The 72,089-nt window shown below is 46.2% G+C and overlaps 1 protein-coding gene across 1 annotated transcript; it reads left to right on the top strand.

The window, feature by feature from the left end:
- Positions 1-14,312: 14,312 nt before the first annotated feature.
- Positions 14,313-51,527, top strand: LOC140721342 (NACHT, LRR and PYD domains-containing protein 3-like). Its single transcript, XM_073036183.1, has 10 exons — positions 14,313-14,444; positions 21,375-21,543; positions 25,747-25,839; positions 26,726-26,892; positions 27,789-27,960; positions 28,057-28,122; positions 35,540-37,277; positions 38,356-38,442; positions 50,510-50,677; positions 50,842-51,527. Exons 3-10 carry the CDS (start codon positions 25,779-25,781, stop codon positions 50,918-50,920), a joined length of 2,538 nt encoding a protein of 845 aa, XP_072892284.1. The 5' UTR covers positions 14,313-14,444; positions 21,375-21,543; positions 25,747-25,778; the 3' UTR covers positions 50,921-51,527.
- Positions 51,528-72,089: the final 20,562 nt, after the last annotated feature.

Genomic DNA, 72,089 nt, shown 5'->3' with positions numbered 1-72,089 from the left:
GGAACCGAATGACCCTCTGCCGGGGCCAGTGCTCAGGCTGGTTCCCCGGTCTGTATAGAGGATGCGGATACACTGCAGCCTGACCCCATCAGCTAAACCGAGCACATTTGATCACAATCTTCCTGCTGTGTGGAATCTTGCCCAGCACAGCTGGCTGCCATGTTTCCTGCAGTGTAACAGGAACGAAATGTAAAATTATAAAGTAGAAAATGCTGGGAGCTCAGTACATCAGACTACATCTCTGAAAGGAGAAATGGTGGAAGACCCAGTTCCAGAAGTGAGACTGTCCGAGATGCTGCCGATCTGCTGAGCGTCTCCAGTATTTTCTGCACTTCACTTTAAATGTCCTGCAACTGTAGTATTTCTCCCTCTTCATTTTAATGCACGGATAGTAAACTGATTGCCACCCTAGACTGTAAATACCATCCCACCCCAAACAATTTGTTAGTTCTGAGTTCATTCTGACCCTGGTGTAACACATCCCATACAGTCAATTCTCACAGCATCCTTTCCTCCCACTATCACTCTGTTACATTTGCTCCCGAGGCCACTGTCTCTACGCTGAGAGGAGGTGACCACAGAGCGATAAAAACTGCAACACTTGCTGCAGCTCTGACGGGCCGTTACCCTGGAAACAGAGGAAGTGGCTCACTGAAAATAACCGATAAAGGAAATAACAAACTCAACATCAGATGCAATGAGTTCAATTATGATAAAGTTTAACACTGCAGCCATTTTGTAACTATGAAACTAAAACTGAAATGGTATATCTAGCAAGCGAGAAACAAATTCGGGAAAAGATGCAAAACAAAACTTCACAATGAAGACCAAGTTTCAAAGAGAGATTGCTGAAATATTTCATTGCTGCAATGGGAACAGTCTGGGCAAAGGTTGAACAAGATGGTTGATATATATCATTGAGGTGGTGGGATACAGACTGGACAGAGGTTGAACAAGATGGTTGATATATATCATTGAGGTGGTGAGATACAGACTGGGCAGAGGTTGAACAAGATGGTTGATATATATCATTGAGGTGGTGGGACAGAGGCTGGACAGAGGTTGAACAAGATGGGCAGGGGATGAGCAAATGGAGCCAGATGGGAGACTGGGATGAAGGGCGATCTCTGATGATCCTCCCGCAATACACAGACCCTGAAATAATAGTACGCACTAGTAGATAACAGATTCCAATATAACAAAACCAGAGCAAACAATAAGAACTTTGGTATGTGTCCTTTTCTACTCTACACACTTTATCAATGCACCGCAGAAAGTATCCCATCCCGATACTTCACATCTTCATCGGGTTACTGCTCTTCCTTTACCTGAATGAAATAGCGGAGAACAGTGGATACAGCTGAGTACATCATAGAAACCAACCTCCCCTCCATGGACTTTGTCTACACTTCCCACTGTCTCAGCAAAGCAGCCAACATCATGAAAGATCCTCAGAACTGTTTCACTTCTAATACTCTCATCGGGCCGACGATAAAATAAAACAGAAACACACCACCAGGCTCAAGGACGGCGTCCATTCTGCTGTTAGAAGCGAAGAGCGTGATGAGTGGACTCCTGACCTCACAGTCTAAATCGATGTGACCTGCACTGCACTTTCTCTGTAACTAGAATGATTTATTACACCTGGCACCAGCCAGCCTTCTCCTTCCCACCCTTCACCCACCTTCTTGATAGGGCCCCTGCCCCTCCTTCTTCAGTCCTGACAAAGAGTTTCGGCCCGAATCTTTGACTGTTCACGTCCACGGATGCTGCCCGACTTGCTGAGTCCTCCAGTGTGTTGTACGTGTTGCCTTGACCCCAGCATCTGCAGAGTATTTTGTGTTTATGATGGCGGCTCCTCTCCTATCTCAGCCACATGTTTCTCCTCGATTCATTCGTTCTGCTGATCTCTGTTTCCCTCCAGGAAACAGGCTGGTAAATCTCTAAAATAAATACTCTCTAACCTCTTTGTTAATCCTCTATAGAAATAAATTCCATCTTCTGCTGCCCCGTGTTGCCCAAACCACTCATGTTCCCCCCCCTGTTTCTATTTGCAACTTCCCACCTCCCCCATCACCTGGATCCACCTCCCACTCCCTAGTTCTTGCCCCATCCCGAACCCTCACTTGTTTTCTCTGACTTTTTCCTGTCTGCTCCCAGTCCAGAGGAAGGGTCTCGGCCCGAAATGTTGACGGTCCATTTCCCTCCACAGATGCTGCCCGACCCACTGAGTTCCTCCGGCAGTTTGTTCTTTGGTCTGTATAACCCGTGTTAGTAAGAGGAGCGGGATTTTACACCATATTCTAGGTACAATCGCAACAAAGCTTAAATGTTCAACACTCCTTGGAGCTCTGGTGGTCTGTTACCCTGGTGATGTAGGAAGCAGAACTAACTGGAAAAGGAAATAAGGAACTCAACCTCACATGCTCTGTGTTTCATTATGACAAAGATGAATACAGAGCTCTCAGCCATTTTGTAATGGGGAAGCTAAAATACTAGTGGCTGTTTTAACCCTGTCACGAGGTGCATGTTGTAAATATATTGGTAGTTCCATCTCTACAGAACTTTCAGCAGAGCAGAAGCTGGTCCAAAATCAAACACGTTGTTGGATGTGGCCTATCTGTTCCAAATGTCAGCTGTGGGATATTTACAAAGGACATCACACAATGCATTCAAAGGCAACACGAGTGAATCTGCAGATGCTGGAAATAAATAAAAAAACACGAAATGCTGGCAGAACTCAGCAGGCCAGACAGCATCTATGGGAGGAGGTAATAACGACGTTTCGGGCCGAAACCCTTCATCAGGTGTGAAGTAACATGGGATGGTCGAGGGGGGATAAGAAGTCGGGGGAGGGATAAAGTAGAGAGCTGGGAAGTGATAGGCTGGAGGGAAATGGGATAGGGGAATGGTGGAGAATTATGGGAAATAAAAGTGAAAGAAAGGCAGGGCTGGGGGGAGAGATTATAGTGAGGGGGAAAGAGAGAGAAAGAGAACCAAAGAGAAACATCTCTCTGCCCCCAGCCTTACCTTTCTTTCTCTTTTATTTCCCATAATTATCCAGCTTCCCCCTATCCCATTTCCCTCCAATTCTTATTCCCCCTCGACCATCCCATGTTACTTCACTACTGATGAAGGGTTTCGGCCCGATACGTCTTTATTACCTCCTCGCATAGATGCTGTCTGGCCTGCTGAGTTCTTCCAGCATTTCGTGTTTTTTTTTTTAATTTCACGTTTTCATGTAGTGATAACCATGACATTTCCTTTTTTGTTTAATTAAGTGGTTAAAACTTTCGTCACAATCCTGTGTCTGCAAATATCTTCTAACTGCGATAAACCCCCGGCATTGATACAGGTGGACTTCAGATCCTGCTACTGGACAGAATGATGAAAGGGAAGTTCCTCAGATACAATTAAATGGATTGAGGTTGTGACCTCAGGTTCCAGATTCCCCTACTGTTGAAAACATCTTGTCCCAATCGACTCTATCCAGAACATACGAGTTCACGGAGGTTGCTGTTCCCAGAGTCACCATCCCTCCATGATAATAGGAGCAGAGACTTATCTAACTTCCGTTAATGCTCCTCCTCCCCTTCTTACCCCATCCCTGATATATAGATTTTCCCCCTCCCTTTTTTCTTTCTCTCTCTGCCCATACTCTGCCTGTTCCCCATCTCCTTCTGGTGCTCCCCCCCCCACTCCTTTCTTTCTCCCGAGGCCTCCCGTCCCATGATCCTTTCCCTTCTCCAACTCTGTATCCCTTTTGCCAATCACCTTTCTGGCTCTCAGTTTCACCCCACCCCTCCGGTCTTCTCCTATCATTTCGCATTTTCTCCTCCCCCCACTACTTTCAAATATCTTAGTATCTTTCCTTTCAGTTAGTCCTGACGAAGGGCTCGGCCCGAAACGTCGACAGCGCTTCTCCTTATAGATGCTGCCTGGCGGCCTGCTGTGTTCCACCAGCATTTTGTGTGTGTTGTTTGAATAACCAGCATCTGCAGATTTCCTCGTGTATTCCTCATACATAAAGCCTTTCATTCCAGAATCACTGTTGTGAACTTTGTAAACAACAACTGTAATGAACACATTCTCACGAATAGCAGATAATGTGGTAGGAGGATAAATTACTGAGAAAACCTGTTATTTCCTCCCCGCCCCGATAACAGTTACAAAATAACATCTGAAGATCAGCGTGCTCATCTACGCATGAGGCCGTAAGAGATGGGAGAGAACTTCAATGACATCTCTGTGCCTGTGTTTACTTGGGAGACAGATAGAGACTATAGAAATGACGAAAGCCAGTCAGGGCACGGATTGTGTACGGATTACACCACAGGAGTTTGCCGCCTTGAGGAAAATTAGGATGGATAAATCCCCAGGGACTGACAAGGTCTCCATCGGTCCCTGTGGCAGGCTGGTGCAGGAGGCCTGGCAGACACGGATGTTGCTGTCATTTAAGGAACTGAGTTACTGGGGCAGTTTGAACAGATTAGAAATTGATAACCTGAAGCACAGGAGAATCAGGAGAGATGCTCGCAGGGGTTCCGAATCATTTTCTGCTATGCTGAACGGTGGGGCCTGCGGACCCCAAGTTGGGAACCCCTCCTAGAGCATACAAAACATATAATGGTATAAATAGGGTGAATGTATGTAGGCTATTGCCCATCGGGATGCGTGAGGGCATGGATTTGGGCCGAAAATTTAAATATTTAAGGGGAATTTGAGGGGGAGCGTCACTGAGAGGCCGTGATCACGGAGCGATAAAGATCTGCAACAATCCTTGCAGCTCTGGTGGTTTGTTACCCTGGAAACGGAGGAAGTGGCTCACTAAGTTTAACCGAAAAGGGAAATAACAAACTCAGCATCAGATGCTGTGTGTTTCATCATGACAAAGATTAACACTGCAGCCATTTTGTAACGGTGAAACAAAAATTGTAATGGCTGCTTTTACCCTACAACGTGTTGTATTCAATTTAACCTCTGGTAGTTCTAGCTAATAATAATAATAATAATAATAATAATAATAATAATAATAATAATAATAATAATAATAATAATAATAATAATAATAATAACAACAACAACAACAACAACAATAATAATAATAATAATAATAATAATAATAATAATAATAATAACAACAACAACAACAACAACAACAACAACAACAACAACAACAATAATAATAATAATAATAATAATAATAATAATAATAATAATAATAATAATAATAATAATAATAATCCTGGAATGGGTGCAAGACAAATCTTCACAACTAAGACAATGTTTAGTAGCGAGATGGTTGACATATATCATTAAGTTGGTGGGATGGAAGCTGGACAGATGTTGAACAAGACGGGCAGGGAATAAGCAGATAAAACCAGGAGGGAGATGGAATCAAGGCAATGTCTGATGGTCCTCCAGCAATACACAGATACTGAAATAATAGTACACCCTGCTAGATAACAGATTCCAATATAACAAAACCAAAACAATCAATAAAAATTGTGGTATATGTCCTTTTCCACTCTACAAGCTTTATCAATGCTCCACAGAAAGTATCCCATCCCGATGCTTCACATCTACATACGGCTATTGCACTTCGTTTAAATGAATGAAACAACAGAGAACAGTGGGCACATCATAGAAGCCAAACTCCCCTCCATCGACTCGGTCTATATGTCCTGCTGCCTCAGTAAAGCAGCCAACATAATGGAAAATCCCCTTCACTTCTCAGTCCCCGATTGGGTTGAGAATAAAATAAAACAGAAACGTAACACCAGGCTCCAGGATAGTTTCCGTTCTGCCGTTATAAGCGAACTGAGTGCTCCCCAGTGTGATGAGATGGACTGTTGACCTCACAGTCTAACTAGATGTGACTTTGCACCATATATCTACCTGTACTGCACTTTCTCTGTGACCATAATGATTTGTTACACTCTGTTATTGTTTTACCATTTATCACCTCGCTGTACTATTGTAATGCTTGATCTATGCCGATCATGGCAAAGACAGGATTTTCACTGTACCTCGGTTCATGTAAAAAAAAACCCAGATTCCTCAGTTAACTCATTTAGATCTGTATCCCTTTTGCCTATCACCTTTCTGGCTCTCAGCTTCACCCCACCCCCTCCAGTCTTCTACTATCATTTCACTTTTCCTCTCCCCCTCCTACTTTCAAATCTCTTACTATCTTTCCTTTCAGTTAGTCCTGACGAAGGGTCTCGGCCCGAAACGCCGCCAGCTCTTCTCCCTATAGATGCTGCCTGGCCTGCTGTGTTCCACCAGACCCGAGCAACAGAGGCTGAGCGGCGGCTTATCTCTCAGGCGGTTCGGTGTGAAGGTCCCACAACTTGGACCAAACGCGGCAGGTTGTGTCCAGGAAACGGGACGCGGCCGCCCGTTCGGGGAAGTTAACGACACTCACTCAACAACATTTAAATGAGATTCCTCATTTTAATCCTGTGGGAATATTAGGCAGTCCAGGTTGCTCCTATGGAAATTCTGGAGGGAATGTACACATTTCCGAGAAACCCAGATAAATGAATAAGACTTAATTCTCGCATTAATAGGGCCAGATATCTGGAAACACTGTCAGCATTTCGGCAAGTCGTAGCAATGGAAATAAGATGGAAATAAACTTCCCAGTCCCCCGAGAGGACGTGAGACATCTGGATCTCACTGTCCTGTCTGAATGAGGAAAGATGAAATTACCCATACACGTGGAGGAGTCTCCCGAGGGTGCGATTACTCTGTTTAACCCTCTCTGTCTGGAAGAACACAAAAAGGCCGAACGGCCGCTTTCAGTGTGCTGTAAAACCATTATCGACCCCAGGCATCGATGCAGGTGAAGTTTGGATCCGATACCGGGCCGCGTGATGGAGGTGAAGTTCCCCAGGTACAACTGAACGGATGGATTTAGTCCGGGCATCAGCACCTCATCCCGCTCCTGTGACCCGAGCAACAGAGGCTGAGCGGCGGCTCATCTCTCGGGCGGTTCGGTGTGAACTGAACTCCGGCAGGTTGTGAACCGAACTCCGGCAGGTTGTGTCCAGGAAGCGGGACGCGGCCGCCCGTTCGGGGAAGTTAACGGCACTCACTCAACAACATCAGGTCTCCCCCCAAAAATTTTCGGTCCCGTTCCCTCTCTGGAGCGGCCTCAATACTCACCGATGAGAACTTGATCAATTTGCCCCGCAGACAGTGATCCGACCCCCGGCTTTACGCCGACGATCTGCTTCAACAGAGAACGGAAAGAAAACCATGGCCCATCCGGGGACTGTGAGAGCGGGGGCGGAGCCTCGAAAAGCCGCAGATGCTGCAGATCTGCGTTTGAAATGGGAAAGAGAAGTGGATCACGTGACGGGGAAGTTCTCCCATCTGAACCGGTGTCACACGCTGCCCGACCTACTTGCCGGATTTTACACATAATTTCATATTTACACCAGCTACGTTTATAGTTTTTCCCTCAGTGCCTTCGCCGTCCCCTCAGCTCCACCTTCAGGTTCTCAGAGTTACGGGTTCGATTCCCATCCCCGTCCGATGCACAATTCAGACACAAACCGGAATTGTGCTGTTTTCATTCAAATTAGCTCTATATTTACAAACACAAATTCCTATTAACATTCCTACAGGTCTTCACAAGACAGGAACACCGAAACATCACGTGAAAAACAGCAAGAAGTGGCCTTTCAGCCCCTCTAACCATCAAGAAGATGGCGGCTGCTCTCCGATCTCAGCCGCATCATCCTGCCTGATCACCATTTCCTCGATCCCTTCGGTTTCCACACATCTGCCGAACTCTGTTTTATGTGACGATGATCACTGATCTTCATCGTCCTCCAGGAATCAGTCTGGTGAATCTCTAAAATAAATACTCTCTAACTTGTTGGATAATCCTCCATGGAATTAAATACCATCTTCCGCAACGCCATCTTGCCCCGACTACTCTCATTCCACACCTGTCACTATTTCCACCTTCCCACCTCCCCCCTCACCTGGACCCACCTCTCACACCCCAGCTCTTGCCCCATCCCCACCCATCACCTCTTTTCTCTGACTATTTCCGTCAACTTTTCTGGCCCGGAACCTCCCTCCGGACTGAGAGTGGAGTCTCTCCACAGATGCTACCCAGGTGTTGCCCCACCTGGAAGGACTGTTTTGGCCTCTGAATGGAGGTGAGAGAGGAAGGGTACGAGTAGGTGTAGCACTTAGGCCTTATGCCGGGATACGTTTGTGGAGGAGGGTTAGTGAGGAGGTATGAATAAACAAGGGAATTGTGGAGGGAGTGATCCCTGTTGACCCCTGTTTGTGACATCCTAAACAGATTTGCATAAATGCAATCCCTACATTCGTTAGTTATCTCTTTATTGCAACATAAACATCATATATTCCATACAGTGGATGCTCAAGGCATCCGAGCACCCACACCGGCTCCTGAGGCCACTGAGGGGCAGTGACCAGAGAGCGATAAAAATGTTCAACACTCTGCAGCTCTGGTGGGCTGTTACCCTGGTGATGGAGGAAATGGCTGAGCAGGACTAACTGAAAATAGGAAATAAGGAACAACCTCACATACTTTGAGTTTCATTATGACAAAGATAAATGCTGAGCTCTCAGCCATTTTGTAAGGGGGAAGGTAAAATTCTAATGGCTGCTTTAACCCTGTCTCAAGGTGCCTCCAGTAAATCTGTTAGTAGTTTCATCTCTACAGAACTTCCAGCAGTGCCGAAGCTGTTCCAAAATCAAAACACGTTGTTGGATGCGGCCTGTCTTTTTCAACTGTCAACTATAGGATATTTACGAAGGATATCACACAAAACATTGTGGTGATAACCATGAAGTGTCCTTCTTTGTTCAATTAAGTGGTTAAAATTCCGTTATATTCTCGTGTCTGCAAATAACCTATAACTACGATCTTTTTTCTTTTTACAATATTTTTATTCAGAAGAAAAAAAAGATTTAGAGTGCAACACATAGATACATCTCAACATAAGTTGTGTACATTCATATATTGTAATAAAATTGATCAAAATGTTATAGCATAACACATAAAGGTATACAACTCTGTAATCAAAAATTTAAAGATAGGTCATACATCATAAAATATTTTTTTTATATATATATAAAATCAACCCAGGCATTGATGCAGGTGATAATCAGATCCTGCTACCGGACAGAAGAATGGAAGAGAAGGTCCACAGATATAAATAAATAGATTGATGTTGTGATCTCAGATCCTACACTCTCCTACTGCTGAAAACATCTTGTCCCTAACACTCTATCCAGTCCTCAGGATTTCATTGACATTTCTGTTTCCAAGTCACCATCTCTTCATTGAGCACAGGCCCAGAGACACCAAATGCCCCTTATAGTTAGAACTTCTCATTCCAGAATCATTCTTGTGAAATCTGTAAGCAATAACTGTAATGAGCACATTTCCACCAAGTTGGTGGCAGGATAATTTATAGAGAGAAATTGAGCTTTCCTTGTTGCCCTGTTAACGGTCACAAAATATCTCCCGATGTTCAGTGTACCTATCTATGCATGGAGCCGAAAGAGATGAGAGAGATTTTCAACAAATTCTATGTGCCTGTGTTTCCTTGGAAGACAGGAAGGGACTGTGGAAATGATGAAAGCCGGCTAGGTCATGGATTGTGCACGGATTACACAACAGGTACTTGCTGTCTTGGGGTGAATTAGGACGGATAAACCCCCGGAACAGGGTAGAGATTGCAGGAGCCCTGCCGGACACGGATGATGCTGGTATTTAAGGAGTAGAGTCACAGGGGTAGGTTGAACTGGTGAGAAGTTGATTCCCTGAAGCACAGGAGATTGAGGGTAGTGGCTAGCAGGGGTTCCCAAACTTTTTAATAACGTGGACCCCTACCAGACGGGCGTGATTGTGGACCCCAGGTTTGGAACCCCTGGTAGAGGTAAACTAAACTATGGTAGTAGAAATAGGGTGAATGCAGATATGTCGTGCATGTCGTGTATTTTCCCAAGGATTCAAAATTCAGGATTCTTTAATGTCATTCCAGTAAACTGTTGTAAAGGGGAACGAAATAATTGTTGCTGTGGATCTCATGCAGAAACAAAAATCACAAAGAGATAAATATAAGAATTATATAAAAACACATATCATGGCTTAAAACATTTGTGGTATATCCATAAAGTGACGTTAGGCAAAGCAGTGTCTGTACATATTGTTAGTGACAGGAAATGTTAAACTCGTGGTAATGGGGGTGTGGTGGGGTGAGTTTGTGGGTGAATGTGTACCAGGCCTTGAGCCCTTCTCTTTTGTATGTCATCTCATTGATATGTGATAGACTCAGCAATTGCTGTGACGCTGGCGAACTTGACAATGTGATTCCCCGGGTGTTTGGCCGTGCGGTCATGTGTGAACATAGTGTAGAGCAATCGGCTCAGCACACAGCCTGTGTTCAGGATGATTGGGAGTGAGGAGCGGTTGTACATCCTGACTTTCTGAAGCCGGTTAGTTCAGTAGTCCAACGCCCAGTTGCACAGGGGTGTATTTGGATGGTAGAGTTGGAGTTTGTTACAGAGCGGTTCTTTAAGTAAGAATATTGGTGAGTGAGCAGTGTGGCATTATTGGAGTTATTGATATGTGCCTTTACCAGCCGTTTCACGCTCCTTGTGATGATTGGCGGCAGTTCCTCCGGGCCGTAATCGTTTCATTCTGAAGGTGTAGAATTATTTGTTGCAGGGATGATGCTGACCGATGTGAAACCTTCATGAGTGAAGTGTTGACGATGGCCGTAAAGTCATCAGTGAGCTGGTGTGCACAATGCCGGAGCACTCGGCCTCGGATGTTTTCAGGCCCGTCAGCCTCTCAGGGGAGGGGTGTTGTTGCTTTTCTTCTGCTTATGCATGGGAGTGAGAGCCTGGGGGGTTTTGGGGTTCTAACATTTATCTGTCATTCATTCTTTGGGACACTCCTCTGTTTTCATGGATGTTTGCGAAGAAAAAAGTAAGTTCAGGATGTATATCTTATACATTTCCCTGACATTAAATGTACCTATTGAAATCCGTTCAAACGTAGGAAGGGGTAGCTTTCGTGGCTAGATTGTGTTGATGCCTTGAAGCATTGTTCAGAGCACGGGGGGTGGGGGGGCTTCATCACTGGTACAGTCAGAGCTATTTTTCCTGACGTAGTCTGCAAAGCCGTTGATGCCCAGTCAAATATACCAAGGATTGTCCCCCAGGGTTGGGGAGTTCAAAACCAAAAGGCACAGATGCAAAAGAGCGGAGAGATCAGAGACACCGGAGAGGTAATCCCAACACACAGAGCGAGTGAGTATCTGGAACGAGTTGTGTAGTGTTTGCATCGTTGGTTATCTACCTCGGGATCAGTATTCTCACCTGTCGTCTGTCTGTGAGCAGCTAGAAATTAAAGAAACATTCAAGTTGTTGGAAACCTGAAATCAGATTAGAAAATGTTTGAAGCCATTCCGACACAGGGATTTGGAGCTGAAGCATTAACTTTGCCCCTCTCCACAGATATTCTTTATCTCCAGAGTGTTCCTTGTATTTGCAGCGTTTTCGAACATTACGTTGAAATGATTTAAGGTTACTGGGAAATAGACGTGTAATCCATTCTATTACAGCAGAGAAACAGGCATTTCGGCCCATCTAGTCTGTGCCGTTCTCTGCCTTGACCCATCCACATGCACCCAGACCATAGCCCACAATACCTCCCTCATCCATACAAACTTCTCCTATACACTGCATTTGAAACCTGCATCCGCATTCGTGCCACCTTCCTAGTGAAATAGCTCCTACTCCGATCCTCTTAAATATATCACTTTTTGCCTTAAACCCATGAGCACACCCAACATGAGGGGCGAAATCCTACCTGCATTCACGCTATTTCTACCATCATAGTTTTGTTTAACTCTAGCAGGTGTTCCCAACCTGGGGTCCACAGACCCTCCCGTTAATGGTAGGGGTCCGCGGTATTAAAAAGTTTGGGAACCCCTGCTAGCATCTCCCCTCTTTCTCCTGTGCTTAAGGGAATCACTTTCTAACCTGTTCAACCTACCCCTGTGACTCTACTCCTTAAATGCCAGCATCATCCGTGTCCGGCAGGGCTTCTGCAGCCTCTACCCTATTCGTGGGGATTTATCCATCCTAATTCACCCCAAGACAGCAAGCACCTGTTGTGTAATCCGTGCACAATCCACGACTTGACTGGCCTTCGTTATTTCCACAGTTTTTTCCTGTCTCCCAACTAAACACAGGCACAGAGAATTCTTTGAAAATCTCTCTCATCTTTTTTCGGCTCCATGCATAGATAGGCACACTAAACATCGGGAGATATTTTGTGAGCGTTAACAGGGCAGTAAGGAAAGTATAGTTTCTTTCAATAAATTATCCTGCCACCAACCTGTCCATTATTCATGGAAATGTGCTCATTACAGTTGCTGTGTACAAATTTCACAAGAGTGATTCTGGAATGAAACATTTTATGTATGAGGGTTATTTGGTTTCTTTGGGCTGTTCTCAATGGAGGGGTGTTGACTCTGGGAACAGAAACCTCAATCACATCCTAAGGTCTGGATAGAGCGATACGGACAAGATGGTTTTCAACAGTAGGATAGTCTAGGATCTGAGATCACAACCTTAATCTATTCAGATTTTGTCCAGTAGCAGGATCTGAATATCACCTGTATCAATGCCGGGGGTTGATCATAGTTATAGGTTATTCGCAGACAGAAGAATATAATGGAATTTTAACCACTTAAATGAACCAAGAAGGACACTTACTGGTTCTCACCACAATGTATTGTATGATGTCCTTTGTAAATACCCTATTGAAGACATTTGGAACAGAAAGGCCGCATCCAACAATGTGTTTTGATTTTGGACCAGCTTCTGCACTGCTGGAAGTTCTGTAGAGATGAAACTACTAACAGATTTACAGGATGCAACTCGAGACAGCATTAAAACGGCCACTGGAATTTAAGCTTCCCCATTAAAAAATGGCTGAGAGCTCAGTATTCATATTTGTCATGATGAAACTCAAAGCATGTGAGGTTGAATTCCTTATTTCCTATTTTCAGTTAGTTCTGCTGAGCCACTTCCTCCATCACCAGGGTAACAGCCCAGCAGAGCTACAGAGTGTTGAACATTTTTATCGCTCTCTGGTCACTGCCCCTCAGTGGCCTCAGGAGCCGGTGTGGAGGCCCGGATGCCTTGAGCATTCACTGTATGGAATATATGATGTTTATGTTGCAATAGAGAGATAACTAATGAATGTAGGGATTGCATTTATGCAAATCTGTTTAGGATGTCACAAACAGGTGTCAACAGGGATCACTCCCTCCACAATCCCCTTGTTCATTCATCCCTCCTCACTAATCTTCCTCCAGACACTTATCCCTGCATACGGCCTAAGTGCTACACCTACCCGTACACCCCCTCCCTCACCTCCATTCAGACACAAACAGTCCTTCCAGGTGAGGCAACACTGCACCTGCGAATCGGCTGGGGTCATCCATTGTGTCCGGTGCTCCCGATGCGGCCTCCTTCACACTGGTGAGACCCGCCATAAATTGGAAGACCGTTTTGTCGAGCATCTCTGATTCATCTCCCACAAGGGAGACTTTGCAGTGGCCAAACATTTTAATTCTGATTCCCATTCCGACGTCTCGATCAATGGCCTCCTCTTGTGCCAAGATGAGACCGCCCTCAGGGTGGAGGAACAACACTTTATATTCCATCCGGGTACCCTCCAACCTGATTAAATGAATATTGAATTCTCCTTTCAGTAAACAAGTTCCGCCCCCCACCCACTTCTCTATTTCCCACTCTGAACTTTCATTTGTGCTCACCAGCCTATTACTTCCCCCCGGCTCCCCGCTTTCCCTTTCTCCTGTTAATAACACTCCGATTCTTTCATCTCCAGCCCTTGACCAGCCCGTGACTTGACCACCTATCACCTTCCTGCTCGCCTCTTTCCCCTCCCTTGTTCAGGTGGGAATTGTGTGTCGGACCGGGATGGGAATCGAACCCGTAACTCTGAGAACCGGGAGGTGGAGCGATGGCGACGGGGAAGATGCAGAGGGAAACATTAAAAATGTAGCTCATGTACATATGAAATAACGTGTAAAATGCAGCAGGTAGGAGGGGCGAGGAGCAGAGTCGCCGGTTCAGACGGGAGACCCTCCACCGTCACCAGAATCGGTGTCTCGCTCTCATTTCAAACGCAGATCTGCAGCATCTCAGGTTTTCGCTTCCGACGCCCCGCCCCCGCTCTCACAGTCTCCGGATAGGCGGGGTTTTCTTTCCGTTCTCTGTTGAAGCGGATGGTTGGCTGGGAGCGGGTGGACCGATCGCTGTCTGCGGGACAAATTGATCAAGTTCTCACCGGTCAGTATTGAGGCCAGTCACTAGGGTTGACCGCAACCGACAATTTCACATCGGTGAGTACTGAAGCCGATCTCGGGGGCGGGGTACCTCATGTTGGGCAGAGAGTCCCGTTAACTTCCTCGAACTGGCGGCCTCGTCCCGGATCCTGGAAACAACCTGTCGTGGTCGGTCCGGCTTATGGGACCTTCACACCGAACCGCCTGAGGTGAGCCGCCGCTCAGCCCCTGGTGTTCTGGTCCCAGGAGCGGGATGAGGTGGTGATGCCGAGACTTAACCCATCCATTAAGATGTACCTGGGGAACTTTACCTCCATCACCCGGCCCGATATCGAATCCAAACTTCATCCGGATCGATGCCTGGGGTCGATAATGGTATTACTTTTTTCCCAGCAGAATGGAAATGGGCGTTCGGCCCGTTGTGTCAATGCAGACAGCGAGGGTTAAACGGAGCAATGGCACCCTCGGGAGACTCCTCCACGAGTATGAGTAGCTCCATCTTTCCCCCGTTCAGACAGGACAGTGAGATTCAGATCGCTCACGTCCTCTCTTCCATTTCTGCGACTTGATGGCATGCAGCCAATGTTTCCCGATGCGTGGCCCAATTAATGGGCGAATTAAGGTTTTTTTCCATGTATCTGGGATTTTCGGAAATGTGTACACTCTTCCAGTATTTCCAAAGGAGCTGTTTAATATTTCCCCACGATTAAAATGGGGAATCTTTATTTTTTATATGTACTGATGTACAGTGAAATATTGTCTTTGGTGTCATCCACACAGATCAACACATTATAACAATACATTGAGGTGATATAAGGTAAAACAAAAACAGAATGTAACAATTCTCAATGTAACTCATTCTGGTTACAGAGAAACTGCAGTGCAGGTAGATATGTGATGCAAGGTCTTGTTAGACTGTTAGGCCAGGGGTCCATCTCATTACATTGGGGAGCATGCAGTTCGCTTCTTACTGCAGAATGGAAACTGTCCTTGAAACTGGTGGTATGTTTCCATTTTATTTTGTTTTCGACCTGAGAGAAGGGTGAGAAGTGAGATTGTCCAGGGTTGTGGGGATCTTTCATTATGTTGGCTGCTTTACTGAGTCAGTGGGAAGTGCAGACAGAATCCATGGAGGGGAGGTTGGTTTCTGCGATGTGCTCAGCTGTGTCCACAGTTCTCCGCTATTTCATTCAGTTACATGAAGAGCAGTAGCCGTATGAAGATGTGAAGTATCGGGATGGGATACTTTCTGCGGTGCATTGATAAAGTGTGTAGAGTAGAAAAGGGCATATACCAAAGTTCTTACGGTTTGTTTTCGCTTTGTTATATTGGAATCCGTTACCTGCTAGTGCGTACTATTATTTCAGAATCTGTGTAGCTGGAGGACCATCAGAGATCGCCCCTAATCAACCATCTTCTTCAACCTTAGCCCAGCCTGTATCCCACCACCTCAATGCTATACATCGACCATCTTGTTCAACCTCTGTCCAGTCTGTATCCCATTGGTGCAATGATATATTTCAGCAATCTCTCTTTCAAACTTTGTCTTCATTCTGAATTTTTGTTTTGCATTTTTTTCAGAGTGTTTTTTTTTATAGCTAGGACTACCAGACAGACAGACATACTTTATTGATCAATTGAATACAGCATGTAGCAGGGTAAAATCAGCCATTTCAATTTTTGGTTCACTGTTACAAACTGGCTGCAGTGTTAATCTTTGTCATAATGGAACTCATAGCATCTGATGTTGAGCTTGTTACTTCCTCCTTTGGTTACTTTTGGTGAGCCATTTCCTCTGTTTCCAGGGTAACGGCCCGTCAGAGCTGCAGCAAGTGTTGCAGTTTTTATCGCTCTGTGGTCACCGCCTCTCAGCGTAGAGACAGTGGCCTCGGGAGCAAATGTAACAGAATGATAGTGGGAGGAAAGGATGCTGTGAGCATTGACTGTATGGAATGTGTTACACCAGGGTCAGAATGAACTCAGAACTAACAGAGTGGTTGGGGTGGGGTGGCATTTATAGTTCAGGGTGGCAATCAGTTACTATCTGTGCACTAAAATAAAGAAGAAGTTCTACAGGTAGAAAATACCACAGTTGCAGGAAATTTAAAGTAAGGAGGTGAAAATACTGGAAACGCTCAGCAGATTGGCAGCATCTTGGACATTCTCAGTTCTGGAACTGGGTCTTCCACCATTTGTCCTTTCAGAGATGTAATCTGATGTATTGAGTTCCCATAATTTTCTACTTTATAATTTTACATTTTGTTCCTGTTACACTGCAGGAAACATGGCAGCCAGCTGTGCTGGGCAAGATCCCACACGGCAGGAAGATTGTGAACAAATGTGCTCAGTTTAGCTGGTGGGATCAGGCTGAAGTGTATCCGCATCCTCTATATAGACCGGGGAACCAGCCTGAGCACCGACCCCGGCAGAGGGTCATTAGGTTCCAATTCCACCTTAGTTTGTGAATCGGAAATGGCAGGAACACCACGGCAAATTGCCGGCACCAAAGCGTCTTTGTATGGGTGATGATATTGGGCTGGTGATTCTGAGGATATGGAACTGACAGTAGACGGGTCTCAGTCCAGTTTGGTAATTCGACAGCTGGGATCAGAATTTTCTCAGACTGCAGTGAATCTGAAATCTCAGGCGGTTGGGAGTATCCTGCTCTTTTGATATTACCATATATTTGGATTTTTTTTTTACCAAAATCTAATTTGGTTAGACCAAAATCTGCACTTGTTTGTACTACTTTGTCCAGGGGGATTTGTGGGTCTTCTGCAGCACATGCTATTAGGGTGGTATCTTATATTGTTGATGTAAACACCTCCAAAATTATTCCTATTCAGGTCTTTTGTTTGTCTGAGAATCATTTCACTATAGATATTAAATAATTTCAGTGAGGCAACGCATTTTGGTCTAACTGCTTATATTATCATCAATTTTTACCTCCACTATTCAATTCCAATATAAATTTTGAAGCGGTAATTGGTCCCTTCCGTCAATGTTTAATTCAGTAAGAATTTGAAATAATTTTTCATGTTGCACTTTGTCGAATGTTTTAGTGAAATCAATAAAATATAAAAAAGACATCATTCTGATTATTCAGTTGCCTTTTCTGAAAGTATTCGCAGGATGAAAATTGCGTTGCTAGATCCACTATCCTCCATAAACCCATATTGAACTTTAGAAGATTTAAACCTTAACTTGTTTTTAATTTGACTGATAACAATTCTCAACAAAAGCTTTATAATGTGACTCATCAGACTGATTGTTCTATAATTTTCGCAGTCAATAGTTCCAGGAATTTTAGGCAGAGTTATAAATACTGATTTCAAGAGATCGTCAGGCAATACACCAAACTCATAGATGCCATTAAACTCTTCAAAATAAATATCTATGCCCAGATCTTCTGGGGCTTGTATCATTTCCACTGAAATTCCATCAGATCCGGTGGCTTTACCTTGTTTCATAATTTTCATTGCTTTAGTTATTTCTTCTTTGGTAATAAGTGGGCCAGAATTAGGATGTTTAATACTTGGGGGTTCTCCTCTATTATCTCAAAATAGCTGCTCTACATACTGAATCCACCTCTCACATACTTTATCTGGATCTGTTTGGATGGATCCGTCTGCTGATCCTATGCATCCTGTAGACGAGGTTTTCTTAATGCCAGTAACTTTCTTAATTTTCTGGTGCATTTCTTAGCTGTTGTTAATACGTCATTCCACTTCATTGCATTTTTCATTCAGCCATTCTTCCTTTGCAATATTGCACAATGTTCTGGTCTGTGACATTGATTGTCTGTCTGTAAAGGCAGAGGAGAGCCTGGACATACTGAGAATGATATTGATTGTCTGTCCATAAAGTTACTTTAGGCACAGGAGTGTCTAGAACCTGAAATTTTAAACCAGTAGTGGGTGGGGTGTGGATGGTGGGTTAGTGAGTAGAGGTGTTGATCCCGCTTGCTGCTTGGGAAAAATAGCTGCTTTGAGCCTGATTGTCCCGGCGTGGATGTTACAGATGTTTAAGGTAGCACCAGAGTCGTAAAGAGAGTTTTGGGCATATTGACCTTTATAACGCAGGCTATTACGAAGAGGGGCTGGGATATTAATGCCAGAGTTCTAAAAGACACCGTGATTCCAGAATATGCAGAATTGTGTGCAGTTCCGGTCAGTTACTGGGAGGATAGATATCGCTAAGCGTGAAAGAGTGCCGGGAAAATTGCACGGACATTGCTGGTATTTCAGGAAATAATTAGAGTGATAGGTTGAACAGGTTAGAACCTGATTACCTGGAATACAGGGAAATGAGGGGGTATCCTAGCAGGATTCCAACTCTTTATGCCATTTGCCCGTGCAATTAAAGGAAGGTTCCATGGACACCAGGTTGGAAAACCCTGCTAGAGATGTAGAAATCTATGATAGTATAAATAGGGTGAATGCAGGTAGGCATTTTCCCCCTCAGGTTGGGTAAGGTCATGGACTTAGAGCAAAAAGTGACACATTTAAGGGGAATCTGAGGGGGAACTACTTCACTCAGTGGGTGGTGCGAATGTGGAACTAGCTCCCAGCAGAAGTGAGAGATGAAGGTTTGATTGTGATGTTTGGGTAGGTACATGGATGAGGGAGGTATACAGGGCTGTGGTCTGGGTGCAGGGGGATGGGACCACACCGAACATGGCACGGACTGGCTGGGCTAACAGTCCTCTTTTTGTGCTTTAAAGGCTCTATGAATCTAAATTGAAACTTCTACACATAATCGACATTTGTTGCAGACGGGTCGTATCCAACAATGTGTTTTTATTTTAGACCAGCGTCTGCACTGCTGAGAGTGTAGTAGAGCAGGAACCACAATGAGATTTACTGAATGCAACTCGAAAGGGTAAATACAACCACTGGAATTTTAGTATCAACATTACAAAATGGCTGAATGGTCAGTTCATATTTGTCACAATGAAATCGAGAACGTGTCACACTGAGTTTGTTATTTCCCCGCTCGGTTATCTTTGCGAGGCACTTCCTCCGTCACCAAGGCAACAGCTCACCAGAGCTGCAGAGAGTGTTGAACACGTTTATCGCTCTCTGGTTGCTGACACTCAGCGGAGAGAGAGTGGCCTCAGATACGAGGATGCTTTGAGCATTTACTGTCCGGGATGGAATGAAGAAGATTGTAGGGATTGTATTTAGGCAACTTTGTTCTGGGTGTCAAACACCTTGCAGTTAGTCAATCGTTTCTTCATCAAAAGAAACAAAATAAAAGGTCTTGTACTGAGTTTCCAGTGCTATATTCCCAACTTTACATTTAGAACATATTGTTCCTGTTACACGACGGGGAAAGTGCCGGCTAATTGGCCTGGGCTACACCGCACTCAACAATAAAATAATGAACAATGTGTTCAATGTAACTGTGGAGGAAATTTGAAATGTATCAGCACCCTCTTTGCGACCGAATGCCCATGTTTCCCGTCGGATCCCTGTCCAGACCAAGGATCATCAGGCTCCAGTTGTGTCACGGGTTGGTGTGGGAGTGTAAGTTTTTGAACTGGGATTAGCTGAGACACTGCCTCATATTACCGGCATCAAAGAGCCCTGGGAGAGTTGGTGCTTGCGATGTAATCTAGGGATGTGGTCTCCAGGAATATGGAACTGTCACTGTCTGGGCTTCGGTCTATGTTGGTGCTTTTACAGATGCGGCTGGATGTTCCTCCTTCTGCAATGGAGCAGACGTCTCCGGTGGCTGGATATTGGTAGCGTGAATCTCTCATTGTGAGATGTGGGAACACCTAGTGTGAGATGTGGAAAAGATGTTCGGGATGTGACCCTCTGAGGTTGGATCTTGGGATACCACGCATGTTTTGACCCAGACAAAATGAATCAGGGGATCAAGTTGACCGGGTTTATGAGATGTTGAGCGAGTATTTCTGTTCTGTACTCAGATGTTTGATTCTATCGTTCCTTTGGAAGCAAAGCAGAGAATGAGTTCCCATTCCATCGCTCACAGGGAGAAGCTGTGAGAAAATACGCACCAGTAGACATAGACCGGGGTTTCAGAATTCAATTCACGTTTGGAAGTTCCCCCTCACTCTCACCTGTTTATTTGCCAGTGGGAGTCAAACAGAAACTCAAGATGCTGAAGATGGAACAGAACATGGAACAGTACATCACAGGAATAGGCCCTTCGGCCACAATGCTGTGCCAGACCAGCTGAAAAGTAAATCAACCCCCCCCCCCACAAAATCTAGGGTTGTTGGGGGGGGGGGTGAGGTTGGGGCGGGAGTGATTATTTACGCCAACAGAATAACAACAAGTCTGGATACATTGGAAATGAAGAGGGTGTCTGGATTTGACCGAGAGTCTGGGAACTAAGGTTGCTGCCTCAGAATAAAGAAGCTTTACTTTAAATCTGAGATGAAAGCAATTACTTCAGCCAAAGGTTGTTTGATCTGTGGAATTTGTTACCACAAAGGGCGGTGGAGGCGATCGTTGGGTATATTCATGTTCTGGATTGCTAAATAGGTTGAGAATTATAGCAGGAAGCAAGAAGACGGTGTTGGAAAAATAATCCTTCATGATTGATTATGGAGCAGACTAGAATGACCGAATCACCTAATTCTACTCTTACATATTATGACTTGTATCTTATACCATGACTGAACGATGACTTCCTTGTATCCCATCACAAACAATAGAAAATCTTCAGATGCTGGAAATCCAAGCAATACACACAAAATGGTGGACTAACCGAGCAGGCCGGGCAGTGTCAATGGAAGAGAGTAGCGTCGACATACAGATGCTGCCTGGCCTGATGAGTTCCTCCAGCATCTTGTGTCTGTTCTTTTGTATCCCATGTCAGGCTTTGTAAAGAGTGAGGGGAAGTTACAGATTTCTTCACTCTGATCAAGACATATGCGTTCCAGATTTAAATTTCAGATTAATGCTTTGTTCTCGTTTGTTTTAGTAACATACTTCATTATTTCTCTGGGTAAAGTTAGACCTGCGATGAGCGATTTATTGGAAGAAAAGCACACAACTGGAAGCAAACCACAACTGAAGACAAGGGAAAAGCAACAAGGAAACCAGCCCGAGGACTGAGAGAACCAATTCGAGAGAACCCTTCTGAATCGGAGTTTCCATTGATTCAGTCAGGAGAAAGTTTGGTGAGTCTCATTTACCCAAACACTGGTCCTTTAGACATTACATTTCTGTACCAAGGAAGATAGGAAATAGCTGGAGAGAGACTGAATAAACCTAGAAGTGCCAGTTATGCCAGTTGCAATCATTCCAGATCTGCCAATGTGCTGTCAGCATCAGTTCTGTGAAGCCACGCATCTTCCTCATATTGTTTGCTCATTTCAAACGTGTCACTCCTGATGTTTCCTTGCTTGTTGTGTTATGTCATAATAATCTCAAAACGCGTTGAGAATGTCCTCCCTTTATAAGACGCCGCATTTGTTTCCTGTTATAGTTATTGCAGAAATGTGGAATCACCATGAACTACAGCAACATGTCATTGACTCCTCTGTCTATTGCAAGCTGCAATGATATACTTGTCCTCGAGTATATTGCCGTGCAGGCCTCTGCTAAGAGCAAACCCTCTCGAAGCCAAATGTCCCGGCACCACATTTCATTCAGTCTAAACTAGCAGATGCCAACCAATAATTTACATTTACATACCCTGTCGTCATCAAGTACTTTTCTACTAACAAATTGTCAGAACCTATGAATCTATGATTAAGCGGAAATAGGTTTTGCAATGTTCCCATTTGACCCTGTACCATGGGTTATACCTGTACTTGAGGTGAACGAATGTCCTTGCAGCCAGGACTGCTGGAGCTGCAGGAATCGGTTTAAACTCAGTGATTTCGGCTGGAAAGCAGCGTGTTGGGTCACATGATGAAGCTGTTGATATTAAGATATATCCAATGTCCAGAGAGACTGGCTGTGGACTGGGCATCATGTAGTGAAAAGCAGCAAAAGCTTCCGCTCGCCTCCCCACTCCCCCTCCCACCCTCCTATTTTTTGCCAGTGTTAATTGCAGGAGTTAGGAACTCTTTCTACTCACTGAACACTGAAATTAAAGCCTGTGATACCATTCAAATCCCAGTTTCTTTATAAAGAATGGGGTTGAAGTGTTATCGAGATGAACATGGGGAATGTGTAACGAAAGTTTAAATCAGATCAGCCGAGTGGTCCACTTATGCATTTGTTGTGTTGACTAGAAAAGTTCTGACAGTTCAATTAGTGTAAGACAATATAATTTCTGCATATTAATTATATTGTGGAACTGAAAAGAAACACTACATTGATTAACAATATACATCGAGATTTGTGCGTTAATGTTGAACCCCAGCGGGTTGCGGATCGACCATGACTCATTCGCTCCCTGTTCTCTGTTCCTGGCTCTGCAGTATCCCTGTCTACCACGCGAACGAGCTAACCGCCCCGCCCACTGTGCCACGCGCGCCCTCTCGCGGAGCTTCGTCACGCTCGCGCTCCCGGGCTGGCGTTGAGACGATTTAAGCATTCTGCGCGTGCCCGGTATCTCTCTTAAAGTGACGTGAGATTTACTTGTCTCTCATTGGTGACAGCAACTGCCATTTTAGCATACCAACAAATCGGGATATGAGCTTTTTCATTAAGGAGTTCCCTCCGTAGACCCCGCCAGGTGTTTACCACCCTAACTCCTGGGAAAGATCCAAAAAGCTAATTTATTTAATGCCGCTCTTCCTCTCCAAGGAGTCTGTAAGGGCGATGGATTGAAGTTCACTCAAACTATTCTCATCAGGCACGGTCCCCAATCCAGACAGCATCCTTGTAAATGTCTTCTGCGCGCTCTCTATAGCATCCATTTCGTTTCCTGTAGTGAGTTGACCAGAACTGAACACTGTACTCCCAAGCGGGGTCTAATCAAGGTCTTGTATAGCTGTAACATTACCTCTCACTCTTGAACTCAATCCCATGACTGATGAATGCCAACACACCATATGCTTTCTTAACAATACTGTCAACTTGGGCAGCAGCTTTGAGTGTTCTATCGACACAGACCTCAAGATCTCACTGATCCTCCACATTGCCAAAAGTCCTACCATTAATATTATATTCTGTCTTCAAATTTGACCTACCGAAATTAACCATTTCATACCTGTCAGTATTGAAGTCTATCTGCCACTTCTCTGCCCAGTTCTGCATCCTATCTATGTTGCACTGTAACATCTGACAACCCTGCAGACGATCCACAACACTCTCAACATTTGTGTCATCAGCAAACCTACTAACCCATTCTTCAACTTCCTCATCCAGGTCATTTGTAAAAATCACAAAGAGAAGGGTTTCCAGAACAGATCCCAACAGAACACTATTAGTCACCATCATCCTTGCAGAATTTGAACCATATGCAACGGCACTTTGCCTTCTGTGGGCATGCCAGTTCTGGATCCACAAAGCAATGTCGCCTTGGATCCATACCTCCTTCTTTTCCGAATGAGCTTTCCATGGGGAGCCTTAGCTAACCTCTTCCTGAAATCCATATACAGTACTTCCACTGCTCTACCTTCATCAATGTGTTTTGTTACATCGTCAAAGAATTCAATCAGGTTCATAAGGCATGACCTGCCCTCAGCAAAGCCTTGCTGACAATCCCTAATCAGATTATGTCTCTCCAAATGCTCATAAACCCTGCCTCTCAGGATCTTTTCCAAAACTTGCCCACAACTGAAGTCAGACTCACTGGTCTATAATTTCCTGGGTTATCTCTACTCCCTTTCTTCAACAAGGGAACAATGTTTGCAATCTTCCAATCCTCTGGTACTTTTCCTGTCCCTATTGACGATGCAACGATCATCGCCAGAGGCTCAGCAATCTCCTCCCTCGCTTTCCAGAGTTGCCTGGGGTACATCTCATCCAGTTCGGCGACTTATCGAATTTTATGACTTTCAAAAGCTCCAGCAATTCTCTTTGTTGAAGTCTATGCACACAAGCGTCTCATTCCACTGTAAGTCATCTCCACAACTCCCAAGGTCCTTTTCACTTGTGAATAACGAAGCAAAGTATTCACTAAGTACATCAGAATATTTTAAATGATCGGCAGATTGAGAAACATCTGTTGAGAATATAGCGGTGAAGTCTAACAAACCAAGTTGCCGTTACTGGCGACCCCACAGATTTGTTATATTTGCATGGCGTCCCCTCAGCTCCAGTGATGATTGTTACAAATGACGGTGATATGTATTCAATCCTTTATTAGCAATCAGCAAACAATCTTGAAGCGATGAAACTGAAGTGTACCCAAGTGTAGGTTCAACGTGTAGGATAATAACAAAAGATATGACATCCCTCAGTCTCCAGATGTGAACCACATGGAATAAAGCACAAAAATGTAACTGATTCCCTTCACATTTACCACACCCCCAGTGATGCGACAAGTTACCATAAAAAGCATCATAAATACACAACGCAGAATACACTGCAGATAGAGAACAGTTACACGGCTCCTACACACAGGTTCATCTCCGATACAGGGTTTTCCTCCTGAAATATGAAAATACAGTCTGTCTTGTTGAATAATCCCAGCATTTTATATTATTTATGTCAAAGATTATTTTCCCAACTAGCTGTTTTGGATGTATGGCGGGTCTACATTGTGCTTAACAAGGTGCCATGTAACTATCTGATACTAACCAGGTGATATGGTCAAATAAATCTTGACCGATTTTCAGTGATAATAATGGTTTTAAAGTCCTGCCGGAGAAACTATCGTGGTTCAGTCAAGATGTCCTGATGCTGTGGTTGAGATTGCATTGTTCAGGATGTCAGAGTGTTTCAACATAGACTCAAACCATATATTACCATTGGTGTCAAAGCCAGGCGATGTTAAACTGAAAGGAGACGGTGAAAATCAAGTGTGACTGAGAAATTCATAGACTTCAGTGATGATAGGGATAGATGTAAAATTGGACAGCAGAAATGTTTTAACCCACACTGCTGTAACACTTGTCCATTACTCACCACAGCGCCACCTGGAGGAACAATGCCGTGGGCGCTGTTTGCTCAACCTGGCTTGCCATTTCATTGACACGTCACTCCCGATCCAAAACGCAAGATTGGTTCCTAAAAGGGAATTGCCAGCAATATAGCGAGTAGATATCGCGGGGAATCCCTGCACAGTATACAATCCATGGAGAGAGCGGAAATGGACATTGTGTGACTGTGGGTGGATGGGCACAGGTAGACCAGGCCATGTCAAGTCTTCAGTGGACAGGTCGAAGATGTTTGGAAGTGTTTGCCTCATTTTAAAACAAAACTGTGTTCTCCTCTAAACCCCAATTATTGTTTGATCCTCTTGTTATTTTTTTTTGTGACAGAGCAGCAAACACTGATCACACCTGTCCTCAAAATGGATCAAATTGCGAGCAGTGAAGGAGAGCCAGTGACGTCAACATCGGGAAAGGACACGGGTATGTTGGGCAGTTATTTTAATTTTTAAATACTTTGCGGATTCTCCGTCTGTGTTTAATTCAATATCGACAATTCACAAAACATTTGTGAAAACCGAGCAGACAGATGAGAGAGAGAGAGTTAACATCTCTGGGGGAAACACAGTCACACGTGGAAGGAGTACATTTACCGTCTGCTCCTGCTCCTCTAACAGATTGTGATGCACATTTAAATAACGAGTTACTCCAGAAGACAAGACATTCTGCTGATGCTAAACGTTTTGGCCAATAAAAAGACACACAAGATATTGGCAGAACTCAGCAGGTCAGGCAGCATCCATGGAGAGGAATAAATATTCGACGTTTTGCGTCAGGATCACAAGGAATAGAAAGTAATGTGGCAATATTTAGGATTTCTTTCCCCTCATTTCCAGTCCGATAAAGGGCCTTGGCCCGAAAATTTAATTGTTTATTCTCCTCCATAGATGCTGCCTGACAAGCTGAGTACCTCCAGGATTTTGTGAAAAAATTTCAGAGATTTGCTGAGGAAGGGGTTGACCAGGCAGGCAGACAGTAACCCAGAGGAAAGCGGTGGTGATGGACAGTACTTGGAGACTGATTGTGATGGGTTACTATATTCTCAGCAATAAACAGAGTCCTTTCCAAACAGAGAGGTGTATCCCCGGGGACAAGAAAGAGCAGCCTTCGACAGATTGAACTATACCCTCTCCTACATGCCCTGCGCCCCCCACCCTCCGGCCCAAGCTCATTCCTCACTACACCCCTCCCCGTCCCGATATATATATATATTCCGGACTGTGTTTGGTGATTTTGGGGTTCCAGAGAGAAAGTTACTGCCCAGTATAGGTACGGTAATTTCTTTAATGCTCCTCATTGTCTTTCACAGGTCCGAGCTCAGCGATCACCGAGCTCCTGGCGAGCTGCAATGATTCCCAGCTGCTGCGGTTAACGGACTTCTACCGGGACAGGCTGGAGCAGGCGATGGAAGGAGGGGTGCACGGAGTGAGCCTGGCGTTAACGGCCGAGAATCAGTTCAGCGGAGAGGAACATCGGGTGAGTGGGAGGGAGAATGGGTTTGAATTTTCACACATCACAGGACTGATGGGTGTCGGAACTCTCACTCATCAGGTATTAATTTAGATAAAAGAACAACTGGGAAATAAATACTGTACATACAATCACAAACATGTGACTCTGAAGCAGTGATAGAAAGGGGTGAAAAGACCCCGCGGACTGGTGGGTGGCTGCTCAATGTTCAGAGTGAGTTGAGCAGGTAACAGTTGTGTGGGCTCACAGTATTAAATGGAAATATGTCAGGAGGTTTCGGTTTGGGAAGACCGTGCAGCGTGACGGCAGGATGTCAGTGAGAACGGGGACATCATCAGTGGGTGCCACAGGAGCTCGAGTGTGTTCTGTTCTGGGTGGAGATAATTCTGTTACAGTCCCTAACGGCAAGCGGTGTAGATCGGGGAATACTGCCATGTTGCAGTGTGAATAAACCTCCACTGGAAAAGGCAAAGGAAAGGTATCACATATCCTCCAGTAATCCGCTGTCATGTTGGACACTGGCGTCGTCATCTTTTCTGCAACTTCTCTGTGACCGCTCACTTCGTCATAAAAAAAACTCCTGTTTTATTTCTTCATCTGTGATCGTTATTTTCTGATTTCTGTTTTACACTGTCAAAACCGGTGAGGAATTATTTACGGATTTGGAGCCACGTCAATGAAGCGGTCACAGACCAGCCAGGATCTCATTGACTGGTGGACCAGGTTCACGGTGAATGTCCCTCCGTGTGCTCTGCACTCAGAATGTACAGTCCATGTCCAGACAGGATCAGCACCCGTCCGGGTGACTGCTCAGTGTGATCCCGTTACAGAGCACATCATTTACTTCTCATTCTCTGTGTGAATCTGTCAGTCCCCAATATGTTCACTGTTACTCTTCACAGATAATCTCTGATCTCGCTAATAAGGGAGAGAGGGCGGACAGTTCTAAACTCCTCCTGAGCCTAGTGATGGAGAAAGGCTCCCGCGCCCGGAGGGTGATGTGGGAAACCTTCGTGAAAATGCGGAATGATGCTCCAATGTTGGACAAAATACTGAAGGAAATGCAGATATATGGTGAGATAATATCAGCGATTAATTCAAATTTTGATTGAATAAAGTACACTTTAAAATTTTACACATCATTCCCTCAATCTGTTTAAATTCAAACAGGTTGTGATCCCTCCCATCCATCAAATCCCGCTCAAGGTTTACTGAAGGTTCTCAGTGAGCTGAAAGGTAAGTGAACATGCATTGAACATTGAAGATTAAAACACTGGAATAGGCCATTAGGCAAATAATATTGTGTCGAAACAGCTGAGAAGTAAATCAGACATACCCAAACTCTAATCTCTCCTTCCTGCACAATGTCCATATGCCTCCATCCTCCTTACATCTATGTGCCTATCCAAATGTCTCTTAAAATGCTTTTAATAGTTTGACTCTACCACCTTACCGGGCAGTGCGTTCCAGGCAACCACGACTCTCTGATTAAAAATCCTACCCCTCACATTCCCCTTCCTTCTACACTCACTCTCTTTTTCAATGTATTCCCCCTGGTACTAGATATTTCAACTGTGGGAAACCGATTGTCTCTGTCCACTCTATCTATGCCTCTCATAATCTTGTAAACCTGTGTCAGAGCTCCCCTCGGCCTCCGATGATCTGGAGAAAACAATCAAAATATTTCCAGCCTCTCATGACAGCACATGCCCTCTGAACCAGGCAGCATCCTGGTAAACCCCTTCTGCTCCCTCTCTAAAGCCTCATCATCCCTCCGGTAGTGGGGCGATCGGAACGGTACGCAATGGCCCAGATGAGGCTGAAACAGAGTTCATCAAGTTGAAACTTGACCTCTGTTTCCACCAACGGTTGTAATTTGCGTCTGGCGGTTCAGCTGTTGAGCCACAAGGATCTGACCAGGTAAATTCTGGCACTGTGACAGAGAACACAGTGAGACGCAGGGAAACATTTTGTTAGAGAGAGAGTTTTCACAGGGCATTTTGAGGAAAGAGGCAGAGAGCTGGCGAGTTTGAGGAAAGTGGTCACACCACTCTGGGGCCTGCAACTACAGATCCCACCGGAGTCTGAGTGGAGAAGGGGGCGATCTGGAGAATGAAAAAAAGGCTTATATTTCTTCACACCAAAAAGTCAAAACCTTCTCTTGCCAGCCACTGCCCCCTCCTGAACAGCCTCATCCTTAGCCATTTTCTAAACTCCCTCAGTTCCTGCAGATTATTTTTTCATAGAGTTGGGCGTCCACTGAAGTTCCAGTCACAGAATAGTAATAATAGCATCACTTTAATTAGAGAAGCAGGTAACATCCCAACTGGTCTGTTCAACCACAGAGCAGCAGATGAACCCCGCTGTGTTCACATCTGCACTCCCTAGTGCAAACACTGCTACAGCGTTAGAGAGGGTGAGACTGGGGGACATATTCCTCAGCTCAGTCCACAGAAGCTGAAATTCCTGTCTGCCAGTGCTGTGTGATAGACACTGTGGAAGGGTGAGAGATGGGAATTAGGACAGGGAAACCGAGGGTTGTGGGATCGCGGCAAGCAAAGTGCAAAGGACTGAAAATATCTATAAATAATATTGCAATTAGTTAAACTGTGACCGTCTGGATGGGAAGGTCACTACATCCATAAGCCCATCATGTCCGTGAAAATGGAGCCCAGGGCAGTGCATGGGCTCAGAGATTATAAGACCTCAACATCGCAGACTGAGTTGGATCACTCAACTGCACATTTAACAGAGGAGAGAGCGTAGGAAAGGCAAATATCAGAACATTATTAATCTTACAGTAGCCCATGATTTATCTGATTATTCAAAGCTCTTAAAAGAAATATAAGAAATCTCGGTCAGAACCCTGGTTCAGTCTCCCTCATTTACAAGAACAAATGCCAAAGACGATAATTTAAATATGGGAGCAGAAATATACGAATCAGGAAGTTTACAAACTACTCACATCTCTGTCACCTCTGTTAATGCTGTTCCAGTCCACATCCGGTCCATGAAATCCCTCAGTTTCCCTGCACCAAGGGATTGGTAAATTGCTACAAGCTTGTTCGTCACTATTACTCTTGTTGTTTGCCGAGGGAACAGACACGACAGTGAAATTCCCACATCCATTTATGAATATGAAACAGATGCACTCCCTGATAATTGAAGAGCATCATTTCCACCACGGTCACATTCTCTAAAGTAAATATGTCGATGATCAAACTTTACTTACACTCCCTATCACAGCTGAATACATTGAATGGAGACACCACATGTCCTGACATTCTGAGACCCCATACACCACTGACCGATTCCTGACATGCTGTGAGACCCCACACGTCCCTGGCAGGGTCCTGACACACTGTGAGACCCAAATACCTCTGCCTGGGTCCTGACACACTGTGAGACCCCACACACCCCTGACAGGGTCCTGACACACTGTGAGACCCCACAAACCCCTGACAGGGTCCTGACACACTTTGAGACCCCACACACCCCTGACAGGGACCTGAAACTCTGAGAGACCCCACACACCCCTGACAGGGTGCTGACACACTGTGACATCCCACACACCCCTGACAGGGTCCTGACACACTGTGAGACCCCACACACCCCTGGCAGAGTCCTGACACACTGTAAGACCCCACACACCCCTGACAGGGTCCTGACACACTGTGAGACCCCACACATCCTTGGCAGGTTCCTGACACACTGTGAGACCCCACACACCCCTGACAGGGTCCTGACACATTGTGAGACCCCACACATCCCAGACAGGGTCCTGACACACTGTGAGACCCCACACATCCCTGGCAGGGTCCTGACACACTGTGAGACCCCACACACCCCAGACAGGGTCCTGACACACTGTGAGACCCCACACATCCCTGGCAGGGTCCTGACACACTATGAGACCCCACACACTCCTGACAGGGTCCTGACACACTGTGACATCCCACACACCCCTGACAGGGTCCTGACACACTGTGAGACCCCACACACCCCTGACAGGGTCCTGACACACTGTGAGACCCCACACATCCCTGGCAGGGTCCGGACACACTGTGAGACCCCACACACCCCTGACAGGGTCCTGACACACTGTGAGACCCCACACACCCCTGACAGGGTCCTGACACACTGTGAGACCCCACACACGCCTGACAGGGTCCTGACACACTGTGAGACCCCACACACCCCTGACAGGGACCTGAAACTCTGTGAGAACACACACTTCCCTAACAGGGTCCAGACACACTGTGAGATCAGGGAGATTAATGTAAATGACCCCTCAGGAGGCAGCAGGGGTCTACATAAAAGAAGAGGAAACGCAATATAATGTAGCAAAAGTGAATGGAAATTTCATTGATTTCGGATGAAAGGCAGCAAAGAAGAGATGAAGGCAAAACAATTGAAATTATAGGCTAACACACAGAAAATGATAGAGAAACTCAGCAGACCAGGCAGCGTTTGTGGAGAAAGTTCAGTCAACTTTTCGGGCCGAGAAAATTTGGTGTGACTGGGGAAAACATGCTGAGGGGTGGGTTTGAAAGGTGGAGGGCGGTCTGGGAGGGTAGAGAGATACGCCAGACGATAGGTGGGACTTGGAGGGGGAGTGATGAGCAAAGAGCTAGGAAGTTGGTTAGTGAAAGAGACGGAAGGCCATGGAAGAAAGGAAAGAAAGGGATGGAGCAAGCACCAGACAGAGGCATAGATGAGCTCGGTATGACCTATTGTATTTCGTTGAGACCGACGTAGATTGGGAGTCCGTTTCGCCGAGCATCTACACTATGTCCGCCAGAACAAGTGGGATCTCCCAATGGCCACCCGTTTTATTTACACTTCCCATTCTCATTCCGATATGTCAGCCTCCTCCAATGCCGGGATAAGTCCACACTCAGGTTGGAGGAGGAACAACTTATGCTCCGTTTGAGTAGCCTCCAATTCCTGGCATGAATATCGATTTCTCAAACTTCCAGTAAAGCTTCCTCTCCCCCTTCACCGTTCCCCATGCCCTCGTACTTCTCACATGTTATCTCCTTGCCTGTCCATCGCCTCCCTCTGGTGCAACCCCCACCCCACTTTTTTCTTTCTCCGTGGCCTTCTGTCTCTATCAAGAATCAACTTTCTAGATCTTTGCTTCATCCCTTCCTCTCCAAGTTTCACCTATCGCCTGGCATTTCTCTCTGCCCACCCTCCCCCACCCCCCGCCACCTTTCAAATCTACTCAGATTTTTGTCTCTGGTCCTGCCGAAGCATCTCGGCCCGAAACGTCAACTGGGGCAGCATAGATAAATAAATAATAAGCTGCTTCAGCAACTGTCAAAGCAGAATAGGCTTGCTAAGCCTTCCCCTTAATTACACTTTGTAAGAGAATTTTCTTTCTGCTTTTCTGCCTCTCCAGCCTGAAACTGCCTCTGCCTTTCCGGAGCCTCCATCTTTAAGTTTTCTAACTTGTACTGGAGCTCAAGCTCACTAGGTTTACTTTCAGGAAACACCTCCAACTCCTCCACTTTAAACACACCCTTAGATACATAATGTTCAGCCATTATCCTCTGCATCTGTGCCCTCCTCATTGTCAATTTCACCTTAGCAAGTATTAACGTTTTAGCAATACTCAACAACTCAATCCTTCTGGAGTACTTTAATGCCTGAAAGGTTCACACTTCCAGATATCTATCAACATCCATTGCTGCTCGTTTTCCACACACAAATAAATCAAAAGGGATTTCCCCAATGAAATCGATAATAAATCAATCCTTAAATTTGTTCATATCCCAGACGCAGGCCCCATTTTGTTACAAACCATAATGCTTCAGAAACGAACCAGCAGCAACAGACTACGCCCAGTGGCCACACATTTTAATTCCACATCCCATTCCCATTCTGATATGTCTATCCATGGCCTCCTCTACTGACAAAATTAATCCAAACTCAGGTTGGAGGAACAACACCTTATATACCGGCTGGGTAGCCTCCAACCTGATGGGATGAAAATTGACTTATCTAACTTCTGTTAATGCCCCCTTCCCCTTCTTACCCCATCACTGACATATTTAATTGGTTGCCTGTTTTCCATGGTGCTCTCCCCCACCTTTCTTTCTCCCGAGGCCTCCTGTCCGATGATCCTTTCCCATCTCCAGCTCTGTATCACTTTCGCCAATCACCTTTCCAGCTCTTAGCTTCATCCCACCCCATCCAGTCTTCTCCTATCATTTTGCATTTCACCCTTCCCCCCACTACTTTCAAATCTCTTAGTATCTTTCCTTTCAGTTAGTCCTGACGAAGGGTCTCAGCCTGAAACGTCGACAGTTCTTCTCCTTATAGATGCTGCCTGGCCTGCTGAGTTCCTCCAGCATTTTGCGTGTGTTGCTTGGATTTCCAGCATCTGCAGATTTTCTCTTGTTTGTGGAATTATAGGTCAGTTAGCCTAAGCTAAGTGATTGGGAAACTGTTGAGTCTATAAATTATTTTAAATTACAATGATTGCACATTGCACATTCAGATGGAGACGTAACATAAAGATTTTTACTCCTCATGTATGTGAAGGATGTAAGAAATAAAGTCAATTCAATTATTAGTGTTTAGGTTTCGAGATTCGGAGACTAAGATAAAATAAGTCAAAGTCCGTATAGGTTATATGAAGGGAAATCTTCCTTAACAAATTTGCTAGAATTCGTTGAGTAAATACCAAGCAGGGTGGATTTTCAGAAGGTGTTTGATATGTTGCCACACATGAGGCCGCTTAACAAGATACAATCCGATGGCGTTACTGGAGAGCTACTGGCACGGATAGAGGAATGGCCTGAGGGTAGGAGGCAGGGAGTGGGAATAAAATGGGCCTTTTCTGTTTCTGCTGATGATTAGTGATTTTCCTAGGTTAGTATCGGGACCGCTACTTTTCACATTGTTTGTCAATGATTTTGATAATGGAATTGATGGCTCTGTGGCAAAGTTTGCAGATGATACTAAGATAGGTGAAGGGGTAGCTGAGGAAGCAATGGAATTGCAGCAAGACTTAGACAAATTAGAAGAATTGACAAAACGTGGCAGATGGAATACAGTATTGGGAAATGTATGGTAATGTATTTTGGTAAAAGGAACAATAGTGCAGATTGTTAGCTAAATGGGGAGAACATTTAAACATCACAGTTTAATGTGGAATCATGCTGGCACCAACGTCGTGGGCCGAAGGGCCTATTCTTGTGCTGTTCTATGTTCTATCCAGATCCTGTGACAACTGAAATCCTGAACTACCTGCTACCAAAATTCCTCGGTCTCTGCTCTCTTCTTCACCACCCGACAAGAAATCAGCACGGTTTTCAAACTTGTGTTTAAAGTCATAGACCAGTAGCATCTCCCATTTCCACAGATATTGTCTGACCTGTACTCACATCCACACTCCCGTCCGTCAACAGCGGAGCTGCAGAGGGCAGGCCAACATGCTGCATAACTGTGGTGGACTGGAAGGCTCTACAACGGGTAGTCAAAACTGTCCGACGCATCACCGGCATCCCCAGCCTACCATCCATCAGGAACGTATATACAGGAAGGCTCCGGAAAAAGGCCAGGAGCTTCAAAAAGGATCCCACCTATCCTGCCTATGGGCTGTTTGCCCCTCTCCCATGAGGGAGGAAGGGTCCCACCTATCCTGCCTATGGGCTGTTTGACCCTCTACCATGAGGGAGGAAGCTACGTAGCATCCACAGCAGGACCACCAGACTCAAAATCAGTTACTTTTCTCAAGCAGTAAGACTGATCAACACCTCCAATGACTAAGCCACCCCTCCACAACTAACAACCCCCACCCCACCACCAGCACGGTTTGACAATTTTCTATCAGAACCACCTGAGGTCGGAGTGACTCCTGTATCGTATGTATTTATATTTATTGTGTTTTCCATTGTGTTCTTTATCTGAGTTTCTGTGCTGCATCAGATCCGGAATAACAATTATTTCCTTCTCCTTTACACTTGTGTATCTTCAGTCTGTTCAGAATTTACAATACATACCCTTACAGAGACACGAGACTGCAGATCTGCCGTCTCAAACCATTTTCCGGAGGAACTCAGTGAGTTGAGCAGCATCTGTGATGATGGACGGGGGAATTGTCTGTGTTTTGTGTCAAAATGCTGACTGTCTCAACCTCCTGAACAGTTTTATTGACATTTTCTCCCCCAATCACCCACCCACAGTGCACGTGCCAGTGAACAAATATACTTTGCAATTTGAATTAATGATGGTGGGAGGGGGAACTGTGATTCCCAGACCACTTCCTCTGAGAGGATGCCCACTAACCTTTTCTACATCTCCATACACCACATCAACATCGCGCTTTCAAAGTTCTTCCACAGGAACAATGATAGCCGTGGCAGTAGTGGGTGTTTGTCCAGTACGAGACAATCGGGGATCAGTAAACTACCAGGGAAATACTCACCTTTACAGCACAGTTAATGTGGAAAAGTGATGATCTGGTGTTTATCTAGACCAGGCCTCTCTGTCCAGTCAGGGGTCTGTTAATGAAATTTACTGTACGAGCATCCATTGATGAATCCAGTTAATGCAATAGCTTTGAGCTAACGCTTGTGTGTTTAAATACTGAGTACTGAGTTGAGGCATCTAACAGCTTGTCCACTGTCTGTTCCCATGGAAGATGTTCAACAGAAACACAAGGAGACTCTGCGGGCACAAACTGAAACACTGAGAGTGAACACCATCCTGATGAGGGAGAAGGTGAAGGTTTTCCAGCTGGTTGATCGATACGCTGAGCTCACGGTCATTTCTTCTGTTCGAGATCGGAGACTGGTGGAACATGAGCTGCGGGCAAGAGGCAGAGACCATGAGGAGTGGAGAGAAAAATATCTCCGTGGACACCTGGAAAAACTCCGGACGGATCAGTTGTTCCAGGGCAGCTTTTCCCGAAGTAAATCCAAATCAGGGAGTTCAGCGGCAGTGGCCGGAGACCCAGGGATCGGGAAAACAACAATGGTTCAAAAGATTGTTTATGACTGGGCCACGGGGAAAATATATCAACAGTTCCAGTTTGTCTTCAGTTTCAAATTCCGGGATTTAATCTCCATTAACAATAGAATAAACCTGAGGGATCTGATTCTTGATCAGTATCCTTACTTTGGGAATTTCCTGAGAGAGGTCTGGAAGAACCCAGAGGGCTTGCTGTTTATATTCGATGGTTTGGATGAATTCAAACACAGAATCGATTTTGCTGACAGTCGGAGAGATACAGAACCCAAGCACCAGTGTCCAGATCCCGAGTGGTGGTGTGAAGTGTCTGACATTGTGTACAGTTTAATCCAGGGCAAGCTGCTCCCAGGGTGTTCAGTGCTGGTGACCACCCGCCCCACTGCGTTACATTTATTGGAGAAGGCAGAGATCAGGGTCTGGGCTGAAATCATGGGATTTGTTGGTGAGAAACGGAAGGAATATTTCATCAGGCATTTTGAAAATCAAATGGTGGCAGCAGCTGTTTTCAAACACGTGAAGGAGAATGAGATCCTGTACACCATGAGCTACAACCCCTCCTACTGCTGGATCCTCGCTCTGGCACTGGGTCCCTTCTTCACACAAAGAGTCAGAGACCCACAGCGAGTTCCCAAGACCATCACCCAACTGTACTCCTACTATATTTACAACATCCTGAAAAATCACGGCCGTGAGATTGAGAACCCCCGTGATGTGTTACTCAGGGTTGGTCAGATGGCCTTCAGAGGAGTGGCCGAGAGGAGAATTGTGTTTACAGGTGGAGATTTGATCAAGTACAATCTGCAGCCTTCCCAGTTCCTGTCCGGGTTCCTGATGGAGCTTTTGGAGAGAGACGATTCTGCCCAGAGCGTGGTGTACACATTCCCACACCTCACCATCCAAGAGTTTGTAGCTGCAGTCGCACAATTCCTGATCCCAGATTGCAGAGATATTATGAAACTCCTCACTGAAACCCACTGCGTGAAGGATGGGCAATTTGAAGTATTTCTCCGTTTTGTTGCTGGTCTCTCCTCCCCAATGACAGCTCGGTGCCTGGAGGAGTTTCTGGGTGCATTTCCTCATCAGACAACCTGCCGGGTGATTGACTGGGTGAAGGAGGAGTTTAAACGCCAGAGTGGAAACACAGAGAGTGAAGCTGGTAAAAGGAGCCTCCTGAACACATTGCACTATCTGTTTGAGTCTCAGAATCGTGTACTGGCTCAGGACGCACTTGGATCTGTGGAAACACTTTCATTCAGTGGAATGACACTGACCCCGATTGACTGCGCAGTCCTGTCTCATGTCATCGGACTCTGTGATACAATAAAACACCTCGACCTGGAGAGCTGCCACATTCAGTGTGAAGGAATCCAGCGGCTGGGACCCGGGCTGCACAAGTGCCAGGTGTTGAGGTAACTTGATTTATCTCTTACTCTGAACTGTGAATCTGTTCCATTGTGTTGGTTCAATGTAAAGGGAATTGGGTAAAACTGTAGCAAATCAGATTGTGATGAATTGTGACAAATAACCAGGAGATCAGTCAGTAATTCCCCAAGGATGGGAGGGTTCTGTGGTTCCTTGTGAAGGGATGTTGGAGACTTCATCAGATCAGTGGACAACGGCCATTAGTTTAATGGTAGTAATTCACAGGAATGGCCGTGTATCTCGCTGCCTGTGACACGTCCGTTGACAATGTTCCTTCTCACTGTTACTGACACCTAGACCGACACTGACTGCAGCAGTGGGTCAGAGATTCACACCCCCTTCCCGGTGAGGGACAAGAGACCGTCAGCAGACTGTCCCAGTGAGAAGTAAAGAAATACCATTGTCAGATTGTCCTCCCCTGCCCTTCCCCGTGTGTGACTATAACCATCAGTCCACCTGTGTGACTGTGCTCACTACCAGATACCCAGACCCCATGGGTGCAACTCCTCTCCCAACTGTGGGCCTCAGTTCAGACCACACCTCCCGTACGATCCATTTCTGGATGATCTCATCTGATTGGATTATCTTTTCCCATCCGTATACTGCTGTGGGACTTTTCTCCCCTCTCTCGCCCGCTCTTGCCCCTTCACACCCTCTCATCCCCATCCCCCTTCCTCCTGCAGATTCTGTCTCCCTATCCCTTTTCCTCAGGTGGGGACTCTTCCACCGTCTCCCATCGACATTTCCCCATTCAGAAATCTTCCTCACTGTGGGACTTTCTCCCATCCTTCATCCCTGCCCCTCCCAACCCTCTCACGTCAGGAACACTTTCCTAACCATCGGGGAATGAGACCGAATATGTGGAATTTACAGGGTCACACCGACAGACTAAATTACTGACATTCGGCCAATACCCTGGAGCAGGGCAGTGAGGGACATTGACAGTGATGGGAACTCCAATCAGTGATTTACTGAAGGGTTTAATGTTTCCTGAAATATCCCAGTGAGAGAAATTCCCTCAGACCCATGGTTTCAATCACTGTTCATCAACTTGTTTGTGTTTAGCCTTGGGCAGAATGAACTGGGAGATTCAGGAGTGAAACTGGTGTCTGCGGCTCTGAGGAACCTGGAGTGTAAAATACAGAAACTGTGGTAAGTACCAGACTGTGGGAGATTGCGTTTACAGTCACTGGGTGTCTGACACTGAACATTAATGTGATCAGTAGAAGCATAGAAACATAGAAAACATACAGCAGAATACAGGAAACACAAAGTATACTGCAGATGCTATGGTCAAATCAACACGTACAAACAAGCTGAATGAACTCAGCAGGTCGGGCAGAATCCGTTGAAACGAGCAGTCAACGTTTCGGGCCGAGACCCTTCGTCAGGACTGAAGAAGGAGGGGGCAGGGGCCCCATAAACAATGTGGGAGGAGGGCGGAAAACCAATCAGAGGAAAGATCAAGGGGTCGGGGAGGGGAAGCAGGGAGGGGATAGACAGGAGAGGTGAAGAAGGAATATAAGGGGAAAGCACTGTGGGTGGGTAGAAGAAGGCAGAATCATGAGAGGTGATAGGAGGCTAGAAGAGGAGGCAGAGTGAAAGTGGGATGCGGGAAGGGAAAGGGAGGGAATTACCAGAAATTGGAGAATTCGATGTGCATACCAAGGGGCTGGAGACTACCCAGACGGTATATGAGATATTGCTCCTCATCATGCCAGTAGAGGAGGCCATGTATGGACATAACCGAATGGGAATGTGAAGCAGAGTTGAAGTGGGTGGCAACCGGGAGATCCTGTCTGTTGTGGCGGACGGTGCGGAGGTGCTTGACGAAGCGGTCCCCCAATCTGCGTGGGGTCTCGCCGATGTAGAGGAGGCCGCACCGGGAGCACCGGATGCAATAGATAACCCCAACAGACTCAGAAGTGAAGTGTTGCCTCACCTGGGAGGACTGTTTGGGGACCTGAATGGTGGTAAGAGTGGAGGTGTAGGGGCAGGTGTATAACTTACACTTGCAGGGATAAGTACCAGGTGGGAGATCTGTGGGGAGGGACATGTGGACCAGGCAGTCCTGGAGGGAATGATCCCTGCGAAAAGCAGAGAGGGGTAGAGAGGGAAAGATGTCCTTAGTGATCGGGTCCTGTTGAAGGTTCGGAGGATAATATGCTGGAATCGGAAGTTGGTGAGGTGGTAGGTGAGGACAAGGGGAACATGGTCGCTGTTGTGGTGACCGGAGGATGGGATAAGGGCCGAAGTGTGGGAAATGGAGGAGATGCGGGTGAGGGCATCATTGATGACGGCAGAAGGGAAACCACGATCCTTAAAGAAAGAGGACATTTGGGATGTCCTGGAACAGAAAGCCTCATCCTGGGAACAGATGCGGCGGAGACTGATGAAATGGGATTAGCATTTTTACATTTGGCAGAGTGGAGAGAGGTATAATCAAGGTAGTTATGGGAGTCAGTGGGTTTATAAAAAATGTCAGTGGACAGTCTATCTTCAGATATGGAGAATACAGGAATATAATATGATATGATATAATATAATATGGAGAATACAGCACAATACAGGCCCTTCAGCCCACAAAGCTGTGCCGAACATGTCCCTACCTTAGAACTACCTAGGCTTTACCCATAGCCCTCTATTTTTCTGAGCTCTAAGTAGCCATCCAGGAGTCTCTTAAAGACCCTATGGATTCCAACTCCACCACTGCTGCCGGCAGCCGATTCCATGCACTCAATACTCACTGCGTAAAAACTCTTACCCCTGAAATCTCCTCTGTACCTACTTCCAAGCACCTTAAAAATATGTCCTCTCGTGCTAGCCACTTCAACACTGCGGAAAAGCCTCTGACTAACCACATGATCAATGTCTTTCATTATCTTGTACACCTCTATCAGGTCACTTTTCATCCTCCGTCACTCCAAGGAGAAAAGGCGGAGCTCACTTAACCTATTGTTACGTATTCAGGCAACAATAAATATAGATCAGTTAGGCAAGGGTTTTCATAACAAATAACACTTTTATTAAACACTGAAAACAAACCCCCTCAAAAGTAAACAAACTCAAACGTGACCGGAAAACAGCTGCTGTGCGACAGCTTAAACAGTTCTTAAAACGATGTTGAAAAAAACAGTTCTTTAAAGCGGTATGCCGAAAGTTCAAAAGCTCACAGTCCATTTAAAAGGAGAGACTTTTTAAAAGCGATTTAAATTCTCTTCCACGTCGTTGTCCTTCGATTCCCCCCGGCGTCGAACTTTCCCACGTCGAATTTTTATGAAACGTAATGGTTTAATGGCACTAACCTCTTCTTCCACACTCTGTCCTCAATCTCCCGCTATTCCCAGTGGAGATTAACACGAGAACAGTCAACGAAATCCTTCCGAATGAGCATCAAATAAGGTCGAACTTTTCCACCGTCGAAAATCGATTCGCCTCGACTTTTATTTTCCAAACTTTTATCTTCACTCTCCATCAGCAAAGAAACTGTTGGCGATGACCTTTTAAACTTTAGGCATTATATAAAACTTCATTTTTAACTAAACTGCGTCATCACGTTAAATCACGCAGTGACATGAAGTCATCTTGGCAAATCTAGCCACGAACTGCCCCACCTGACAGGGTGGGTCTTCCTTTTATAACCTGTAAAAAAAAACCTGTCACATGACCTCTACTGGCGGGAAAATGACGTCACTCCACCATCACAAGACCATTACCTCAAGTCCAGTATAACTTCAACCCCAGTCACGTGACAAGGGTACCACTGTCATGTGTCACGGGTACGTAACACCTCCCTCCAAAAAAAAACATTTTTGGTCTGACAAGAACAAAAATTTTTAACAATTACTCACAAGAAAAAACAAATGTATAAATTATAACATACACAATATACAATACCATCATATAACATCTTACAACATACAATACAGTAGGAGTGTTACAATTTAAAAAAAACACTCCATAAAAAAAATTACATTGTACATTCAACATCGAGATAGACAATCAGCAACCACATTATCTTTACCTTTAATATGAGTTATCACAATATTGTACTCTTGTAACATCAAACTCCAATTTAATAATCTTCTGTTTTTTTGTTTTTCATCTTACTCAAAAAAACTAACGGATTATGATCAGTGTAAACAATAAGTGGTTTTTGAGTTGCACCAACATATACCTCCAAATATTCCAAAGCTAAAACAAGAGATAACAATTATTTCTCTATTGTTGAATAGTTTCTTTGATGCTTATTAAATTTCTTTGAAAAGTAAGCTACTGGATGATCAACCTCATCATCCTCATTCCTTTGCATCAATACTGCTCCCGCAGCTTCATCACTAACATCTACAGCTAATGAAAAAGGTTTTCCAAAGTCAGGTGCCTTAAGCACAGGTTGTTGACATATCATTGTTTTCAATTTTTCAAATGCTTCCTGACAAGGCACTGTCCACACAAACTTCACATTCTTCTGCAGAAGGTTAGTTAATGGAAGGGCAACATTAGCAAAATTCTTAGAAAATTTTCGATAATATCCTACCATTCCCAAAAATCTTCTGAGAGTGTTTTTCCCCGTCGGAGTGGGAATCTCTAAAATTGCCTGAACTTTTGCCTGAACAGGAGCTACCTTACCTTGACCTACAACATAACCAAGGTAAGTCACAGTGGCATGTCCAAATTCACTCTTGGCTAAATTAATAGTCAAGTTAGCTTTTGAAAGCTTTTCAAACAATTTCTCCACCGCAATAATGTGTGCTTCCCAAGTATCATTTCCTGTCACTAAATCATCAATATAAGCATCAGTATCTTTCAATCCCTGAATCACAGAGTTAATCATCCTCTGGAAAGTACCTGGGGCATTCTTCATCCCAAATGGAAGAACATTATACTCATATAACCCAGATGGAGTTACAAATGCAGAAATCTCTCTACCTCTGTCCGTTAATGGAACACACCAATACCCTTTCAATAAATCAATCTTTGTAAGGAACTTTGCTTTTCCAACCTTATCTACACAATCATCTACTCTAGGAATTGGATATGCATCTGTTTTCGTTACAGCATTCACCTTCCTATAGTCCGTACAAAACCTAATACTACCATCAGGTTTTGGCACCATAACACATGGCGAACTCCAATTCGAGTTAGAATGTCTAATAATATCATTCTCTAACATGTATTCAATTTCTTTCTCAGCAAGTTCACATTTTTCCATGTTCATCCTATATGGATGTTGTTTAATAGGTTTGGCATCTCCAACATCTACATCATGTGAAGCTATAGTAGTCCTTCTCGGAACATCTGGAAACAAATCCTTATACTTAAAAATCAATTCCTTCATCTGTTGTTTCTGCTCTAACTGTAAATGTGCTAATTTCTCATCCATATTTTACAGAATGGTCGAATTAGGTAACCTAATAGAAACAATGTTAGATTTAGAATGAAAGTCAGATGAATCATCTATCATGTTCCCAGTTAAATCAAACTCATTCTCACTAACCACAACAGTCACAGTATCAGATTGTTTCTCAAAATATGGTTTAATCATATTTATGTGGCAAAGTTGTGTTGACCTTTTACGATCTGGAGTTTTTATTACATAATCCACATCATTGATTCTAGACACAATTTCATAAGGACCATGAAATCTAGCTTGTAAAGGATTTGTCTGCACTGGGAAAAGAACCAACACCTTATCTCCAGGCTTAAACATCCTCATCCTAGCTTCCTTATCATACCAAGTTTTCATTTTCTCCTGAGCCAACTTTAAATTTTCCTTGGCTAAACTACAAGCTTTATGTAACCTGTCTTTAAATTTCAAAACATAGTCCAACAAATTAGTATGCACTTCCTTACTAATCCACTGTTCCTTAAATAAAGCTAAAGGTCCCCTAACTCTATGCCCAAACACAAGTTCAAATGGACTAAAACCCAAAGATACCTGTACCGATTCCCTTACTGCAAATAAAAGTAAGTTTTTCTCTCATCCCAGTCACTTTCATTTTCCACACAATATGTCCTAATCATATTCTTGAGAGTAGAATGAAACCTCTCCAAGGCACCTTGCGAATCTGGATGGTATGCAGACGAAGTAATTTGCTTAGCTCCCAATTTATAAACTATCTGTTGAAACAATCCAGACATAAAATTACTGCCTTGATCAGTTTGTATTTCCTTAGGCAATCCAAAATAAGTAAAGAATTTTATAAGAGCCTTCGTCACAGTTTTAGCTTTTATATTCCTAAGTGGTACTGCCTCTGGAAACCTAGACGAAGTACACATGATAGTCAACAAATACTGATAACCAGTTTTTGTCTTTGGTAATGGACCAACACAATCTACAATAACTTTAGAAAACGGTTCACCAAATGCTGGAATAGGTTGTAATGGAGCTACTGGTGTAACCTGATTTGGTTTACCCACAATTTGACAAGTATGGCACGTCTTACAAAACATCGCCACATCTCTTCTTAGACCAGGCCAGTAAAAATATTTTAAAATCTTGTCCACAGTTTTCCTTACCCCTTGATGTCCACCTAAAGGCACACTATGAGCTAAAGTCAAAATCTCATTCCGATAAACTTTAGGAACAACCACCTGGTAAACAACATTCCATTCCTCACTTGCAGGAATTGTAGGCGACCTCCACTTCCTCATCAACACTCCTTTTTCCAAGTAATATCCTACTGACACCTTCTCAATTTCACTACCTGGTAAAGCTTGTTCCCTTAATTTTATAATCTCAGGATCTCTATTCTGCTCTGCTATCATCTCCTTCCGAGACAGAGATAAATCTTCATAGTCAGAATTACTCCCAGAATCTTGTTCAAGCAACGAAGGTAAGAAAGTCTCTGACACATCCTCAAAACTCAAATCCTGAGTTGAACAGTCATGAGTAACAACCTCATTCTGCACATCAATTTTTTTAGCCATAGCTCTAGTCACAACACAAGAAGAATCTGTGTTAGAATTCACCTCTGGTTCCTCTGACTCCATTGTCAAATGCACTTCAGGAAAAACTTGTCTACCTGCCAAGTCATTACCTAACAATAAAGAAATACCCTTCACAGGTAAGCTATGCTGTAATCCTACTTTAACAAATCCTGTAACTAACCCTGACTTTAAATTTACTTCATGTAAATGTACAGGCATAAAATCACTTCCAACACCTCTTATGTGATTTACCTCACCAGTTTCACTCTCTTCATTAAACTTCAACACACTATCTAACATCAGTGATTGAGAAGCTCCAGTATCCCTAAGAATTTTTATTGGCACCAGAGTAGATCCTTCTTTCAAGGATACAAACCCTTCAGTTATAAAGTGATCATATCCCTTTCTAACTTGGTCAGACTCTAACAAATCCTCATTTGTGTTTACCAAACCCTGTAACTTTACAGGTGCTTCAGTATGTTGCACACAAGCATCTGGAACTGCTTCCTTCTCTTTCTTTTTCAATTTGAAACAGTTAGCTTTTACATGGCCAGGCTTCTTACAATAGTTACAAATAAGACCAAACTGTCTTTCCTTCACAGGTTTTCCTTCCTCCTTACCTCTCTCATTAACCTCTGATTTAATTTTTGATTTACCTTGAGTCTCCATATTATTTTTCCTCTTAAAAATTCTACCCTGAGGAAATTTATTCTTATGGATTAAAACATACTCATCAGCTAATCTAGCACAGTCCTGCAATTTATCAGTATCCCTCTCATTTAAGTAGATCCTTACTTCAACAGGAATGCTTCTTTTAAATTCCTCCATCAAAATCAGCTCTTTCAATGTATCATAGTCCTCATTTACATTTTTAGAAGAAACCCATCTCTCAAAACACATAGCTTTATCATAGGCAAATTCCACATAAGTCTTTTCCACAGACTTTTTCAAACTCCTGAATCTTTCCCTATACACTTCTGGGACTAACTCGTATGCTTTGAGAATATTTGTTTTCACAATATCATAATCTAATGCTTGCGCAGCAGTTAAAGCTGTGTAAACTTGTTGTGCCTTGCCTTTAATCACACTCTGTAACAACACTGACCATTTATCTTTCGGCCAGTCTGACATCCGAGCAATAGTTTCAAAATGTTGAAAATATCTTTCCACTTCTGTTTCACTAAATGGAGGGACCAATTTAATTTCTTGGCTAGCAACAAACGGTTTTTTTAGAATCAGAAGACTGATTCTCAGACCTTAATTTCGCCATTGCATATTCAAAATCTCTTTGCTTTTGTTCAATTTCCAATTTACACCTCTCTAACATCATTTGTTCGATTTGCAACTGCATCTCCAGATTACTTATTGGAAACGATTCTAAAATCGATTCATCAAAATCACCCGAAGCCACAAAATGTGATGCGATTTTTCTCTGTATTACAGCTTTTGATGTAGTTGCCAAAATACCTTTAAGTTGCAATCTATTAGCAATCTCAGATACTTCAGTTTTTTTCGCCTTCGCTAACAAAGCCGCGGCTGGCGAATCTAGAAACTCATCAATATTCATCGTTGCCGAATACCACTCACAAGCCAATCAAACAAAAGAATCGAGTATTACCCGTTACCAAAACACCGACTCAAAATTCAAAAAGCTTTTTAAACTCAAACGATCCAATTCCGGACGTAGCCCCCATAATTATGTTACGTATTCAGGCAACAATAAATATAGATGAGTTAGGCAAGGGTTTTCATAACAAATAACACTTTTATTAAACACTGAAAACAAACCCCCTCAAAAGTAAACAAACTCAAACGTGACCGGAAAACAGCTGCTGTGCGACAGCTTAAACAGTTCTTAAAACGATGTTGAAAAAAACAGTTCTTTAAAGCGGTATGCCGAAAGTTCAAAAGCTCACAGTCCATTTAAAAGGAGAGACTTTTTAAAAGCGATTTAAATTCTCTTCCACGTCGTTGTCCTTCGATTCCCCCCGGCGTCGAACTTTCCCACGTCGAATTTTTATGAAACGTAATGGTTTAATGGCACTAACCTCTTCTTCCACACTCTGTCCTCAATCTCCCGCTATTCCCAGCGGAGATTAACACGAGAACAGTCAACGAAATCCTTCCGAATGAGCATCAAATAAGGTCGAACTTTTCCACCGTCGAAAATCGATTCTCCTCGATTTTTATTTTCCAAACTTTTATCTTCACTCTCCATCAGCAAAGAAACTGTTGGCGATGACCTTTTAAACTTTAGGCATTATATAAAACTTCATTTTTAACTAAACTGCGTCATCACATTAAATCACGCAGTGACATGAAGTCATCTTGACAAATCTAGCCCCGAACTGCCCCACCTGACAGGGTGGGTCTTCCTTTTATACCCTGTAAAAAAAACCTGTCACATGACCTCTACTGGCGGGAAAATGACGTCACTCCACCATCACAAGACCATTACCTCAAGTCCAGTATAACTTCAACCCCAGTCACGTGACAAGGGTACCACTGTCACGTGTCACCGGTACGTAACACTATTCTCATAAGGCAAGCTCCGCAATCCAGGCAACATCCTTGTAAATCTCCTCTGCACCCTTTCTATGGATTCCACATCCTTCCTATAGTGAAGCGACCAGAACTGAGCACAGTACTCCAAGTGGAGTCTGACCAGGGTCCTATATACCTTCAACGTTACCTCTCGACTCTTAAACTCAGTCCCACGACTGATGAAACCCAATGCACCGTATGTCTTCTTAACCACGGAGACAACCTGCGTAGCAGCTTTGAGTGTACTATGGACTCGGACCCCAAGATCCCTCTGATCCTCCACACTGCCAAGAGTCTTCCAATTAATACTATATTCTGCCATCATACTTGACCTACCAAAATTAACCACCTCACATTTATCTGGATTGAACTCCATCTGCTATTTCTCATCCCTTTTTTGCATCTTATCAATGTCCCGCTGTAACCTCTGACCGCTCTCCACTCTATCCTCAACACACCCATCCTTTCTATCATCAGCAAATTTACTAACCCATCCCTCCACTTCCTCATCCAAGTCATTTATAAAAATCACAAAGATGGTCACCGGCCTCCATGCAGAATATGACCCGTATGTAGCCGTACTTTGCCTTCTGTGGGCAAGCCAGTTCTGGATCCACAAAGCAATGTCCCCTTGGATCCCATGCCTCCTTACTTTCTAAATAAGCCTTGCATGTGGTACCTTATCAAATGCCTTGCTGAAATCCATATACACCACATCTACTGCTCTCCCTTCATCAATGTGCTGATTCACATTCTCAGAAAATTCAATCAGGCTCATAAGGCACGATTTGCCTTTGACAAAGCCATGTTGACTATTCCTTATCATGTTTTGCCTCTCAAGATGTTCATAAATCCTACCTCTCAGGATCTTCTCCATCAACACCAACCACTGAAGTAAGACTCACTAGCCTATAATTGTCTGGGCAATCCCTACTCCCTTTCTTGAACAAGGGAACAACATCTGCAAACCTCAAATCCTCCGCAACCTCTCCCGTCCTCATTGATGATGCAAAGCTCATAACCAGAGGCTCAGTAATCTCCTCCCTCGCTTCCCACAGTAGCCTGGGGTACATCCCATCATGTCCCGGTGACTTATCCAACTTGATGCTTTCTAAATGCTCCAGAACATCCACATTCTTAAATTCTACATTCACAAGCTTTTCAGTCCACTGCAAGTCAGCTCTACAAACGCCAAGATCCTTTTCCGTTGTGAATACTGAAGCAAATGATCCACTATTTGCTGGATCCACTATTTCCTCCGGTTCCATACGCACTTTTCCATAGTCACATTTGATTGGTCCTATTCTCTCACATCTTATCCTCTTGCTCTTCACATACTTGTAGAATGCCTTGGGGTTTTCCTTAATCCTGTCCGCCAAGACCTTCTCATGGCCCCTTCTAGCTCTCCTGATTTCATTCATAAGCTCCTTTCTGCTTGCCTTATAATCTTCCAGATTCATATAATTACCAAGTTTTTTGAACCTCTCGTAAGCTCTTCTTTTCTTCTTGACTAGATTTACAACGGCTTTTGTACATCATGGATCTTGTACCCTACCATCCTTTCCATCTCTCATTGGAACGTATTTACTCAGAACCTCAAGCAAATATCCCCTGAACATTTTCTACATTTCTTCGGCATGTTTCCCTGAGAGCATCTGTTTCCAATTTATACTTACAAGTTCCAGCCTGATAGCCTCATGGCTCCTCTTACTCCAATTAAAGGTTTCCCTAACTTGCCTGTTCCTATCCCTCTCTAATGCTATGGTAAAAGAGATAGAACTGTGATCACTATCTCCAAAATGCTCTGCCACTGAAAGACCTGACGCCTGACCAGGTTCATTTCCCAATACCAGATCAAGTACAGCCGCTCCTCTTGTAGGCCTATCTACATATTGTGTCAAGAAACCTTCCTGAACACACCTAACAAACTCCACCCCATCTAAACCCCTCACTCTAGGGAGATGCCAATCAATAGTTGGGAAAATAAAATCTCCCACCTCAACAACCCTGTTATTATTACTCCTTTCCAGAATCTGTCTCCCTATCTGCTCCTCGATGTCCCTGTTACTGTTGGGTGGTCTATACAAAACACCCAGTCGAGTCATTGACCCCTTCCTGTTCCTAACTTCCACCCACACAGACTCGATAGACAAACCCTCCATGACGTCCTCCTTTGCTGCAGCCGTGGCACTATATCTGTTCAACAGTGCCAAGCCCCCACCTCTTTTGCCTCCCTCCCTGTCCTTTCTGAAACATCTAAAGCCTGGCACTCGAAAGAGACATTCCTGTGCCTGCACCATCCAAGTCTCTGTAATGGCCACCAGATCATATTTCGAAGTACAGATCCACGCGCTCTAAGCTCATCCGCTTTGTTCACAACACTCCTCGCATTAAAATAGACACATCTTAAACCATCGGGCTGAGTGCGTCCCTTCTCTATCACCGGCCTATCCTCTCTTTCGCACTGTCTCCAAACTTTCTCCCTTTGTGAGCCAAACTCCCTTTCCTCCATTACATTGTTTTGGTTCCCAAGCTCCAGAAATCTTCTTCTAAACTCTCCACAATAGCCTTGACAAAGCACTCTGCCAGGATATCGATCCCCCTGGGATTCAAGTGCAACTCATTGATCCAGAAATCTGAATTCCTGTCCCCTGCTCTAATCCCGCAGATACGCATTTATCCTCCAACTTATCCTATTCCAATTCTCACTGTCGTGTGGCACAGGCAGTAATTCCCAGATTACTACCTTTGCAGTCTTGTTCTCAACTTCATTCCCAACTCCCTGTAGTCTTCTTTTCAGGACCTCTTCCCTTTTCCTACCAATGTCACTGGTACCAATATGTACCACGACCTCTGGCTGTTCTCCCTCCCACTACAAGATATCTTGGACACCATCTGAAACATCCCGGACCCTGACACCGGGGAGGCAAACTACCACCCGCGTTTCTTTCCAGCGACCAAAGAATCGCCTGTCTGACCCAATATCTATAGATTCCCCTATCACTACCTCCTCTCTCTTCCTTTCCCTACCCTTCTGAGCCACAGGGCTGGACTCTGTGCCAGAAGCACGACCACTGTCGCTTCTCCCCCACACCCACCTCTCCCCCCAGTAGGCCGTCCCCCCTCCAGCTGTACTCGGAATAGGAGTACTTATTGTCAAGGGGTACAGCCACAGGAATACGCTCTAATACCTGCTTCTTGCCCTTTCCTCTCTTGACTGTGACCCACTTCTTCAGTCTCCCGTGGCCCCGGTGTGACCACCTGCCTGTAACTCCTCTCTATCACCTCCTCGCTCTCCCTGACCAGACGAAGGTCATCGAGCTGCATCTCCAGTTCCCTAACTCGGTCCCTCAGGAGCTGCAGCTCGACACACCGGGTGCAGATGTTGCCGTCCGGGAGGCTGGGAGTCTCCAGGATCTCCCACATCTGACACCGAGCACAGAAAACCAGCCTCACACACATACTCTCTGTCTGTATTGTAAACAGATAACCTACCTCGCCTCGACCCTTTATCGCCGAAGCCCCATTGAGCCAAAGCCTTCCTACTCCGTCTCCCGCTCCTCTGACGCTCGCTCTGTAAATCTGTCTTCCTTTTAAACCCTTCTCGCTGTTCTCACTGGCCGACTTGCGCAGTCGTGCTGAAGAAAACAAACAGTAATTGTGTTACTGATAAACACTGAGGATTTGTACCGTCTCCTGCCTCTCTGTGTCCTTCACCCTCACTCTCTCTCTCTCTCATCTCCAGGCTGGAGGATGTCGGTCTCACAGATTCTGGTGCCGAGGATCTCGTCTCCGCTCTCAGTACAAAACCATCACTGACGGAGCTTGCCCTGGGATGGAACTCACTGACAGACCGATCTGTCCCCGGTCTCAACCGCCTCATACTGACCCTCCCGAGTCTGAAGTGGATCCTGTGAGTGTTTGTGTTAATGTTCAATGTGATAAAATATCAGCGGATCCGCGGGTTTTCTGGTGATATTTGTCTGTGAGTGTTGTTGAAACATTAACCCCGGTCCCCTGTTACTGACACTGTTGTGTAATCTGTTTATTTCATCTTTATTCTCCCATCTGTTTCAGGCTGTGGGGGAATAGCTTCAGTTATACCGGGAAGGAATCTCTGCAGGAACTCAGACCCGGACTGACAGTGATGGTGTGAACATCTGAATGTGTGAACATCCCCGCCCGCCGGATGGGAAATTTTGCTGATTCCCCGCCATCCTCTTTAACTCCCGCCCTTACCTTTAATGGCCACGCTCCTAGTTTAATTCCCAACGGTTTGAACGGAACCGGCTCCTGCCTCGTGCTCGGTAACATCGGAACGGTCCCGCAGTGACGTGTTTTCGCCTGTTGTCCGGCGACGCAGCTTCCGCCGGATGTGCGTGGTCGAGTCTCCCCACGTGAGACCCCGGGGAATTACACAGACAGGAAGACCCCGGGGGTCCGGGGCTCAGTCTGGGACTCCGGTGTCCCGGGGTGGGATTATCCCGGGAGAGAATCCTTTTGCTCCCTTTGCTGAGGACGGTGCATTCGGCAGCCTGGCCGATATAATGATGTTAAATTGACAAATCCCTCGGCAGTGACCCTGGATCTGCAGCGATCCCGGACACGGCCCTGAAGTGTGATTTTATAATCATCGGTTCCCCGATGCAGAGTGACGGTGAGAAACGGGACTGATTATTCAACCTGTCACTCGTTGTCGCCGGTCAGTTAATTGTGTTTGACTGTGAGTGAATCAATTTACATTTGTCATAATGATATCAATAAACCGCTGTAACTTCCTGTCTTGGTGTCGGACTTTAGTCCCATTAGAGGAGAAACAGTGACCTGGGGTTACTGCTGCCCCCAGCACCCGATGAACTGAAATAATAGATGGTAAATGGTAGGGCATTGGGGAATGCAGTAGAACAGAGTGATCTAGGAATAACGGTGCGCAGTTCCCTGAAGGTGGAATCTCGTGTGGATAGGGCGGTGAAGAAAGCTTTTGGTATGCTGGCCTTTATAAATCAGAGCATTGAGTATAGGAGTTGGGATATAATATTAAAATTGTACAAGGCATTGGTAAGGCTAAATTTGGAGTATTGTCTACAGTTCTGGTCACCGAATTATAGGACAGATGTCAACAAAATAGACAGAGTACAGAGAAGATTTATTAGAATGTTAACTGAGTTTCAGCACCTAAGTTACAGAGAAAGGTTGAACAAGTTAGGTCTTTATTCTTTGGAGCGTAGAAGGTTGAGAGGGGACTTGATAGAGGTATTTAAAATTATGAGGGGGATAGATCGAGTTGACGTGCATAGGCTTTTTCCATTGGAGATTCAAACAAGAGGACATGAGTTGAGAGTTAGGGGGCAAAAGTTTCGGGGCAACACGAGGAGGAACTTCTTTACTCAGAGAGTGGTAGCTGTGTGGAACGAGCTTCCTGTACAAGTGGTAGAGGCAGGTTTGTGTTTGTCATTAAAAAAAAAAATGGATAGGTATATGGACAGGAAAGGAATGGAGGGTTATGGGTTGAGTGCAGGCCGGTGGAACTTGGTGAGAGTAAGCGTTCGGCACGGATTAGAGGGGCCCAGATGGCCTGTCCCATCACACACTCCCGGGGGTCAGACACCGAGTGAATCTCCCTCCATACTGACCAATTACACTCCCTCAGGGTCAGACACAGATTGAAGATCCCTCTTCTCCGTCCCATCACACACTCCGGGGGTCAGAGACAGTATGAAGCTACCTCCACATCGTCCCATTACAGGCACCCGGGGTCAGACTCAGAGATAAGTTCCCTCCACTTCTCCCATCTCACAATCCCGGGGTCACACACAGATTGAATCTCTCTCCTCTCCATCCCATCATACACTCTCGGGGTCAGACACATCGTTAATCTCCCTCCTAACCGTCCCCTCACACATTCCCGAGGACAGACACAGAGTGAATCTCCCTCCACACCGTCCCATCACACACTCCAGGGGTCAGACACAGAGTGAAACTCCCTCCACTCTGACCGATCACACTCCCTCAGGGTCAGACACAGTGGAAAGCTACGTCCACATTGTCCCATCACACACTCCCGAGTTTAGACACAGATAGTACCTCGCTCCGCATCGTCCCATCACACACACTAGGCATCAGACACAGAGAGAATCTCCCTCCACACAGTCACAACACACTGTCCTGTGGTGAGACACAAAGTGAATCTCCCTCTGATTCGTACGATTACACACACCTGGGGCTCAGACACAGAGAGAAGTTCGCTCCACTTCTTCCATTAGACACTCCCGATGTCACACGCAGATTGAGTCTCCCTCCACACTGTCCCATCACACACTCCCGGGGTCAGACACAAAATGAACCTTCCTCCACTCCGACCCATCATAAATTCCGTGGGTCAGATACGGTGTGAAGATCTCTACACTCCGTCACACCACACACTCCCGGGGTCAGACACAAACTGAAGCTCCCTCCGCACTGTCCCATCACATCGTCAAAGGGTCAGACACAAAGTGAATCTCCCTGTGCATCGTCCCATCACACACACCCGTGGTCAGACTCAGAGGGAAGTTCACTCCAAACCATCCCATCACAAACTCCCTCCGGGTCAGACAGAGAGTGAAACTCCCTCCACTCCGTCCATCAGACACTGCCGGGGCTCGGACACAGGTGAAGCTATCTTCACATCACCCCATCGCACACACCCGGGGTCAGACTCAGGGAGAAGTTCCCTCCTCTCCACCCATCGCACACTCCCGGGGTCAGACACAGATTGAATCTACCTAGACACTGCCCCATCGCACACTCCCGGAGTCAGACACAGAGTGAAGTTCCCTCCACTCCGTCCATCAGACCCTGCTGGGGCTCAGACACAGGTGAAGCTACCTCCACACCGTCCCATCACACACTCCCGGGGTCAGACACAGAGTGAATCTCCCTAGACACCGTCCCATCATAAATTCTCAGGGTCAGACATATAGTGAGATTCCCTAGACACCGTCCCATCATAAATTCCCAGGGTCAGATACAGAGTGAAACTCTCTACACTCCGTCACACCACACACTCCGGGAGTCAGACACAGAGTGAATGTCCCTCCGCACTGCCCCATCACACACTCCTGGGGTCAGGCTCAGAGTGATGCTCCCTGGAAACCATCCCATCACACACCCTGGTGTCAGACTCAGAGCGAAGCCCCCTCGAAACCATCACATCACACACTCCCATGTTGATACAGTGAGTGTAGCTACCACCACATCGTCGCATCACACACTCCCGGAGTCAGACACAGAGTGAATCTCCCTCCACTGCTCCCAACACACACTCCCGGGATCACACACAGAGTGGAGCTGTTCTGAATGCGCTGGGAGAAATCGAGGAAAACTGCTGTATTAAGGTCGTGAGTTACTTTGGAGATGGTATGAAACGTCTCTTGGACATTTATGTGAGCGGCTGTTTTAGTGTGGGTGCTTCGTTTGGAGTTTTTCTGCCAGTTTGGACGGGGTTCGTTGACGGCTGCGAACTGCGTAGCTCCCTGCTGTGGCCGCTGGCAATTCTCCAGGCAGCCGAGTCGCTCGAAAAACTGGAGACAAACGCTATTTACGCCCCCACTGACATCGGGGCAACCTCCTTCCATATTTATCGTCGTGACTCACTTTCGCTTTAGGAGCCGAAACATTGTTTGAGACGTCTCGACCTCTACGGCCTGGAGTTTCTGCAGGACGAACGGAGCCTTTCCTGGCGTTGGAATTTCTGGCACTGAGCCAGCAAGGTACTGTCGAGTACAAACTTTTCCCGCCAGTTACTCAACTCGCTCCAGGACTGTATAAGCAGCACCACCACCGTATCATTCTCGATTCGGACACAGAAGCAACATGCCGGATCAGTCTACAGGGAGTCGCAGGCCTTCGGGGAGTTATGCAAAGGCGGCTGCCCCTCCAGCCTCGGACAACGCCCTGTTTCGGTCGGTGAAAGTGGAACGCCGGGTGCAATGTATTTTGCGTCCTGGAACTGCCCTGGAAAAGTGCGCGGAGGCTATGGAGGGCTTGTTGGGGAGAAATGGTGTTGTGGCCACTGAGAAAGAGTTCGGGAAGGCAGTGTTTTACCTGAGGAAGGATGAGTTGGTGCATCGGGCTTTTAGTAGGGGGATCACGGGGGAAAACATCTTTTTACAGATGGAGCTGGTGACAGCTCCCACCCAACGCATCGTCCTCGGTAACGTAAGGCCTTTCATCCCCAACGAGGACCTGTTTCCTGCACTAGCACGCTTGGGGCAAGTACGGTCAGAAATAACTGCCATCAGGCACAAATTCAGGAGACGCACCCTCCATACCGTAATCTCTTTCCGGCGACAGGTATTCATGCAGCTGGAAAAGGAGGACGAAGTTGAGGGCCGGTTTACTGTCCGGAACGAGGGGGTAGATTATCAGGGGTATTGGAGCTCTGAGCACCCACGGTGCCATGCGTGCAGGGAGGTGGGGCACTTTCGGAGGGACTGTCCTAGCACCCAAAACCCAGGGAGTCCACTTCGGGAACTAGTGCCCCAGATACCTCTGCCCCGATCCCATTCCTGCTCCTACACCTGTGCCGGCCCCTGCTCCTGCCCCTGCCCCGTCTCTACCCTGTCCCTATTCCTACGTCTGTTCCAGTCTCTGCTCCTACCCCTGACCCTGTCTCTACCCCTGGCCCTGTCTCTACCCCTGTCCGTATTCCCACGTCTGTTCCAGTCTCTGCTCCTACCCTTGTGGATCAGGCGGGTGATCCTGAGGCTACGTGCAGGGAGGTTCAGGCGAGGGACGGGGCGGAGCCTGTGCGGGGAAGGAAAGTGAGGAAGAAATCCAAACACATGAAGAAGTCGGCCCCCGAGACCGCAGAGCTCACGCCCATTTGCTCTGAAGTGGAGCGGGAGGCTCGGGGAAGTGCACAGTCGGACGGGGTGATGGAAGCGGAGAGTAACGCTCCATCGGTGAATCCCGCATCTGTGTGCTCCTCCGGCTTGAAGAGGAGAAGGGAATGTTCCCCCAAGAGGGGGAGTCCCAGAAAGGGGTGGGAATCCGCGTGGAGGTTGTGTCTAACCCTGAATCCCCAGACATAGTCACCAGTCCTGTGGTAGGTGGAGTGGTTGTGCAGGTAGCTAGTGCTAGGCCGATTTGCACAGCTAAAACAGACTTGGAGCCCTCCACCCAGGACTTAGCAGTAAGCGCCTCCCTGGAGGCAAGTGTATTAAACAATATGAGCGGAGAGGAGACCAAACTCTCTCACTGTCAGCATCAGGCTGCCGGTGAATCCATTGGACCAGAGCTGCTGGGGTCCCCTTCATACCTGTCTCCTGGGGAGGGTGATATAACCTGCATGCCGCCCCCATTAGCTAATGGCCTGCAGGGAGTATCTGGGGGTTTTCCCTCCATCGTCGCAACTGTGGATAAGATTGCCACGTATTAGAACACACGAGGAGGAAGATGGGGAATCTGTCTGCAGTGAGGGGTTGGAGGGAGACTCTTTTGATAGTGAGACAGTGGACATCCTCATCCCTCCTGAGAAATCCTCAATTATACCTGTGAAGGAGATCAGAGAGTTCATTCTCACCTCTGAGGGTGCAAAGCATCGGCCTAAACTAACCTCGCTTCGCTGGCCTAGCATGCCGAGGCTGGTGAAGTCCCTGCGAGTCATCCTCAGACGGAAGGGGAAGGGGAAGAGAAATGCTGTGTCGGGGAATGACAGGCGGCAGCTGAAATCCTTTCTGGATGACCTGGTGAGGGACATCAGAGTGGGAAGCAGCCTCGTTCCTTCGGGAGACGGTGGGTCACAGCGTGGCGTTGGCACCACTCGGGCCCGGAAAGCAAAGAGCATTTTTGCTTTCTTTCTGGATAGTGCGACTGAGGGCGCCTCCGCTCTCACTGGGAAGGGTACTGGTGCTGAGGCCCAGTCTGCTCCCAACATGAAGCTCACTGTAGCTGGTCTCAATTTTAATGGTAGCAATGGTTCTCTCCGAAGATAAAACACTCTCGCAGTCTTCAGCGATGGGAGATATACGGTGAGTTTCCTGTAGGGAACCCATACCATCCCGGGGGACGAGTCCGCTTGGCCCCTGGAGTGGCAGGGAGGGGTTTACATGAGCCACCTCAGCTCCAGCTCTAGCGGGGTGGCGATCCTGTTGGCCTCGACCTTCCAGCCGGAAATGGTAAAAGCTCAGGATGTCGAGCCCGGCCGCCTGCTCCATCTGGCCGTGCGCCTGGATGGTGAACCTCTGCATTTCATCAACGTGTATGCCCTGAGGGGCGGGGTGATGCAGACGCGCCTACTCCCTATTCCGTCAGCTGTCCACTCTACTGAGCTCCATGGGTCCTGGGGGGTGGGGACATCAAATGTACCTTCGAGGTGGGGAACCTCTGCAGTCTCCAGCGCGACACAGCGTCGGCAAAGAAGCTAAAGGAGTTAGTCGGCCCCTTTCACTTGGTGGACGGCTGGCGGGATCTACATCCTGACTCTGGAGCCTTCTCGAGAAGGTCTAGAGGGGGGAGATTCCCGAATAGACCGCCTCTGTGTCTCTCAAGCGTACAGCTCCCCCGCGACGGCAACCTGCATGCGGCAAATGTCGTCCTCGAACCATCACCTTGTGCGGATGGAATTTCCCCTCGGCACTCTGAGGCGTCGCGGCATCAGCGCCGGACTCCGGAGCGAAGGGTCCCGAGTTCAAAGCCAGCCGGCTCCCTTGCACGCTTTCCATCCGTGCTGGGTTGAGCGTCGAGCTGGCAACTCGACCTCGTAAAAATAAAACTGGAGAATGCCACAGAAACGCCATGAGCAATCACCGGAAAGATCGGTGCAAAAAGCTTGTCATGACGGCGCCCGATGACTCCACCTGGAGGTAAGGACGTTCTTCTTCTTCTGCTCTGAGCTGGGATCCAGGCACTGGCACTGTAAGAACCAGCTGCTGGAGGAAAGCCGACTCCGAGCGTTCTTGGTCGCCTGGAGGGAAAGACAGGGTTGATTGTTTTTATGTCGGGAGTAGACTGAGACTGAGCGGTTTGAGAGAACATTGCTTGAACTAGAGTATCGGAGGGAGTCGTGACAGTCACGGTGACAGCACTGCTCACCACCCGGTCGGAAGGCACGTCACTTGCCAATCAGGGTTTGACCCCTCCTCGCCCATCAATACACTGTGACCGACCCGCAGGTTTCGTTCACTGTGGATTGTCACTTTACCAGAGCGCTTCAGTGAGGCAGGACTATGATGTTGTTCACTGACCGACTCGCAGTTTGTTTTCCTTTAAAACAGGGACACAGACAGTCACGGTTCAGGAGTGAGGAGTGAGGAGGGGGGGGGGGGGGGGGGGGGGAGAGAGAGAGAGAGAGAGAGAGTGAGAGAGAGGAGAGAGAGAGAGAGAGAGAGAGAGAGAGAGAGAGAGAGAGAGAGAGAGAGAGAGAGAGAGAGAGAGAGAGAGAGAGAGAGAGAGAGAGAGAGAGAGAGAGAGGAACCTGGAGAAGGCAGCAGTTCCAGCTTGTCGAAGCTGGGGATTTGGAACTCTGCTACACCCACAAGGATGGGGTGATCATCGATCCGTTGCACATCGGATGTGTGGCTGTCGCTCCGTATAATCCAAAGGAGTGGATTTGGGAATGTCCTTTGGTACCACTCGAAGTTACCCCTTGCCTGGGTGTGTGATGTGGTAACCCCTTGAAGACGGCATCCCTGTGACAGATCACTCTGGTGGTAATTCGGGTGTGGGTTTGGAACGGCTCGACGAAGGATCTTCCACCACTGATGTTTATTAATTACCACCGTGGAACCCGTGAAATTCCCCGTAATTGCTTTCTCTCTACGTTTTACCTCTCGTTATCATCGCTGTGTGTATGTTATGCTGTGCTTGCCAAACCATTCAGAGCACGTCTGCCTTTCTTTAGTTCTGTACAGTCACATACAGCGTTAACCTTAGAAATAGTTAAGTGTAAGACTTCCATTAAGATATATTACTTTCCTTCTCACTCTGTTACATGTAATGCTTGGCGAGTGGCGTGGATCCGAGGGGTAGACTGTATTGGAGGGGTCGTGACTGTCACGTGACAACACTACCCACTACCTGGTCGGAAGGCCCGCCACCTGCCAAATACACACCTCACCACTGGCCCCTTTAATTAGCCCTGGACTTGGCCTCGAGCAATTGGCCTTTGTAGATAGATAGATAGATACATACATACATACTTTATTCATCCCCAGGGGGAAATTCAACATTTTCCAATGTCCCACACACTTGTTGTAGCAAAACTAATTACATACAATACTTAACTCAGTAAAAATATGATATGCATCTAAATCACTCTCTCAAAAAGCATTAATAATAGCTTTTAAAAAGTTCTTAAGTAGTTTACTTAAATACATTAAATACAATCAACCCCGGCACTTTAACATATCTTACTCCTGGCGGTTGAATTGTAAAGCCTAATGGCATTAGGGAGTATTGACCTCTTCATCCTGTCTGAGGAGCATTGCATCGATAGTAACCTGTCGCTGAAACTGCTTCTCTGTCTCTGGATGGTGCTATGTAGAGGATGTTCAGGGTTTTCCATAATTGACCGTAGCCTACTCAGCGCCCTTCGCTCAGCTACCGATGTTATACTCTCCAGTACTTTGCCCACGGCAGAGCCCGCCTTCCTTACCAGCTTATTAAGACGTGAGGCGTCCCTCTTCTTAATGCTGCCTCCCCAACACACCACCAGAAAGAAGAGGGCGCTCTCCACAACTGACCTATAGAACATCTTCAGCATCTCACTACAGACATTGAATGACGCCAACCTTCTAAGGAAGTACAGTCGACTCTGTGCCTTCCTGCACAAGGCATCTGTGTTGGCAGTCCAGTCTAGCTTCTCGTCTAACTGTACTCCCAGATACTTGTAGGTCTTAACCTGCTCCACACATTCTCCATTAATGATCACTGGCTCCATATGAGGCCTAGATCTCCTAAAGTCCACCACCATCTCCTTGGTCTTGGTGATATTGAGACGCAGGTAGTTTGAGTTGCACCATATCACAAAGTCCTGTATCAGTTTCCTATACTCCTCCTCCTGTCCATTCCTGACACACCCCACTATGGCCGTGTCGTCAGCGAACTTCTGCACATGGCAGGACTCCAAGTTATATTGGAAGTCTGATGTGTACAGGGTGAACAGGACCCTGTAATCGGCTTAACTCTGCTGGCACGGAGCCTTTGGCCCCTCTGTAGATTACCTGGGCTGGACCCTCCATCCCTGTGCACTATAAAGGGTGCCACGTGTGCTTTCCCATTTGCCATCTCCGAGGGACCACCCTGCTTCACTCCAGGCTGAGAACCGTGTAACGGCGCTGGAGGAATTGTTAGTGAGCTGTGCATTGAATAGGGTTGGGAGCGTTGATTACTGTCTTTAATAACACAGAGCTGTGCCTGCACAGGGTCAAGGGCTGGCGGATATCGTATAGAATTTTCCCTTGTGTGTTTGCGTGTGTGTGCGTGTACTTTGTTCCCAGGCGATTTTCCCACGTTCGTTAGTAATTGTCCGTGTGTGTTGCTTCTGTTGCCGTTTTCCCACGTTTGCCTTTTGTAAATAAAATCATTTTCTGTCCAAAGTCCTTGCTTCTGAGACATATCGAATCTGTTTCCCCACTTACAACATTTGCTCAGCCAATTTACATTTTTCTACGTTCATGCAATATGGGTGTTGTTTAATCGGTTTGGCTTGACCGATATCGACGTCATGTACTGCGACCGTGGTTTGCTTGGGAACATCGAGAAATAAATCTTTAAACTTCAGAATTAATTCCTTCAGCTGTTGTTGTTGCTTTGGCTGCAGATGAGCAACTTGTTATCAATGTTTTCTGGAACAACCGAGTTCATTAGCCTAACTGGGACCATGTTTGGCTTGTGAAAAAGTCTCAGATGAGTCAATTATTTCATTCTGAGGGTTACCAGATTCATATGTTCTGACAACAACACTCACAGATGGTGCCTGCTTGTCAAAATTAGGCTTTATCATATTTATGTGTAACACCTGTGTTAGGTTACGTCAGTCGGTCGTTTTGATAACATAATTCACATCATTAATTTGACAGACTATTTCATACGGTCTGTTGAATTTCGGCTGAGTGGATTCGTCAACATTGAAAATAAGGCAAGCACCTTATCCACCACCTGGTATTTTCTTTTGCAAGCCCGCTTATCAAACCAACACTTCATTCTGTTTTGAGAAATCTTTAGGTTTTGTCTCGCTAGACTACAAGCTTGGTGTAGTTTTATTTCTGAACTTCAAAACATAGTCTAACAAGTTAACATGCACATCCCCATCAATCCACTGTTCCTTTAACAAGGTCAAAGGTCCCATCACTCTCTGACCAAATACAAGTTCAAATGGACTAAAGCCCAGTGATCTCTGTACCCGACTCTCTTACTGCAAACAAAAGCAAATGTATACCTTCATCCCAGTCTTTTCCATTTTCAACATTTTAATGTCATAATCATTGTTTTGAGGGTAGAATGAAATTTTTCTAAAGCCCCTTGTGATTCTGGATGGTACGCAGACGATGTAATTTGTTCAGCTCCCCAGTTCATAAACTACCTGCTGGAATAATCCAGATGTAAATTCACGTCCTTGATCAGACTGGATTTCTTTAAACAAACCAGAAAATGTAGAAAACTTGGTAAGAGCCTTCGCCACCATTTTAGCTTTAATATTTCTGAGAGGTATTGCCTCTGGGAATCTGGATACAGTACACATAATAGTTAGCAGATATTGATGGCCAGCTTTAGTCTTTGGCAATGGGCCAACACAATCCACTATAAATTTTGAAAAGGGTTCACCGAATGCAAGTACAGACCACAGTGGGGCACTGGGGTGACCTGATTAGGTTTACTCACAACTTGACAAGTGTGACAGTTTCTGCAAAAGCTCACAACATCTTTCCTCAGATTAGGCCAGTAGAATTATTTCGTAATCCTGTTTACCGTTTTATTCACTCCAAAATGGCCACCTAAGAGCATACTGTGGGCCAAAGTTAAAATTTCAGCCCTATAAACTTAAGGAACTACAACTTGGTGAACAGTTGCCCATTCCTCACTCGCTGGTATAGAAGGTGGCCTCCACTTCCTCATTAACACGCCATCATGAGATAATACCCTACTGGCACTTTCTTAATCTCATCATCTGAGAGAGCTGTTTCTTTTAAAGCTTCAATCTCAGGGTCTCGGTTTTGTTCTGCTATAAACTCGCCTGCGTCGGCAGACATTTTAGCCAAACTTCGAGTTCCTGTGCAGGAAGGATAAATGTTAAAATCCATCTGTGGGTCGTCAGTGGTTGGGTTAGTTGTTAACTGCACTGCAGGAACAACTTTACCATCTGTCAGGTCATTCCCTAACAGCAAAGTAACATCTTCCACCAGTAAACTGGAGCATAATCCGATCTTAACAGGTCCCGAAACCAACCCTGACAGTAAAACTTACCTTGTACAATGGCACAGAAACCATGCCGCCCCCAATGCCTTCAATAAGATTTACCTCACCAGTGTTAGTCTCATCACCAAACTTTAGAACGCTGTCTGATATAAGTGAAGCTTTAAAAGCTGCAGTATCTCGAAGAATTTTCACTGGAACTGGGGTTCACCCTTCCTTTACTAATAAAAATCCATCTGACATAAAATGATCGAACCCCTTCTTAACTCGGTCAGACCTCTCAGACCTTAACTGAGCCTCAATAGAATGTTCAAGACCCTGTGGGTTTATAGGTGCTTCAACATACTGAACACAGGTATTTGGGACTGCCTCCTTTTCCTTTTTCTTCTTCAGGACAGAACAATTAGCCATCACATGACCAGCTTTCTTACAATAGTAACAAGTAAGACCAGAATATTTCTCCTTCAACTGTTTCCCTTCATCCTTACTCTTGTCACTAGTCCCAGCTTTAATTTCTGGTTTACCCTGGTGATCCCTGCTACTCTTCTGGAAGCTCTTATTCGGGATAAACTTAACGTTATGAGTTAGAGCAAACTCATCTGCTAATCTAGCAGACTCCTGCAAAGTGGCAGCATCCTTTTCATCTAAGTATGTCTTTATGTCATCAGGGACACACCTTTAGAATTCTTCAATTAAAACCAATTCTTTCAAGCTGTTAAAATCATCATTCACATTTTTATATGCGCACCAGCGGTCAAAACACAAACTTCTCATAAGCAAATTCCATAAAAGTCTGCTTCACAGATTTCCTCAAATTTCTAAACTTTTGCTGTATGATTCTGGGACCAACTCATAAGTTTTGAGCACAGCCTGTTTCACTATGTCATAATCAGCTGCTTCATCAACTGTCAAAGCAGAATAGGCTTGTTGAGCCTTCCCCTTAATTACACTTTGTAAGAGAATAGGCCAAACCTCTTCTGGCCACTCTAAACTCTGAGCAACCTTCTCAAAATGCTGAAAGTATTTATCAACTTCTGTCTCGTCAAATGGAGGGACCAATTTAACTTCCCAACTAGCCTCAAATTTATCACCAGAGACCAACGCTAGACTCCTTTGCTGCAAACTCTTTATCTTTTCCAGCTCGAACAGCCTCTGTCTTTCTGTCTCCTCCCTCTATTTTTCTGCCTCTTCTCTGTTTTTCTGCTTCTCTAGCCTCAAACTGCCTCTGCCTTTCCGCAGCCTCCAGCTTTAATTTTTCTCACTTGTACTGGAGCTCAAGCTCACTAGGTTTACTTTCAGGAAACACCTCCAACTCCTCCACTTTAAACACACCATCAAATTCATAATGTTCAGCTATTATCCTCTGCATCTGTGCCCTCCTCATTGTCAATTTCACCTTAGCAAGTTTTAACCTAGCAAGGCTCAACAACTCAATCCTTCTGGCATCCTCTAATGCCTCAGAGGTTGGTTATTCCAGACGTCTATCAGCATCCATTGCTGCTGATTTTCCACACACAAATAAATGAAAATGGATGAAATTGATAATTAATCAATACGCCCCAAATCTGTCCATATCCTGGATGCAGACCCCAATTTTGTTACAAATCATAACGTTTTAGAAACGAACCAGCAGCAGTAGACTATACCTGGAGTCTGTTTTTGATGTTAAAACTATCTTTATTAGAATCTACTTATAATATAGTAACTTAAGCAAGATAAACAAAAGTTAACAGTGTTATGTGTATATATGTGTGTAAATATAAATCCAATACTATTGAGCTCGGGGGAAACAAGGTCTGGAGTCTTGAGATGGTAAAGTGTGAAAGTTCAGTTCAACCGCAGAATAGGTGATAAGAGAGATATTTGTAATCCAGGGTAAATTTTGAAAGAAGGCAATTATGTCGAACTTCACGGGTTCCATGGTGGTAAAACAAGAGAACAGTCGCTGTAAATTTTATTTGTCATTGTTCCAAACCCACATACAATTTATCACCAAAAGTGACTTGTCACAAGGGGTATCGTCTTCAAGTGGATAACCACACCACAGCCAGGCAAGGGTTAACACATCAGTGGTCTACACAGTATACCCCAAATCAGATCCATTCCTGTGGATCAAACAAGGTAACAACCACACATTTGATGTACGCTGAATCGATAATTAACCCACCCTTGTGGGCATAGGAAAATTCCAAACAGTGACCCTTGGCCATTAGTTCCCTGGTTTCGATCCTTCCATTTTGCCTCCTTCATCTCCGTCTGCCTCTGAGTGTCTGTGTCCTCGGTTAAAACAAAACAAGCTGCACGCGATGAAAACAAGCTGCAAGTCAGACTGATTCACCTTCTTAATCTCTCTCTCTCTCTCTTAAAATGACAGTCCAAAGCAAACAAAACCCAGGGATTCATAACTATGGCCACTCCCCATTGTGAAGTGACTGGTGAGCCACTAGTTGGGACGATTGAGTGAATCTCTTCCCACAGACTGAGCAAGTGAACGGCTTTTCCCCAGTGTGAACTTGCTGATGTCTCTGTAGGTTGGATGATCCAGCGAATCTCTTCCCACATTTTGAGCAGGCGAACGGCCTTTCCCCTGTGTGAACTCGCTGGTGTTTCAGTAGTTGGAATGACAGAGTGAATCGTTTCCCACAGACTGAGCAAGTGAACGGTTTCTCCCCAGTGTGAACTCGCTGATGTACCAGTAGGGTTGATGACAGAGTGAATCGTTTCCCACAAACTGAGCAAGTGAACGGCTTCTCCCCAGTGTGAACTCGCTGGTGTCTCTGTAGGGTGGAAGATTCAGTGAATCTCTTCCCACAGTCTGAGCAGGTGAATGGCCTCTCCCCAGTGTGAACTCGCTGATGTCTCTGTAGGTGGGATGACTGTGTGAATCCCTTCCCACATTCTGAGCAGGTGAACGGCTTCTCCCCAGTGTGAACTCGCTGATGTACCAGTAGGCAGGATGAATCCGTGAATCCCTTCCCACATTCTGAGCAGGTGAACGACTTCTCCCCAGTGTGAACTCGCTGATGTTTCTGCCGGGTGGATGAATCAGTGAATCCCTTCCCACAGACAGAGCAGGTGAACAGCTTCTCCCCAGTGTGAACTCGCTGATGATTCTGCAGGTTGCATAAGTGAGTGTGGTGAACTAGATATACCTGTCTGACTGCTCCTGTGGCTCCTCCCAAGACCCTGCTGACTACCCCTGTGGCTCCTCCCACAGACCCCTGTATAAAGGCGACTGTGGCCTGCTGCTCTCCCTCATTTTCCCCAGGATGTAGTGTTGTCCTTCAGTCAATAAAAGCCGATATCTCACTTCCTAAGTCTCGGCGTGAGTTATTGATGGTGCATCAATTTTATTGACTGAAAGTTACAACATGGAAACCGCTTTACGCCCAGAACGCCTAGACTTGGACCCCCGAGACCCGGGAGCAGCTCTTGCCTTTGAACACTGGCTGGTGTGCTTCCAATCGTACTTAGAGGAGGTTCGTGCCACCGATTCGGCTGTTCGGCACAAACTTCTCTTCTCGAGGGTCGCCCCAAAAGTTTATTCGTTCATCAGGGACATATCCACCTACGAGGAGGCGCTTGCCGCCCTCCGAAGACAGTACCTGCGGCCAGTAAATCCAGTTTATGCACGGCACCGCTTGGCCACGCGAAAACAGCGGCCTACGGAGTCGACTGCTGAATTTCTTCGCGAGTTACTGACCCTAGCGCGGGACTGTGACTGCAAAGCGCTCTCAGCGGAACAGCATAAGGAACTCTTGGTCCGAGACGCTTTTGTGACTGGGGTTCGGTCAGTGTGTATCCGCCAGCGGCTGCTGGAAAAAGCTGATCTTACCTTACGCTCTGCGATAGAGACGGCCAGTTCGATAGAGGCTGCGCAACTGTACGCCGAAGAAGTCCAACCGAGCCATTCCCCGGTTCCGAGCGAATTCGCCAACGCCGCAGCCAGTCGCGGTATCTCAAACCCCACGAATTCGCCAGGTATGAGACTCTGTTACTTTTGTGGGCTTCGGAAACATGCCCGGGAACTCTGTCCGGCGCGCGAAGCGTCTTGTTCCAGCTGCGGGAAGAAGGGCCATTTCGCCAAGGTCTGTAAATCTAAACCGCGCCCGGGGTCGAGCAGCGCCGCGTCTGAGACCTGGGGGCCGCCATTTTGCATGACCGGATGTGGACAACCATCTTTGCCGGCGTCACCTGGCCCCGCCCCTACCTACCCGTGTGCGACCTGGGGGCCGCCCTCTTGCATGCCCGGATGTGAGCGGCCATCTTTGCCGGCGTCACCAGGCCCCGCCCCCGCCTCGCCATCTTGCATGCCCGGATGTGAGCGGCCATCTTTGCCGGCGTCACCAGGCCCCGCCCTCGACACGCCCAGTTCAACGCTGGCTTCCGTGACCCTCGATCAAAGCGCCCCGCACCAGCTCGCCAGGTCGATGATGGACATCCTGGTGGAGGGGCACAGGACTCGCTGCCTGTTTGACACGGGCAGCACTGAGAGTTTTATTGACCCGGCCACAGTGACACGCTGCGGACTCGTGACACGGCCGGTCCGTCAGAAGATCACCTTGGCTTCTGGGTCGCATTCCACAGACATCCGGGTGGGTTGTGTAGCGACATTGGTGGTGCAGGGCACAGAATATCGGAACTTTGCGTTCCTGGTCATGCCTCGACTGTGCGCACCTGTGCTATTGGGGCTGGACTTCCAGAGCCACCTCGAAAGTGTGACTATGGCATATGACGGGCCCCTCCCACCACTCACTGTCAGGAATCCTCAGTTTGGTGGGACTTCGCCATATACTCCGTTACCACACGCACATACACCCCGAACCCCACATCCCGCCCAGCACCATGCCGATAGCTGTGCTGCTGACACTATTTGCAACCTCTCCACCCTCAAGATCCCTCCCCCATCGCTGTTCACCAACCTGACCCCCGACTGTAAACCTGTGGCAACTAAAAGTAGGAGGTACAGTGCGGGGGACAGGGCCTTTATTCATTCAGAGGTGCAGCGGCTGCTCAGGGAGGGGATCATTGAGCCAAGCACAAGCCCATGGCGGTCCCAGGTGGTCGTTGTTCGGACTGGGCAGAAAAATAGGATGGTTGTGGACTACAGCCAGACCATCAATAGATTCACGCAGCTTGACGCGTACCCCCTACCCCGCATCGCGGATATGGTCAACCAGATAGCTCAGTACAAGGTGTACTCGACAATTGATCTGAAATCCGCTTATCACCAGCTCCCCATCCGCCCAGAGGACCGCCCCTACACCGCCTTCGAGGCGGGTGGCAGGCTCTATCACTTTCTGCGCGTCCCATTTGGTGTCACAAATGGGGTCTCAGTCTTCCAGAGGGAGATGGACCGGATGGTGGACCAGTACAAACTGACGGCCACATTTCCCTATCTAGATAACATCACCATCTGTGGTCGCGACTGGTCGGACCATGACGCCAACCTCCAACGTTTTTTCCAGGTGGCCGATGCTTTGAACCTCACTTATAACAAGGACAAGTGTGTGTTCAGAACCACACGGCTCGCTATCCTTGGGTATGTCGTGGAGAACGGGGTCATTGGCCCTGACCCCGACCGTATGCGCCCCCTGTTAGAACTCCCTCTTCCCACTACTCTCAAGGCCCTCCGGCGGTGCCTGGGTTTTTTTTCCTATTACGCCCAATGGGTTCCCCATTACGCAGACAAGGCCCGCCCCCTGGTCAAGTCTACCACCTTTCCCCTCTCTGCCGAGGCCCGAGCGGCCTTCAGCTGCATTAAAGGGGACATTGCCAAAGCAACGATGCATGCGGTAGACGAGACCATTCCCTTCCAAGTAGAGAGTGACGCCTCTGACGTCGCGCTGGCTGCTACCCTCAATCAAGAAGGCAGGCCAGTGGCGTTTTTTTCTCGTACCCTTCAAGGCTCTGAACTTCGGCACTCCACGGTGGAGAAAGAAGCCCAAGCCATAGTGGAAGCTATTCGGCACTGGAGGCACTATCTCGCCGGCAGAAGGTTCACCTTGCTGACCGACCAGCGCTCGGTTGCGTTCATGTTCAGCAGCCAACAGCGGGGCAAAATCAAAAATGATAAAATTTTGCGATGGAGAATAGAACTCTCCACCTATACTTACGATATCCTGTACCGGTCTGGCAGGCTCAATGAACCGTCTGATGCCCTATCCCGGGGACCGTGTGCTAGTGCCCAGCTCGACCAGCTGTATGCCCTTCATGCCCAACTTTGCCACCCGGGGGTCACCCGGTTTTATCACTTCATTAAAGCCCGGAACCTGCCGTACTCCCTGGAGGACATCAGGACGATGACCAGGGACTGCCAGATCTGCGCTGAGTGCAAACCGCACTTCTACCGTCCTGACACTGCGCAGCTTGTCAAGGCCACCCGCCCTTTTGAGCGACTGAGTATTGACTTTAAGGGCCCCCTTCCCTCCACCGACCGCAATGTCTACTTTCTCAGTATTATTGACGAGTACTCGCGATTCCCCTTTGCCGTTCCCTGCCCCGACACTACTACCACGTCGGTCATCAAAGTCCTGCGCCAGCTCTTCACACTGTTCGGATATCCCTGCTATGTCCACAGTGATAGAGGGTCCTCCTTTATGAGTGACGAGTTGCGCCGGTTCCTGCTTGCTAGGGGCATAGCTACTAGTCGCACCACGAGTTATAATCCCCGGGGGAATGGCCAGGTGGAGAGGGAGAATGCCACAGTGTGGAAGGCCATACTTTTAGCCCTTAAGTCGCAAGGGTTGCCGGTCTCCCGATGGCAGGTGGTCCTCCCTGAGGCACTCCACTCTATCCGCTCCCTGTTGTGTACGTCCACTAATGCCACCCCTCACGAACGCTTATTCTCTTTTCCCAGGAAGTCTGTCACTGGGACCACCCTGCCAATTTGGCTGACGTCCCCGGGGCCAGTGCTGCTGCGTAAACATGCGAGGAGTAATAAGTACTCACCACTGGTCGAGAAGGTTCACCTCCTGCATGCTAATCCCCAGTATGCCTACGTGGTCTTGCCTGATGGGCGGGAGGACACGGTCTCTGTCCGCGACCTGGCGCCCGCCGGAGCAGCAGACCACTACCCCGAGCACTCCACGGTAACTATGCACCCTGTACCCGAGGTGACTCCGCACGCACCGTGCCCCACACAGACTCCGTGTGCGTCTGTTCCAGGGCCCTCGCTCACACGCGAGGGGTCCCTGACACCTCCTGTTGGGACAGAATTAACCCACTCTCCGCCTTCGGAGCACACACCACCTCCGGCACCTGTGCCGTCATCACCTCCGGCTCCTGTGCAATTGCAGCCGGAGCTACGTAGATCGCAGCGAACGATTCGACCACCTGATCGACTTAACCTGTAAATATGCTTGGGAATTTTTTTAAACAAAGGGGGGGTGAATGTGGTGAACTAGATATACCTGTCTGACTGCTCCTGTGGCTCCTCCCAAGACCCTGCTGACTACCCCTGTGGCTCCTCCCACAGACCCCTGTATAAAGGCGACTGTGGCCTGCTGCTCTCCCTCATTTTCCCCAGGATGTAGTGTTGTCCTTCAGTCAATAAAAGCCGATATCTCACTTCCTAAGTCTCGGCGTGAGTTATTGATGGTGCATCAGTGAGAGTGTGGGTTTCATTCTGTATCTGTCAGTCTCTGCTACAGTGTGAGAGTGTGGGTTTCATTCTGTATCTGTCAGTCTCTGCTACAGTGTGAAAGCGTGGGTTTCATTCTGTATCTGTCAGTCTCTGCTACAGTGTGAGAGTGCGGGTTTCATTCTGTATCTGTCAGTCTCTGTTACAGTGTGAAAGTGTGGGTTTCATTCTGTATCTGTCAGTCTCTGTTTCAGTGTGAGAGTGTGGGTTTCATTCTGTATCTGTCAGTCTCTGCTACAGTGTGAGAGTGTGGATTTCATTCTGCATCTGTCAGTCTCTGCTACAGTGTGAGAGTGTGGGTTTCATTCTGTATCTGTCAGTCTCTGTTACCATGTGAGAGTGTGGGTTTCATTCTGTATCTGTCAGTCTCTGTTACAGTGTGAGAGTGTGGGTTTCTGTTTTTATTTGTTTGCCTCAGCTTCACCGTGATCTTGGTAACTGATATTGTCCTTCCCAACTCAGACTGGTTCAAGCCAAACACTCGGCGCAGACCAACAGGTCACAGGTTGTTCCTTCTCATTTGAAAATGGTTTGCTTTCGATCATCAAAAACAAAACAACTCATTGTGTCCACCTGTAGTTGCTTTGATGAAGCCATCCCTGAGAACGGACCTCCATTCCTGAGATCACATGGCAAGAACAAAAGCATCTTCTTTGTCTATTTCCATTGCCTTTGCCTCGTTTCTGTTCACTGATTTGCAGATTATGGTTTTCTGAACAACATATATGTTCGTCTGTCGATATGCGTGTCTGCACATCTACCTATCTATCCATGTATCTCTCTAACTATCTGGTCGTTTGCCGGTGTGCCTGTCCTCTGCCTGCCTGTTTCTCTGTCTGTCTGTCTATATAAATATATATCGTTCATCTACTTCTTCCCAGATATTGTGACTTTGATCAAGCGCACTTCACAAGAGTGCAGACAATGAGAAGCCGTTTTGAATATTTAAATACTTCTTTTCTCAGTCTGAACGGATTGATATCCACAAGGTAGATACGCTGTGACATGGGGGTGATGTCAGTTCACCATTCAATTGTCACTTCAAGGATATTTACAAAGGCCGACTGAATTCCATAATCCAGTAGACAGCGAGTCGGCAGAGTGTAATCCCTCACTTGCTGTCCCAGTTTTAACTGTATTGATGATATATGGTTTGTTGGACATGGAGTACAACAATGAAGTGAAGGTTCAGGTGAGCTGGCTGAGAAAATGAAACACAGTGAGTGGACAATCAACTCAAATGAAAATACATGTTGTCAGCCCTAATGTGGTGTCTGGACATGCAACGTAATAATGTAAAAGAAAGAATGCCGTTCTCCCTTATCAGACTGCCTATTATTGCTGTCATATTTATTCATGGAAAGTCCCTGCATGAAGTCCTCGTACTGAGCGCTCAGGGCTCAATCGGAAGAGTTGCATTTTTCGTATTACTGTTTGAGATATCGCCAATGGATTGTGTTTATATCGTTTTGTTAATTTTGAGTCTGAGTCTGAGCTAATTCCAGACTTTACTCTGCATTTGAGTTTATCCTGATCCAACCCTCTCTCGTTACGTTCACAAGATCATACGGCTCCTGTGTCATCCAATCTCAAGATCGCTGTGTCGTTCGTCCCACAACCGATATAAAATTTGACCAGGAAGGGGAGGACTTCTAAGTGGAACCTAATCAACAAACTACTAGTGGCCGCGGACGAAGCAAACTTGAATGACTCCCCGAAAGTCTTTTGAATTTTGGAGGAAAATAAAATGCCGGTGAGAAACACAGACTACTGCAATTCGAATACGCTGCACAGTAAAATTCTGAGGTCAAGATCTAATGTGATAGCTGAAACTATATGGTTATAATTTTGCACTTTGCGACATCCCGTCTCCACTAGCAATGATTATTCTTGTTAATGCACACACACACACACACACACACACACACACACACACACACACACACACTCACACACACACACACACACACACACACACACACACACACACACACACACACACACACACACACACACAGTAGTAGATATTTAATGCATTTTTTGTTTTTTTTAATTGTTGGACTTGAATTATTTTTACACATTCACCAACCATATGTTAATTTTGCGATCAAATGCACGTGTTTGTTTAATCGAATCCATAATCACGAATACTTAACGCACAGTCAAGCTAAGATTCTGTTTTAATCGAATAAGATATACAAATTCTATTGCTCTACCCCGATGCAGCTTCATGGGGAGTAAATAAATATCCCCGAGTCTAAAAATACGTCAGTCACCTTGTCAAACT

The sequence above is a fragment of the Hemitrygon akajei genome, unplaced genomic scaffold, assembly GCF_048418815.1.
Source record: "Hemitrygon akajei unplaced genomic scaffold, sHemAka1.3 Scf000054, whole genome shotgun sequence".
NCBI classification, from domain to species: Eukaryota; Metazoa; Chordata; class Chondrichthyes; order Myliobatiformes; family Dasyatidae; genus Hemitrygon; species Hemitrygon akajei.
The sequence above is the reverse complement of the archived record's forward strand: the minus strand, read 5'-3'. Positions and strand labels throughout refer to the sequence as shown.

Bases quoted from the DNA above. Each gene is read 5' to 3' on its own strand.
- LOC140721342 (XM_073036183.1), top strand. From the start codon at position 25,779: ATGGATCAAATTGCGAGCAGTGAAGGAGAGCCAGTGACGTCAACATCG. The intron at 38,443-50,509 runs GTAAGTACCAGA...TCTCATCTCCAG, and splicing joins TGTAAAATACAGAAACTGTG to GCTGGAGGATGTCGGTCTCA. The intron at 50,678-50,841 runs GTGAGTGTTTGT...CATCTGTTTCAG, and splicing joins CCGAGTCTGAAGTGGATCCT to GCTGTGGGGGAATAGCTTCA.